The sequence below is a fragment of the Cornus florida genome, unplaced genomic scaffold (assembly GCF_030987335.1).
Source record: "Cornus florida cultivar Cherokee Brave unplaced genomic scaffold, ASM3098733v1 CherokeeBrave_3.0.0_Hap2_Chr09, whole genome shotgun sequence".
Lineage (NCBI taxonomy): Eukaryota > Viridiplantae > Streptophyta > Magnoliopsida > Cornales > Cornaceae > Cornus > Cornus florida.
In genome coordinates this window covers 89,638,692-89,710,780 of record NW_026775579.1, presented here as the reverse complement: position 1 = coordinate 89,710,780, position 72,089 = coordinate 89,638,692, and the positions used below count along the sequence as shown (strand labels likewise).

Genomic DNA, 72,089 nt, shown 5'->3' with positions numbered 1-72,089 from the left:
AATAATTTTTTCCAATAAAATGTCACTTATTGGCATTTAAACTTCTAACTTTGTTGACCATTCAATTTTTATTTCACCCCGTGGTCCCTTCAAAATAATTTTGGTTAGGGTTAGCAGTAAATAACAAACACTCTTATAAAATAATAATAATACGATGTATTTAATATGTATTTTAATAGTAGGTCGTCTTACTAAAGACACACCCTGTTCAATCATAGGTTCAAGTCGTATCACTATTTGTTTGCGAATTTCTTCGTGGCTCAGCAAATTGGGTTGCTCCCCATTATCCTAAGGAGTCAAGCTTCAAGTCGTCACACCCATTAATTTTTAATCCCACATTCTTGTCATAAAAAAGCACAATAAAGATTACAGTAATGTCACGGTATACTAAATAATTGGAGGAGGTATTTTGTTTGCGCTGAGGAAGTACGATGAATTTAAGGAACGCATGAGAAGAGCTGCAGAAAATGGTGGAATTAATGACCAAAGTCGCCCTCCAGTTATTGAGGCTACTCTTTGAACATTTGTCATACTTTGTTTGGGCATATATATATAATTATTTAAAGTGCAACACAGAATAAAAAATGACCTTGTGATATTATGCATTTGGTTTTTTTTTTTAATTTTTTTTCCCCAGGTGATAGGCAATAAGAATGTTAATCCATTGGAGTCTGGTCAAGCTGAGATACCTCTTCTTGTATACATTTCTCGTGAGAAAAGACCTTCCCAACCTCATCATTTCAAAGCCGGAGCTCTCAATGTTCTTGTATTTTCTCTGCTCTCTGTAGACTTCTACTTATTCAAGCAATCATATATGAAAAAAATGATATTATGTGACAATTTATACACATAATTATATAACATGAATGTTGCATGCAGCTGCGAGTTTCTGGGATCATAAGCAATGCCCCATATATATTGATGTTAGACTGTGACTTGAGCTCCAGTGATCCAAAATCTGCCCGTCAAGCAATGTGCTTCCATCTTGATTCCAAGCTCTCTCGCTCGCTGGCTTTTGTTCAATTCCCTCAAAATCTCCACAATCTCAGTAAGAATGACATCTACAATGGCGAGTGGAAAGCATTATTCATGGTAATGTATACGAAGGTCTAATATTTGCTTTATAGTCTATGTTTAATTAATGAACCTTGATACTCAGGCCTACAAATCTGGCCGATTTGTTAGGCCTGTGGCTTTAATATTATTGATTACGTGCAAGCGGGATGCAAGTGGGATCATATGGTGTCCCACTTATGCATCCCACTTGCATAACAAATTGGTCAGATTTACAGGTCTGAGTATCTTAGTTCTTAATTAATTGGTGGAACATTCACTTGCAATGTTGTCTTGAGTACTCGCGTAAAATTTCAGCTGAAGTCGCATGGTATGGATGGGCTTAGGGGACCTTTTCTTTGTGGGACATGCTTCTACATCAAAAGGAAAGCATTATATGGAATTGATATACAGAATGGTATGCTCTGTGCTTAAAATTGAATCCCCAATTACAGAATAAAGCTTTATCTGTTTTAAAATTGAAATAGATGTGTGCGTGACTGTGTGCATCTTTTGGTTTTGGCAATCTGCATTCTGGTGGCTAAAGCAACTCATCAGAGACTATTTCAAATTATTGTTTATGCAGCTGTGGATCTCCCCCAACTCAGACAGTCATTGGGTCCCTCAGATGAGTTCATCAAGACACTTGGCAGTAGTTATAAACGTGTAGTCATTGACAACGAGGACTCGTCAAATACAGTGCTAAAACATGCCCAGTCTGTAGCCTCTTGCACCTATGAAAAAGAAACAAAATGGGGTCAACAGGCAAGCACTAAATCCCTAAACATCCCATATTCTTTAACATTATATGCGTATATGCTAATTAATAGTAGTTTTAACATTCTGATATCTTGTTTGCTCAATGCCAGATTGGTTTCTGGTACAATTCTGTGGTAGAAGATCACTTTACAGGGTTCATGTTACACTGCAAAGGGTGGAATGCTGTTTATTTCAATCCATCTAGACCAGCATTTTTGGGTAACGTGACGACGAATTTGAATGAAACGTTAATTCAGAACGAGATGGAACTCCGGATTTCTAGAAATTGCATTCTCAAGGTTCTGCCCCCTTATATATGGACCGTCGAGAATGTCCATTCTTGTGAGCATGTGTTATGGATACTCTGCATTGCAGCCCCTCTATTGCTTCCCCCTATGGTATTTAGCTACCATACCACAGCTGTGTCTCTTGAATAGCATCCCAATATACCCCAAGGTAACAACAATCATGGTTTCTTTCGCGCAAACAATAAGCTAGGAGCACATAGAGATGAAAGTGGACTACTAACATTGCTTCATATTCTTGTCACAGGTTTCAAGTCCGTGGTTAGTTGTATTGTCATTCATTTTCTTGTCCTCCCTCTTGAAACATTTATGGGATGTCTTGTCCACTGGAGATTCAATTCAGAATTGGTGGAACGAATGGCGAATTTGGATGATAAAATCTGTTGTAGCCTATGTCTATGGAAGTTTGGATGCAATCTTGAAGTTGATCGGCATGAGAGAAGCTAGTTTCATGCCAACAAATAAAGTTGTCAGTGATGAACAAGTTGGATTATACCAAAAGGGTAAATTTGATTTCCGAACATCGACTAGGTTTCTGGCGCCAATGGTCGCTTGAGTGGTTCTGAACATGGTTTCTTTCACTTGAGGATTAGCAAGAGTGACCTTGAAAGGAGGATGGGATGAAATGTTTGCACAAGTTTTCCTCTCATTTTTCATCCTATTTATGCACTACGCTATAATTGATTGGATGGATGGTATTGAGAAAGGACAAGGGAGATATTCCACTTTCTGTGACATTATTATTATCTGTTGTGTCTTCTTTGATCTTCTTGTCTTTTGGTTCAGTAGCTTTTATGTACCTTGGATGAAAATGAAGTACTAATGTTGCCCAGACAAATCATCTCGAATTTTGTTTGATCTGTCCAAGCAAATGATGACTTTGTTTTATGTATACTTAGATCCATCTATATTGAGGATGTCTTCCATTTGCTCTACAAAATCATATTTTATTACAAGAACATCTTATTACTAGTGATGTCTAAAAATCTGTCTTGATCAACTAATTTTGAGACTTCTGCAACTGCAATTTTTGTTTTTCGTTTGTTTTTTTTTTTTGGTTAGCACCGGGAACTCCCCTCAGCAGGGCCCTTCAGGACCAAACCAAGGCTATAAACCTAGGGTGTAGAGCATCGCTCCAATGATACACCGGGTAAGTCGAGAAAGTATTAGGTTTGGGAGGACTCGAACACGGGCCGCGGCAGCCGTATGCAAGCACCTTACTATCACTGCTACGCCCCCGGGCAACTGCAAGTTGTTTGTTACAGTATATTTCAACTTAAGCTTTCAAGTCCTGTTACTGTTACAACTTCATAGGCATATAGGCACGAGCTTATTTTGCATTGTTCATCTACTAGTGGCAGGCTACCAATTGCCCATGTAACACAAGAGGTTCCTGTCATTGTCATTATGGAATTTGGGGAGGATAACACACAAGTCCGGCAAAAATATATATACACACACACACATGCATATGCACACACAATTATCTTATTTTGTATTTTGTATTTAGGTAAAATCCCAATTGTCCTCGACTACTTTCCTGAAAATAGTGGTGAAAAAATCAGAAAATATGAGAAAGATGTCTTGAGCACTTTGTTTTGGGCCTATACATTGGGCTAAGAGATTACATCTGTTAACGAACAGGTTCAATAAAAAACAAATAAAAATAAAATCCCAGTCCAATAATTTCTTTTCAGTATTACGAGCTCCAACATGAACTTTTGATGATTCCATATAGACCCATTTAGCCCAATTCTACCATAAGTTGGCAAGTAAATCCAGGTTGACCTTTTCTTTTTTCTTTTTCTTTTTTTTTTTCTTTTTTTTTGACAAATTATAAGAAGGAGACTCAAAAACCGGCATGTTTCGTTTGGAGAGTTCAGATCAACTAATTAGATCACTAAATAATGTCCAATCTAAATTTACGTCTAAAAATAAAAGAAAGCTACTTCTGTGCAATTAATATATAAAATAAAATAAAGTAAAAGAAAAAAAAAAAAAAAAAGAAGGGAAGTAGTTACACTTATATAGTCAGCTCTTCTAGTTTTACTAATTGCTAGATACGGTCAACGCTATTGTGGTAAAAAAAATTTAGCTTCATATTACAAATATGTTTTTCAAGTTACAATGAAAACACTTTTGTCCATATATATATTGTGCCAAAAGACAATTATACCCCAACTAACAATATTTTCGTCAAACTAATTTTGTTTAGTTAGTTTATAATTGTCTTTTTCATAGTTCTTGAAAATTTGGCCCAAAAAAATTTTCAGTAAAATTTATACCACCTTTATTTATTTATTTTTATAGAAGATAAATTTTATTTTCGGAGAAAAACATGTAGAAATGGAAATAAACATCGAGGCCCAGATTGTGTGCTACGTGGACTCTACCATCATGACCATGGCATTTATAAACTGGCAAGCTTTGATCAAGAAAACCTGCTTCCCGCACAAATCACGAACTTTACCGTGACTCTGAGTACAAACAGCGATCATTCGTCGAAAAAAACACAGAATTAGAGACAAACAACTGTGCAGTTTTTGATGGTTTCTATGTGTTTCCATAACTTCCATTTAATTTATTTTGTGTGTTTGTGTGCGTGTGAGAGAGAGAGAGAGATGGGATCGATGTTATTTCAACAAGAAAAATAATTATGTTCAAAGTTAGACAAGACAGCAACCATGCAAATAGTAAAGAATTGATTCTCAATCAGCATCTTTTTCAATTTCCAATCGAATCATTAGCAAACTAACAAAGAATGAATATAACATTTCAAACTTTTTTCTCTGTCTCTCTCATCATATACTAACATAGTAACCACTCATTAATCTGAGCTTTCAACATGCTACACTGGCCCTGCTAGGTGCTATCTGTGTGTGTGTGTGTGTTTGTGTGTGTATATGTATGTATAGCGTGTGTATATATATCACGGTTATATATGTTTAAAAGAGACGGCAATGTGTTATACTGCGGGTAATCACTGCAATTTCGGCTGTATAACCTAATCAAATCACAGCTATATATAGCATGGGATGGTTTCATCTAATTGGCCAATAGTCTTTTACTAAATCTCGTCTAAATGGGGAAGGATCTTTTGTCTGTTTGGGGCCTCTGAAAAAACTCTCTCATTTTTTTTCAAGAAAATGGCAAGGAAAATCTGGCTTCACTGAGATTTCCTCTCCTTTGAAATCTATGCCATTTTAGATCAAAGTTTTTGAATGAAATTGGTTGTCGCTGGACTGTTGTAACTCCGTGCACCGATTACTCATATGCATTAATTATGTTGACATAAACGACCATGCCAAATGAATGGCTATGATTTAACAATATTGTGCTTAATCTCTTATATAATTTCACTTATATAATTAGTGAAAGGGTCGATATGGGTCTTCAAGCTACTACCAATTAGATTGACCGGTCGTGTAGCGTAAGAAAATCCAATCAAATTAGAGTGCATACAGTTTGCTTCGGTCCAATTTTAAGGTGAATCAGAACCAAATCGGTCCCAACAATTTTAAAAATATTTGAACTGTTAGATTTAGTGGAATTGAAATGTTGATAATTAGTTTGGTTAAGTCTTTTTCCAAGGTTTTGAATTTTCTTATATTTATATATATACACAATTATATATCTATGCTTATATTAACCAAAATGATATATATATATATACACACACACACACATTCGATCTTGTGTATTGTATAATATATATATTATATATGTAATTATCACGAGCAATTCGGTTCAGTTCAGCTCAGTGTTTTTCGATCACAAATAGAAATTGATCCATTGATTCTTCAATATTTAGAACAGGAAACAAATCATTTCTTCATATAACCCAATCAAACTTTATGTTTCATATTGATCCAATACAATTTACCAACTCTAATGATTTTTTGTGCATCCTTAAATCAAACATCTGAAAGTAAATTTTGCTCATTGGGTGTTGATAAAGGTCAATACCGGCCTCCTAATTTGTTAAGAGTGACATTACCTAGCTCCACTCTTTAACAGCTGACTGTGAGTAGATGGGGCTTTGAGGTCACAGTTGGCCATCGGAGAGTTGGGTCTTTTATGATTTTTCGATTTATAAAAGTCTTTTGTCATTGTTCAATTTTTTGGGCCCTAACTAAAAAAGGTATGATGCCAAGCCCTAACTAGATATATACTAAAGTTCATTTTCAATTAATGTTGAACAAGGCATATACATTTTAAGAACTTGACGGCTGAACATCAGTAATGACACAATTGAAAGGTTTTGCACAATGCTTTAAACAATATGATAAACCGGAGGATGTAAGTGGAAAGTCCCACCACATGACATCATCTTGACATCTAACACTCACATTCGGCATCCTTCGAAGTCTGAAAATGTTGTCATACGGTAAAGTTCTTAACAAGAACAGAAAATACTTCATTACCGGACAAAAGAAGTCACAAATCCTTTCTTAATGCATGACTTAATAAAACAGAAATATACAGATGTATAGTATAAAATTCGAATTCGGTAAAGACATATTACCCTGAAAATTAATGTCTCCTTTGTTGGTTTAGTCATCACTTACAAACACACACAAACGCTCACAAACACATATTATATTCAATTATATGAGTTCGATAAATATCATATTACATAAAAATTGACATACAAATTTTAAAGAGAAGAAAGGAACATCCGCTAGATCTTTGCCAGATATGGCAAAAAAAGGTAGAAAACCTGGCAGAATGAGTTTCTACATTTAGTAAGTAGTGACCAAACAAATTAAGGAGACATTTGCAGGTCCGTTTAAAACCTCCTCCAATGGCATTTTCAGCTTTTGGCTTCGAATTTGATGGCCTCTGCTGCAACCCTCATCATCACTAGTCCTCTTATCTCTTCCTTTCTCTGACCCCAAATCCAGCTCTATATCATTACTATATATCTCTCTCTCTGGTCAGTCACTTCCTCATCTCTATCTCTATAATTTACTGAGATTTGTGGGTTCACTTTGCTTTCATGCATTAATTTAGGGTTTTTTTTTTCTCACTTTTTTTTCAATTGATATGATTTGAGCTAGACTCTTCTTGTCTCTTTGGTCTTGCTAGATCTGACTGGCTCACAACCCACATGGAGAGACACAGTTTCAGCACAAACTTGAAAGGCCGTGGTTTGTGTAAGAAGAATAAAGACTCATGGGAGTGTAATGGAAACAGTGCTACACATGGAGGAGGAGATCTGCAGCTTGGAGATCAGTTTTCGTGGCCTCCAAGATCTTACACTTGTAGCTTCTGCAAAAGGGAATTCAGATCTGCTCAATCTCTAGGTGGACACATGAATGTTCACAGGAGAGATAGAGCCAGGTTGAGACAGTACTCACCACCAAGGGATATTGGTCATCAGTACCCTCTTCTTAATCTCAACCTTAACCTTCAACCTAACACTAACCCTAACCCTAACCCTAATTTCTCATCTTCATCACAATCATCATCTCCACCAACAAGGTTCCCTTCATTCACCTCCACATTACCACCCTTGGTGTCTCCCTCTCATTCTACTCTCTCTCCACCTTCTTTTGCTTCTCCAAGTTATCAAAACAAGAAATGGGGTATGGACAGTGCCCCGGTACTTGAGCTCTTGAGCAAGAAGGGGTCAGATTTAACGAAGACAAAGACTGCGAAAGCCCTTTTCGTGGTCCGGGAATTTGATGGTTTTACAGAAGAAGATGGATGCAATGTTTTGAATAAGACAGAGAGTCATGTTAGGTTGGATTTGGAGATCGGAGTGCTCGACGATTGCAAGGATGAATTGGATTTGGAGCTTCGACTTGGGTACTCTTAGTTGAACTTCTAATTTGCTGCTCTTTAGACACTAGCCTTTTCAATATTTTGCCTTTTTTTTTTTTTTGGCCTAATTGCATCACCTCTATTCTGATCAGTATAAGTTAGCAGCTTTCATATTTTTAACTAGAAGATGAAATATGAAGAAGCATAGAAATGTTAAGTGATACTTCCATGTAAGATCAAGTATGATCATAGCTACCTGTAGTATCTCATCCCTATGAACTACTAATTATTTGCTTTATGAAGTTTTTCAACAACAACAACAACAAAAATAGTATCCAAAAATTTGGTGTCCTTTCCATCATGATCATGAGTTGCTTTGAAGTTTTGACTGCATTATATAAGTGCAATATTATATATATATATATATATATATATATATATATATATATATATGAAGGGAGGGAGGGAGAGAGAGAGTTTTTCTTTTACATGTAACTGTAATTTTTTCTTCCTAATTTCCCATAATTATTATTGTTTTGGTTTTGTGGTGTTTGTTAGGTAAACAATAACTTTGCAACACGAATGGGCTCCGTTTGTTTGGATGTAAAAAAAATTTAAATATATATATATTGTTGTTTGGTTGTCGTAAAATATTTACAAAGAAAAATAAATATTAAAATCTACCAAAAATAACTTACTCATAATTTTTTGACAAGTTCTCAACCTCAACCTCAAGCTATATCTTTGCCAAACACCTAAAAATAAAAATAAAAAAATATTTTATCTGAAAAAGAAAAATATTTACGTCGAAACAACCGGAGCCTAAGTTCATTTCTTTAAGTAGAAGAACTAATTTTGATCCAGTGGATGGTGGTCTCTTGTGATTATCTAATCAAAAACCAATATTGTTCTTGTTGATCAGTACTCTGGAAGAAGTATATGAGAAAGATAGAGAAACAGTAAGTAAGAAGAGGAAGAAATAAATTGTTTATTACGTACAAGGCCAAATCGTGTTCTTCTCTAACCTACCAATTTTATTAGCAAGACGTCAACCAAATTAAAAGGTGACAAGCTAGCAACATGATAGATGTCTACCATTCTCATAAACATAATATATATACACACACACACATTATATCTGTTTGTACATTTAAGCTATTCATTTTAAATGGTGGATTTTATTATCTGGACCATGATTGAAGTATGGAACCATTTTTTCTGTTTGAATCATTGAAAATTTTCTGATCCATAAAATAGACTTCTGTATATAAAATCCAAATTTCGACACTTGTATGGTAGCATTTTGCTTAGACTAAATTCTAAGAACAAAAATGACGTCCCAAAAACTTGTAAAAATGAAATGAAATATAAATTTGCCTTCACAATGATATCTTCTAAAAGATAACAAATGTATTAATTATACAACTAAATAGGAAGTGATGATCGAGATGATATAATTATAATATATTAATATATATGAGAAGATGTGTGTGTGTGTATATAGTGATATACACAAAGTTATTGGTTGAAATGTGAATGATTTTGAAGATGTTGTTTATGTGGGTCATTGGATGCTTTCCCTAAAACTTGATAGTTTGCATGTTCCCGACAATGTCTGGGTATGATGGCTTTACCTTAAATAGAATGTGATATTTTGGTCAGTTCAAAGCATTACAGGAAACTGAGAGACCCCATTTGTTTCCCAAAATAGTAATCAGGACACTCACATGCTTATAAATTCACCCCCACTCCATCCCTCTTTCGTCCTTACATTTTGTATATTAGTCAACTTGTCACATATATATGGATCCTAGCTTGTTTTTTTCTAATGAATAGGGCACCCCTCTCAAGATTAATATTAATAGTTGAAAGCTAATGTTGCCCTTTCTTCTCTACCATTCATTTTCAGTTTCAGAAACAAAGAAAATGAATTATGAGGCTGAGATGTGACGCAACTGTAAGATTGTTTTATTGTAGCATAAAAGTTACGAACTCAAATCAAGAAAACAGTTTGTCTCTTCTCACGTACGCATAGGTAAACTTGCATATATCTGACTCTCCCTAACCTAACCCTTGAAAGGAAGAAAAGAAATCATACAACCCACACAACAAAATCAATTGGTGTCTTGGCTTACATTTGCTTCTATTATTGAATATCTCAAGAATAAAATGAAAGTGAAAGAAAAAGAATGCCTTTCCAACAGGCCCAATATATTGATGGGCCACCAAAAGTGCAGTCCATGGAGGGGAAAAAAATGCAATCCCACACCTACAAAATGTACGAACTTATTTTTTGACATATCGTAATGCAAAATATACATATAGACACACTTTTATCTAATCTAAAAAGCATGTCATTCTTTTTCATTTTAAGGTATTTCAAAATGAGAGAAGATGAACAAGAAAAGGGCATGTTAAGAATGAGAGTGGAGAGGAATAAGAAAAAGAGATCTTTTTTATTCTTACTATACATATTGTACTAGTTCATAAAAAACAATTTTTCATTTTTAATGAAAATTTTTTAAAAAAATAATATAAATAAATAAATAAAAACAGAGACAATATATATATAGATATATATATATATATATATATATATATATATATATATATATATCCACTCTCTTGCTCTCTTTCTGTCAAATGAATAATTGAAAATGCAACTGTATATCCTAAAAGAGCCCAAATTCTTGGCAAAGCCCAACTTACCTGATCTAGATTGGATTTCATACCCATTGTCGGTGAGAGAGGCCCTTGTTTTTTTATGGGTGTTCTCAGTTCTGTTTTGTAGTCTTTTGCCTTGTTTTTGGCGCCAAAAACAACAATAATAATAATACCTTTAAAATTTAGCACCTGGCCGATTAAATTAATAATTATTGTTACAACATCGTTATCTGATCTTTCTAAAACAATAATATTGTTCTCCAACATATTAAAAAACAATATTGGGCCTGTAAATTAAATCCTTGGACCAGGTAAATCTTCTCAATGAAAAAAAATAAAATAAAATAAAATGAGCTATACTAAACACTACTATTATTTAAAGGGCCAATACAGAAAAATTAGATTGCTTTAGATTTGTTGCTAAGTTGTGTCACAAGCCATACACATTTCAACATGGGGTGTACATACATGCATGTGGATGTATATAGTCTGATCATCCTGTGGTGTGGAGTCATTGATGGGACCCAAAACCAGCTTTATCTTAAACCTCAACCATCATGTCCTAAAGTCTAAACACGATGAAGTAACATGACAGAGGTCTTGTGTGATCTTTGACTTTCTCCACACCAATTATACTTTATGTCCCCAAAATCATAAGCATTTGCTGGATATAGGTAGATTTTTGCAACATCCTATGGTGGACTGGTCACCCTTCGTTTTAATTCCCAAAACAGAAAAGGATGTTTGCTTAAACTTTAGTATTCATCGAGGACCCATAAAATTTGGAATATATAAGAAATCCCCGTCTTAAGTTTCCTTAATATCAACAATATTCGTTATCATCTATTATTCCGTTTTTGGCGAAAACAAGTTTTATTATGTTAAACTAGAACGGAACAAGAAAGTCACACACATATTTCACAAATTACCCACTACGAAACTCGAACCCTTCACGACCTCACAACTCTCACACACACATATCACAAACTACCCACTACTGAATTCTAATTCCTCACCTCTTCTATAACATCAGTACTATTAATTAATCGTATTTTATAACATAAGAATATAACTATTTCAAGACGCGATATCATTATGTGTTAATATTTAATTATTAAGTGATATTATATCCTGGTTATTTATGAAAAGTTTCTTCTCGGACTTAATGGCCCTTGGCAAGTCTTTTCACAGGTCTTCTACTCTTCTCTTAATGTGTAATTTAAGGTGGGTTTTGGACTAGTAAGCAGCAGACAGATGGCCCAAATAGTAAGCGCACAATAAATTTCAACCAGGAGAACAAACTTTTGCTAGAATCTAGCACAAAATGAATGATTATTCCTAGACATTAGTCAATGTTTATTAAAAAACCTTATTAATCTTTTGATACATGCATGTTTGAAAAAAGAAAGCAGCACTTGAAACATGAACCATATAACAATTCAACATTTGACAATAGATTTTAACTTTTCTTCTGTATATATGGTTTAAGTTCATGAACCTTCCTGACAAGAAAAGTATTCATGAACCTTCCTCGATTAACACCATCATTCGACCCATATTAAATAATTTATATAATTGTGTCCTTGCTTTGATGAGACTTTTATTTCATGCACATCCACATATTGTGAGGATATAGTAAAAAACAGAATTCGTTTACATTAAGATTCATTCCCCTTGCAATTTCTTTTTAAGCAATTGAGAGCACACTTGGAAAAGGACAGAGACCTTCTTGTATAGACAAATTATTAATTTGTCTTGTATAGACAACATCAGCGCAACGCAACATACAGGAAAAATTATTACATTTTGGATGAGTGGTTTCGGTTAATCACATACTGTCATGCAATTTAAAAGTTAAATATAATATATATATTTTTAATTAAGTGATAATTTATGATTGACAGGGATTAATGGTGGTCCTCAATAATCGTTAATTTATTTCTAAAGTTTTTCAATCGTTAGGTCATCCATTAGATAGATTCCGCCATAACATTTAATGATTGAGAACTGCGGAGTACTGTACTCCCGAGATATTTTAGAATTTTTCGACACTTGAGATGTTTTACAATACCTATGGGGTATTTTAGAAATTTCCTTAAAACCTAAGTAAAAAAAATTAAATAAAGCTGGCATAAAGTTGGAGAAATTTTTACATGGTTTGAGATTACATGATCCGAGCCAATCAAAATTTAACACGCAACTATATCGGGTTGTGATTGATTGAAATCGTGTAATGCCGAAAGTGTTGGGATTTATATGCCCTGGCATAACAAATTCCTGTTTAGATTAAAGTGATATATGTTCCTAACGTTTCTGAAATATTTATGTTTTGTACAATTGGTGAATTTAACGTATTATGTTTCAATTCATTATAGAATTAATAGTGTCCTCTTGATTATAAGAGATATTTATATATGTATGTGATGACGATCAATACATGAATATAAATAGTAATCATAAATTGTTCATAGTCGATAATTATGAATTGAATCATAATTAATTAAGACTTGAACTAAATCCGCATTAGATTGAGCTATATTGCGAGAGCCATCGTATGCAATTGCTCCCTATCACCGTCATAGTATTTGACTCTTAAGCATGAGAAAAGTATAGACTCTTTTATTAATTAATAATTACTTTGATTTGTTCAGCGGATTCTTCGGAATCCTTAGATCGACACTTTGGGTAGTTATGTAATTAATAGTTAGAGGGTTATATTTTCAATATTTGCATCATTATTATTTGTATTTATTTTGTATTGATTATGATTGATCACAAAGTAAATTCGAAGGCCTTCGTGTGTTTTTAGACAAAATGATTTATTATATATTTATTTATTTAAATTATTATTTGTGTCAAACAAATGTTTTATTGTGATCGAGCCAGAAATAATCAATGGTATCAAAACAAATATATTAATTAAGTAGTCGGATTGATGGCTTTATTTATCGAATAACTAATTATGCATAGAGGGAGCAAAGTGCAATATTGACTTATAGGTTTTTTATTATATAATTGGAGTTCAATTAATTTCTTTTAGTGGAGTAGAAATTAATTTATGAATTGATTGAATTGGGTCCATGGACCGGGCCAATTATTAATTCATTGTAGCCAATAAAATAATAAGCCCAAAGGATTCTCACTCATAGCCCAACTTGATATTGGAATCATATTAGATTTGAGACATGTGAATTAGAGATTGAGAAGGATTTGTTGTTTCCTTTTCTTTATTTTTATGTTGCCTATAAATATGCATGGTCTATGTATATTTTAGGTGTGATTTTTAAGAAAAGAAAATGAATATATTTTCTCTCTCTAGAAAATTAAGGTTTATATTCTCATCTAATGGAGACTCCCACAAGTCTAGTTTTCTAAGGTCATTCATGAAGACATATGAGTGATTCCTAAAGGCAAAATAATTACCAAGAAGATGGAAATCCAAGGAGAAGGTATCGTGCTAAGGGATCTACAATAAGTGAGAACATTCACTTTAGAGGAAAGTTTTAAAGGTTTACTTAGACCTTTGATGTAAGTATTTAATCTGTTAATTAAATGATACATCATATTTTATTTTTGCATAAAACTTGTCTCTATATGATGAATCAAGATCTATGAATCAAAATCCCTTGAAAAGTTTTTAAAATTAGCACGTTTCCCAACAGTGGTATCAGAGCATGGTTTAATTCATTATTAGAGATCATGTTTTTATCAAAATCATCATCATGGATCCAAATTATATATATATTGATATATGTTGATGTATAATTTAATATATTAATACATGATAATGTTTGTATAATTGTGAATGGATGATGATGAATGTTTGGGCCATGGATGAAACTTATAGGTTATTGGAATGTAATTTTATCTTTGGATGAATGTAATTAAGGCTTTGATTTAGCCGTTTGAAAGTTCAATGATGTAATTTAATTTTTTCCATTGTATTTTAAATTGTAAATATTTTTAAAGCCATGTAATCATCGTCAAAGGATGCTATGAAGCTTCAAGAAGGTTCAAGAGGGTTAAATTAGGCTTCAGGAATTTTCTGCGATTTTTTAGAAATTTTCTGGAATTTTTCTAGATTTTTTAGAGCCTAAATTTAATTTTTTTGGATTTTTTTATTATTTTCGGCGATTTTCCGGCGACCGGAGTGCCGCCGGCAGTGACTGCAGTGCCGGAGGGATCTAGGAGGATCCAGTGCTGCGAGGTACACCTTAGTACCGTGCGCATGGATCCACAGCGGTTGGATCGGAGAGAAGAATCAGGTGCAGCGCACCTTGCATGCAACTGGCGCGTAAGGCACACCCACGCGCCAGGTCAGCCACTTACTGGCGCGTGCTCCCAGCCAGAAGCTTCCACGCGCGCGTGCAGGCACGTGGAAGTGCGTCCTTGCGCGTGGGGGCGAGTGCCACGCGCTGATGCACCTCCCAGGCACGTGTAAACGCGTGCAGGGTCCTCCGGTTGAATACCAAGCACTGTTTTTGCTTCTTGTAGCGCGTTCAAGCTCCCTAGAGGTGTTGACAAGCCGTTAGTGGTCGTCAGAACAACTAAAATAGTATTTAAATGTTAAAAGCTGATTCCATTGGCCATTTAATTTGCTTTTGTCTGTTGTTTATTGATGCATGTGATGCATGGGATAGATAATTGTTGATTAATTATTATTCATGTATTGGATCCATGATATTTAATTAAATGACTTGATTTATATTAGTTAAATTATGAAAATTAATTGGATTTGATTATTAATTAATTAGAGGGCACTTATTGGGAAACGAAAAATTATTTTTGTAAATTATTTTTGAAGTGTGCCTCAAATTAAATATTAGTGAATCATTTAAGTTCAAATATTTTCTAAATTTAATTGGATTAAAATCTAGACGTTTTGCATGCATTATATCATGTAAATGAATAAAATGAAAACCCTAATTATGAATGATTAAAAATTGAGTGGGAGCGGAGATTTTTATACATTGCCCTATGGTCTTCGTTATTAACACCATTGTAATTAAATCTTCAAAAATAAAGCCCCACGCATGATTTGAAGAGTCTTAATATTACAATAATGGTTATCTCATAAAAATAATAATATTAAATATTCATTGTGATTAGATCTTTAAAAATAAGGCCATACGCATGATTTAAAGAGTTTAGATTATAATGACAAGATATTTAATATTTTATTTTTCATTAGAGCTTTAATAACGTTATACACTCAATCTAAAATCAATAGTGTTAGCTCCCCAACGGAGTGGTCTACACTAAGTGATTTTAGAAAGGCTAAACATAATCGGGAATCATTTCATATAGATAAACAAGGCATTGTCTTAAGAGATATGGAGATGTTGCCCGCCAATAGCAATAATTAACTTCGCCAACCGAATAAGTTATTGACGTATTGGTTATCCGATTTTTCATGCAATGGTTAAGGGACCCACATACTATTTTAATGGAAGTGATCGCCTAATAGTAAATGAATCTCAACAATAGTAATAATGAACTCCTCCAACAGGATAAGTTATTGACATATTGATTGGTTGATTTATTATGCTACAGAGTTGAGGGACCCGCATTAATTAAAAAGGATTGTTCACCAATAATGATAATGATCTCTTATTCGATTGAGATTTATTATATTATGTGATTAACAAACTCATTTTAATTTTAAATATGCTTAACAATATTAATAATTCACCTTGCATATTGTATGAATGCATTTATATTCAGATTAATTATGTATAATCCAGTTTATCTGCTTGCTTACATATTCAATGTAACTGGACCTCATTAATATTGACTGGGAAAGGAACTTAGATATTTTATTCACAACGTAAGGGTACAAATGTATTTACTACTTCTAAACCTAATCCTTTTTACTTTAAGATACCCAAGAGAATATTAATGCTTTGAATAAGTGAAATAAGGCCAATGATATGACTTGGTGCAATATTCTAGAGTTTACCTCGAATACGTTCCAAAGCTAACATTTGCATTATTTTATTTTCTTCAAGTATCATGTTAAATGTCAATGAGATGTTTTGGTGAGATTAGATAGAGCATATGCCTAAGTATTGTGTCAAATTTAAATATCATCAAGATAGCCTGAGGAACTCCAGTTTTGATATCGGATTTTTAAAAATGATTGTTTATTATTTAAAAATTGAACTGGAGGTCAATAGGGCTGATTTGAATGGTAAGTTATTGACATGATTATTGCCTTGTTACCAAACTGGTTCAGTTTTTTAGAGTGAACTAAATAAGGAATCAGTTTGAGTTCACACTCGCTGAAATTCTTATAGAATTGGTAACAGATGAAGGGATAATCAAAAGTATAGGTGTTCCTATTAATCTAACATAGTCTATACCATCTTTTTCTAGGCCCAAGTGGAAGGGCAAAGTATAGAAGAAGGATGAGAATAGGACTAGGCTAGCACAAAACATGGGTATTCAAAAAGGTTAAAGGGAATAAGGCAGTGTATGTTGAGGGCAAAGAAAACTGTTTCTTTTGTCGCTAACTATGACACTCAAGGACGAACTGTCTAAGCAATGACGTGGCATAGGAAAATATATATTTAATCATTGAGCCATGTTATGTGGTTGTATCTATTAATTCCTAATGGATAGATTCTGGAGCCACTAAACATGTTTGCAATTCGTTGCAAGGATTTCAGGAATCCAGAAGCCTCGATGATATGGAATATATTTGTACTTAATCGATGACAAGGTTGTAGCTAAGTCAGTGGGAGTATTACATCTGAAATTAGAGAGTATGAGGATATTAGTATTAGAGAACTATCTTTATGCACAGATTTAAGACGTTATCTAATTCTTGTTTCACTTATAGTTTATAAAAACTGGATTGTTATTTAATAAAACTGGTTTTATAAAATTGAATAGATATGCGATTGCTTCTGGTGCATTGAAAGATGGTTAATGTACTATAATCACAAACTCTTAAGATTTGCAGGATGTAGAAACTAATGTTGCATCTTCTAGATTGAATGTTAAAAGAAAATTTGTTATTCCTGACTTATTGTATTTTTAGTGTCTATTATTGGGTTGTAATCAATCAAAATGAGATTCAAAGATTGGTCAAAGAAGATTTATTACCTAGTGAGGCACAGGAGCCTAATCCAAACTTGTGAATCATGTATTGAAGGATAGATAACTCTAAGGGCTTAATCAGCCAGATGAAATAGACATAAAGGACAATTGGAGTCGGTACACACTGACACGTGTGGTCTTATGAACATCTAAGCAAGATTACTCACGTTTTGGATATGTTTATCTGATGCAACACAAGTCTTCAACTCTTGGTATATTCTGAGAACGTCAAGACTGATGTGGAGCACAGATTAGATAAACTTATCAAGACACTTCGATCTGATCGAAGGTATGAGTATTTCTTGGGATAGTGCAAAGACTATATGGTCAATGAGGGTGTTGTGTACCAGTTTTTCGCAATTGACGCTAAATGCATTTAGGTGTCAAATAGGAATAACAGAATTCTACTTAACATGGTTAGATCTATGATCAGTTATGCCATATTACCTCTTTCATTTAAGAGTTTAGCGTTAATGACATCGATGCGCATTATGAACTGTATTCCATCTTAGTCTGTCTCAAGGATACCATTGAGCTGTGTTTTTGACTAAATCTTAGTTTGAATCACATGCACATATGGGGTAGTCTTGCACATGTGCGCTTGATATGGACAAGTATGTTGGAAACAGATCATACGCATGATAGATTTGATAGCTACTCTAAAAGTCACTAGGACGAATTATTTTATGATCTCAATGATAAAAGTTGATTGTTTACACTCACTGTTTATCTATAGGAGAATCATATTATGAATCACATACCTAGTAATATAGTATTAGAGAATATGGTATGAGTACCAGATGTACCACATATGAACACACTTAGTATAGAGATTTAGAATTATAGATGAATTCCCTATTGATGCGTTAGCATCATCTAGTACACAGATTCCTTCATCGGCACATTGATGTAGTGGGAGGATAATTATCCAATCCGACAGAATCATGTTTTTAAGTGAGACCGTTATGGACATCCCTGTTAAACATGAGTTGGACCTAGTAAGCTACACGGAAGCGTGAACCGATATGGATACAGATCGTTTTGGCGAGTTACTATGAAATCAGAGTTGGAATCTATGTATTCTAATAAATTCTGGGATGTTGTAGAACTTTCTAGTATGGTAATACCTATAAAAGACAAGTTAATCTACAAAAAGATACCAAAAGATTTCTTAGTGAATAAATCATGAATGAACAAGGGAATGTCATAATTTTTCTGATTCTATATATATTGATGACATCCTACTCATTTAAAATGATGTGGAAGTTTTGTCATCAATAAAGAGGTAGTTGTTCAATTACTTTTAAATGAAAAATTTTCAAGATATAAGCTATATTCTTAGGATCAAGCTTTTGCAAGATCAGGTTAAAAGAAAAATAGGCTTATCTTAATAATCCTACATTGATAAAGTTTTGACTAGGTTTGGTATGCATAACTCAAAGAATGAGTTCTTACTTTGTTGATATGGATTGCTCTCTCTAGTAAGTAGTTTTCCAAGACTAGCAGAGGAGATTGAGTAAATAAGACTGGAAATATATGCTTTAGCATATGGAAGTCTTATATATGCCATGGTCTATACCAAATAGGACATCCGCTACATAGTAGGGATAGTCAGAAGATATCAATCCAATCCTAGACTTGATAGCTGGTCTGTTGTGAAAAAATATCATTGAGTATCTAAGGAGGACCAAGTATATCATACTCATTTATGGATGTGATGATATGGTCCTAGTCAGGTATGCTAGTTCCGATTTTCAATTAGAAATAGTTACCATGAGGTTCATGACTTAGTGTATGTTCACTTAATGGAAGGGAAATCAGTTGGTAGATTGTTAAGCAGATTTCAACTGCTGACTCAAACCTGCAGGTGGAATACATTGTAGCCTTAAAGGCGGCAAAGGAAGCCTATTGGTTTGATCTCACTGATTTAGAGGTTGTGGAATATATTAGCCTACCTATTGAGCTATGTTGCGACAATAGTGCAGAAGTAGTCCAAACCAATGATCCAAGGTTCTATAGAGGAACAAGATACGCTGAGAGGAAGTATCATGTTCTACATGATATTGTCCAGCAAGAAAATGTACTTGTAGCTTGAACATTGCATTGGAACACAACTTTGTTGATCCATTATCAAAGGTGTCATTGATCAATAATTTTGATCATCATCTGGATAACATTGGAGTTAAGTGCAATTTAATTATCTATGAGGGCAAGTGGGAGTTGTTTGGATTAAAGTAACATATGTTTCTAACGTTTTCTGAAATATTTATGTTTTGTACAATTGGTGAATTCAATGTATTATGTTTCGATTCATTATAGAATTAATAGTGTCCTCTTGATTACAAGAGATATTTATATATGTATGTGATGGCGATCAATACATGAATATAAATAGTAATAATAAATTGTTCATATTATGGATGGAATCACAGTCGATAATAATAGTTGGAGAGTTATATTTTCAATATTTGCATCATTGCTACTTGTATTTATTTTGTATTGATTATGATTGATCACAAAGTAAATTCGAAGGCCTTCGTGTGTTTTTAGACAAAATGATTTATTATATATTTATTTATTTAAATTATTATTTTTGTCAAACAAATGTTTTATTGTGATTGAGCCAAAAATAATCAATAGTACCAAAATAAATATATTAATTAAGTAGTCGGATTGATAGTTTTATTTATCCGATAACTAATTATGCATAGAGGGGTTAAAGTGCAATATTGACTTATATGTTATTTATTATTTAATTGGAGTTCAATTAATTTCTTTTAGTGGAGTAGAAATTAATTTATGAATTGATTGAATTGGGTCTATGGACCGGGCCAATTATTAATTCATTGTAGCCAATAAAATAATAAGCTCAAAGGATTCTCACTAATAGCCCAACTTGATATTAGAATTATATTAGATTTGAGACATATGAATTAGAGATTGAGAAGGATTTATTGTTTCCTTTTCTTTATTTTTATGTTGCCTATAAATATGCATGGTCTATGTCAGTGACGGACCCAGAAAATTTGGTGAGGGGGGCGAATTTTTAATTTGTGGGTACAAAATTATATGATGGGTTCATTTTTGTAATTTTAATAGGGTTTTTTTTCATAAATTTTTTAAAAAAATTTAAGTATAAAATGAAAAAAAAAAAAATTCAGTGGGGCAAATTATAATTATAGTGGGGCATCTTCATAAATTATCAAAATTTGAAGTATAAAATGCTAAAAAAAAAGAATCCAGTGGGGGCGAATTGTAATTTTAGGGGGGCATTTTCATAAATTTTAAAAACATTAAGGTATAAAATGAAAATATTAAAAATTCAGGGGGGCAGATGCCCCCCCTAGTCCCCTGCTGGGTCCGTCCCTGGTCTATGTATATTTTAGATGTGATTTTTAGGAAAAGAAAAGGAATATATTTTCTCTCTCTAGAAAATTAGGGTTTATGTTCTCATCTAATGGAGGCTCCCACAAACTTAGTTTTCTAAGGTCATTCATGGAGGCATATGAGTGATTCCTAAAGGCAAAACAATTACCAAGAAGATGGAGATCCAAGGAGAAGGTATCGTGCTAAGGGATTTACAATAAGTGAGAACATTCACTTTAGATGAAAGTTTTTAAAGGTTTACTCAGACATTTAATGTAAATATACAATCTGTTAATTGAATGATACATCATATTTTATTTTTACATAAAAATTAAGATCTATAAATCAAAATCCCTCGAAAATTTTTTAAAATTAGCACGTTTCCAAACAGAAGATGCAATAATTTCTCCTCCAAGGGGCTCGGCATGGTATTGAATTTGAAAGGAGTTGCTGGTTCAACAATTGGTGCGTTAGTTGGTGTAGTGATGCTGGTGTAGGTGCCTGAGTACGGATTGGTTTTCCTCCATAATGCTTGGGCAGGGGTGGATTAGACATGGCAGCTATAATTTGCTGTCATATATAACCTAAATCTAATTGCTGTAATTAAAAAAATAAATCTAAAAGTGACCTGTGATTTCATACTTGCTACAATAACTATTATCAGTATACTAATTGCTACAAAAACAACTGGTTTTAGGTTCAAACACTAAATAAGATCACAACAATCATAGATTACAATGAGACATGTCCAGATTGTAAATGACAATTAATGCTTTTGTTGGCAAACTATCGAGATATATATAGTGCCATCACAACGACAATTTGGTAAAAGGCTTTGTGACAACTTAGTATAATTTTAATATGATTAAGGAATAAGGAGTAATTAGATGAAATATAAATGTTGTGTAACTTATTATTCGGTGTATGTTAAAAAAAAAAAAAAAAAAAAGGCTCTGTTATTCCTAGAATACTTCATCAAATTAACTAGTGACTTGTTTGGTATAACAGTATGGGATGTGATAACCGAAAGTTTGAAAAATGCTCATAAAATTAATGTGGGATTAAATTATTAAAAATAATTTTCAAAAGTTAAATATTAGAGGAGAAATAATTTATAATAAACCAGAACGGAAAAAGAGGCTCCATTTACATGGAATTAAGATAAGAACGACGATGAATTAGGTAAAGTAAAATTGATTGCATCACCAACGAGGGTTCCATTTACATCACTACATGAAATTTCATGTGACGGATGTACTAGGAGGAAAAGAGTAAGCAAATATGAAATTATTGGATTGAGTGGAAATTTCCAAGGTGACAAAGTTGATTTTTCATTAATTAAGGAAGAATAATGTGACAAAAGGTAGTTGATGTTGGAAAATGCGAAGACTAAAACAATGTGCAGTGTATTATTGTAGAGGAAATGCTGACTAAGATTAGGTTTAGAAAGCTAGGGCTCAACCCATCACATAAATTCTGAGTTTTGGGACATTATGCATCTTTTTCCTACCAGCTGTTTGGTGCCGCCCACTGGAATATGAACATATTTCTTCATTTTCAAAAGAGAATTCTAGTTAGATTTGAATATCTTTTCCAGATTTTAAAGAGCAATTGTTCTAATCCTCCAAATCTTATTTTCTGGACATAGAATGATTACATTAGAGTCAAGACATTAAATTATGTTTCTCTCCTTTTCTTTTTCTTTTCTTTTTTTAATTTTTTTTTTTTTTTTTTTTGGGCAGCCAGGCTGGGTGGTATTTCTTATTCCATGGAAAATTTTTGATTGAGCATACTTGAAAATGCAAGTTGATTATATAAAATGAGACTTGAAATTTAATTTGAAATAATAATAATAATAGAATAAAATCCTAACTATGCATTATATATAATCTAAAATTGTATTAATCGTTTCCTTTTTTTTTTTAGCACTAAATTAAACAAATGTTAGAAATGGATACACTCAAAATTTGACTTGTCAAATAATTTTGTTGCTCACCGATATCTTTTCTATCTTTCAATGGATGGTAAGGATACAAAATTTAAAAGGGCAATGTGTGACTGATGTGCCTGTTTCTTGCCTTTAGCTTTAGCTCTTTATCCATTTTTTGTTTGGGTGGGCCTGCTTAGGGTTTGTTTGCCTATCAGCCCTTTCCACTTATTGTGGCTATATACATTCACCTGTTGATATTTTATTGGGTCAACTTAGTTCATCTTTATGTGGCCTAAGGCAATTATTGGTCCTTAATCTTCAGGGAAAAAAAAAAAGAAAAGTAATTCAATTTGAATAGGATTTGACTTGATTCGATCTATCATAATCCAATGAGAACTATGTGACTTTATTTGGCCCGACCCATGATAAAAGTAATTATTATATTTAGTTATCAGATATCTAGATAACCGGATTTGTTTAGGGGTATAGTATGTGAAAAAAGTGTAAAAATACCACAAATATGGAAAAATAAAAAAGAGAGAATTTTTTTTTTTTTTTCATTCTTATTTTAGAAAAAATAAAGAGAGAAAAAACTGAATGCAATGAATAAAAGATATTAAAGAATAAAAAGTTAAATAACTAAAAGTTTCAATACATGTTGATAAATCTTTTTTCAAATGCGCAGCAATTGGATGACGTACAGTATAATATATGTATTTTATAAATATTGGATCGGAGTGAATTTATCATAATTATATTATTATCGAATTGAATTGATCATAATTTATAAGGTAGAGTGCAAGAAACCTTCTTGAATTATTGAGAAATTTACAATTAATCCCTTGAATTATTAAAATTACAAAAATCCCCTCTAAATTATACAAATTTATTGCAGTTGACCACATCCCACAACATGCCGGTTGATTTTCGCCGTTACACACACTACATATTATTGATCATAATGCCCTTATGACCATAAAATGACTCTATTACCCCTTATTATGCCATTACACTCAAACAATTATTTAGCTTACTGGTACACCAAACAAAACCTTAACTTAAGGTTACACCCAAACACAACCATTTTCCCTTCAGTCTATATATTCTTATTCATCTCCTTCTTCGTGACTTTCTAGTAAATTGAAAAAAAAAAAAAAAAAAATTTAAAATCTTGCCGACCTTACCTTTCTATCTTCCTCTCTTTCTCTGTGTATGTATGTGTCTGTGTATATATATCGTGTGCTTGTATAACAATTATAGATTGTCCAGAGAATTGAAGAATTTCAAGAGGAAGCATTTGTCGAAGAAAAAACAATTGATTCAACAACAGCGATGGGTCACAAGAATATAGAGATGGATCAATAACTATCATAGGCTTTCAAAAGTGGGATTGAATGAAACAGATAATTTGAAACCAATATAGAACCTCTTCGCTGACACCCTCACACTCTTCATCGGAACCTTAACTCGGGTGGTGACACGTACACCCCCTTTTCGTCTTCACATTCATCGCCGAATTTGATGGTTCATATTGAGACTCAATTGCTTGTTTCAGCAAACCCAAATCGAGAGAATGGTCTAGTCTAACGTTTGTTGATGCAAAATCTTGTGGCGACGTTCATCATATCGCCGATGTGCTCCCTCTCTCCTCTGTGTGTCTTTGTGGTTCTTTTACTTCTGCTATAGACACCATCTGTTTCTTTTGTTTTCTCTTTCTCTTTTAAGTTTTCCTTTATCTCTCTATTTTTTTTACTCCGTGTCTCAAATTCGTGTCTCAAAATAAATAATTCTTTTGAAAAATTATGATTTATAATTTGAGTCACAATTTTCTAAAAAAGACTTTTTCTTTTTTAGACAAAAGTTGGTTTCAGAAACCCTTGTACTGACGGCCATCACACCTTCCAACAATTCTGAAGAAGAGTCACCACCAAAGTCGATCATAGTGATTAAATTGCTATGGTTTGCGTATGATCCATTAAGTCTAGAGATTGAGAGAGCAAGATGTGTACATGTGTGTATATATAGAGAGAGCCTTATCTCTACTACCCTGTTATCACAATTTAATTGGCTTTTGAAATTTTACTTTATACATCACCAAGTTTATAAAGCCTTGAAACGACTCCATTTTATAAGGGTAACATGGCCCTAGTATGGGAAGGTGAGCTGGCGGGATAAATTGTATCAAAAATATAGTTTAGGGGTTTTTTTTTTTTTATAATTCTGAAGAATTTCTTGTAATACTACCCCAATAATTTAGGAGATTTTTTTTCTTTTTCTTTTTTTTTTTTTTATCCTAATTTATATTTGATTTGTTGATCTAACCAACCATATTCGAGTTCGTTTGGATGAATACCTATTCCATTGAAAGGCCTAAAAATTTCATGATTCTTATTCGTTTATGAGAAATAAATTTCATGAAAGTTATCGTAACATTCTCCTTTAGCTTTTGAATAAAAATCTTGCGTCACATCAGAGTCACAAGGAAGTCATTTTCTCATATGAGAAGACTGGATCATGAAAGATGTGATCTCCCTGCAGCTCGATACAGTGTATTTAACTTATTAACATTCGGCTCGTCTTCTTCCTTTGGCGCTCCCTGCTCCTTTTCATGGGAGTGCTGAGCTGCCTCTCACAAATACAATACACTCAAATAAGAGCTTTGTGTGAATTTTTTTCGTCCTTTTTGTTTTTTTTCGGCTCGATCTGTTCTTGTTTGTTTCGTTTCGTCTCATCTAAGTAAATCTGTTATTTTTCTCTAGATAGATCTCTATCGTTTTGAGTTTTTACCCGCTTAAATTTGATCATTTTCTCCTTGATTGGATCTTGTGCGGGGTTTTATGTGTCGAAGCGCCTTGTGATTATAGTTTTGGAGCAGTTGCCGTACTGATAGCTAAACCTTTCAGTCTCTCCAATTTGCTGCTTTCTCCCAAGGTAGTTCCATTTGCAGAGTGTTGGGCTCTATTCTCCACAAATTTAGAATATGTTCTTTATTTATTTGCTTTACTTCAAGATTTGTTTGTCTTTTCTAACTTGACTTTATGTCTATGTATTACCATCTTGGCTTTAAAGCCTTTACGCCTTTGAATGAAAAAACAAAAAAGAACTTATTAATATTCCCACCCTCATTATTAATTCTCATCATTAATGCAACTATAAAATCTTGGTATATACCCAGCTTAATAAATTTGTTTAAAAGTCCATATATTCCAAAACATTTCTTTGAATTCTGATCACCCGTCATATCTTTTGCTACTAAGCATATGCTAATGAATTTCACATTGATTGCTGGAAATAATAATATCCTTATTGATGGAATCACAAATTATTCGTAAGTTTATCATAACTTGGCCTATTGTGCCTACTGAATGATCAAAAACATTGAAGCTATAATCATTCTCCAAATAACCGACTCTCGATGTTGTCACTATTCACACCCTTTCTCATCAGGCTCACTTAGGTCACACAAGAGTGATGTGTAAAGACATTGTCGAGAGTCCGCAAGAATACAATTTTTGGAATATTAATCACTAGCAAACATTCGTTGCATACAGCCCAGGACATGCATGCAGGATCATTTTGACAGCTTGCTTGCAACTCATGTTGGCAGAGAACCTTAGGGCACTGATTTGCCCTTCTTGCAGTCATGTTGTAGGACGAAAATTGTACAAATGAAGAACTGATTTTTCAAAGCAAGTACACAGGACGTTTCAGGGGATGCATGCACCTTAATTTAGTTCCCATAAAAAAAAACTATACATGCACTGTGGGCGGGGTTGCTCGTTGTTAACTTGGGGATTCGACTTTTAAGTCTTTGCACCCTATAACTTCTAATCTATCATTTTTCTCTTAGACAAAGAAAAAAAAAATTTATAGATCCACAAATCTATAACAACATGTAATCATCATTTTTTTAATTAATTCTTTTTATTATATATTTTCTTTCTATTATCAATCAGATTGGGACACTTGTCTAAGGCCTCACAAAAAAGAACATTCAATAAAAAGGTCCCACATAAAGAATAAAAAAGAAATTTAAAACAAACTTTCTTTTTTTCTTTTTTTGATAATTGTGGGTGTTCGTGTCAACTTGCACGCACCTTGACTAATCTTACGAGGTCCTACAATTAACGATCGGGTAAATCTCCAGTGATTCTGTGGAGACTCAAATCAGTGACTATTGAGGAGCAAACTCAAAGTCTGACTAGCTGAATTACCCGCAAGGTTTAAAAACTATTGGTTTCCTTCATTAGTTATGAAAATAGATTGAACGTAATGCAGACGTTATTTCCAATTTTTTAGGTCAGATTGAACTAGAATTCTACATCAACTATCTCTGTTTTCCACTTATTTATTATTATTCTTCTAAATCCTCTTACTTGTTTATAACATCTCGCGGGTCCAAGACAAAATATGACTATATGAGGTTAACCCGATCCCCCGTGTCACTCTTTTTTTATTATTATTATTTTTTTTATCTAATAACTAAGTTATTCTTTCTTTTTTCTTTTTTTTTTCCTGTAATACCAGAAAGACCCCTATTGATTTCACGCCATACATTATTTTGATAACAAACAATCCTACTTTGACTTGCCAAGGCATTAAAAAAAAAAAAAAATTCCTACTTTTACCATTTGGTAAAAGAATGTAGAAGTAAAAAGAACGTTATTTACATGGTGAATGTATTTAATTTATTTGACCATGATAATATAAAATCAAACGTTTGCACAAATAATGTCTCATCTCTGTCGAGTGTGAATCGTTTATGGAGCAGTGAGTTTTGTGGAATTATAGGGTTAAAGTGAGAAATTAAATACTATATATAGTACAACTATAATCCTAGTATATTTACAAGGTAGAGATTTCCATATATGGAATGGGTGGATGATTAGGGACCATCTCGTGCGCCCCCATCTGTCTTAACGCCATAACAAAGTTGACCACATTTTTAACGATATCTACTCTCACGCGCGCCCACGTGCTTCACATTCCCCTTACATACAAATATATAATGAACGATTGGAGTGGAGTACATGTATCCGGCTATGTTCAATACTTTATGAACATTTTCATAATTTAAATATATTTTTTTTAATTTCGACACTTGTCCAACCCATATTCTATATTCTTAAATACAAACATATTATATAACAATTTTTAAAAACAAAGTTCAAATTGTTTAATTTTTTTTATTTTTTATTCTAGATAAAATTAACATTTCATACATATGATAAAGTATAATTGTAATGACAAGGCAAACAGTTAAAACTAACATATATGTCAGAGCAACCTTAATGGGCTACTATTTGGACTGCTATTTTCAAAATATAACATGTGGATTTAAAATGGACTCAAATATTGTGCCAAATATAACACAACATATAACTATTGTCAAATCTACTATTGCTCTCTTCCTTCTCTCTCGCATGGGTTGCCAATTTAGTATTATGCTTATATATATATATGTGTGTGTGTTCGTTGTGCTTGTATATATATGTCAATTGTGCTTGTGTATATATATATATGTCAATGTTGCGTGTATATATATGTATATGTTTGTTGTGTGCATATATATATATGTTTGTTGTGCTTGTGTGTGTGTGTATATATATATATATAAGTTAGTGTTTTTATTTATTTATTTTAATAAGGCAAATAAGCTAAATAAAATACACTTAAAAAAAAAAAAAATAGTTGTTGAAAATTGTAATTAAGAATGGGGGAAAAAAATAATGATTGTTGTGTCAAAAAATAATATTTTGAATGAAATATATCATTGGACCAAAATTTTTAAAATAAATGAATGTATTAACTCTCTTAATAAAATTATAAATGATAATTAATAGTCATACAAGTCATATCTATTAACGAGTTTGTGCTACATAGGTTAAGAAAAATTTTGTGTGAGTGTGTGTGTGTGTGTGTGTGTGAGAGAGAGAGAGAGAGAGAGAGAGAGAGAGGGGTGGGGGGACCTAGACCTAGTCAAAAATGCCATCCGGCATAGTTCCTGCGGTCAAGATTCTCATATCATCAGCATGATGATATTTAGCTGACGGTCTACATTACCAAAACCCAATCAAACATTAATAATTCCTCTGCCAAATCATCCCTATCACTGCCCACCACCGTTCTTTTGAGTCACAATTTTTTAAAACGAGAGATTTATTTTAAGACAGAAAATGTATCTTATGTCGAAAGCGGGACATTTTTTCATTTCTTTAAACTACGTCGTATTAAAAATGAACCCAAAATCACACAGGGCTCAGCCCAGTGGTATATCGGTTCAAACTCAGACATGCAAAAAGTTTGTGTGAACGGAATGTGGGTGTTTTTTTAAAAGAAAAAAAAAAATTATTAAAAGTAAAAAAGAGAATAATTTTCTATTGTTTTGAAGAAACTTTCATGTAAAAAATTTTTGTACTGATATACAGCAAAGATATTAAAGCCGGTGGAGTGATTCCCATAGTCTCACTGCCCATGTGAGAGAATTTTGTTTCAATTATATTCATGTTTGTAAGGTTGTGAAATTAAAAGAAAATTCAAAATAAAGTGGAAGAATAACTTTGAAGGCCAATTGTGTAATTTTAATTCAAAATGAAGAAGAACAACAAGTGAAGTCATCCACACCATCATCATTCTTACCTCCATCTCATACAATTGAGATGTATACGCATACAATTATTTTTTTGCATTCTATTATTAAACATCATATCTCCTTTTACATTAGTTGTTTAGTCATTTCTTTTACATTCGATTGTTTTACTGATTTAAAATTACTTTCAGGCTGTGATACATTTTTATTGTTTTTGGTATTTTTATTTTAGGTCGAGTACTGTAATAATGTTTTTGGCAAAAAAAAATGCATTTGATAAAAAAAAAAATGTTTTATTTTGTATGGGGTCGAAATATTTGATGAATAGTGATCAAAATTAAAATATTAATTTTGTAGTTTTACATATTTACATTTTATAACAAAGGTAGTGTAGCGATGAACAATAAAAATAAAAAACTTTTGAATGGCATTTTTAAACTAACCAATATATTTTTAAAACTTAATTACAACACTTTTTTACCAAATATATTTTAATGTTTTGTTTCCAAAAAACCTTACAACAAATGAATGCTACCAAACATATTTTTTATTATTATTTAAAACAATATGACACAAAATAGTTATTTTATTTTGGGTTAAAAAAAAATAATAATAATAATAATGCATACTAGGCCCTCAGTTTCTAGTTAATTGTTGTCAATCTCCTTATCTCTTATTTTCTATGCAAAATATTCTCTTTCTTTTTCTTTTTCTTGGTGAACAATGTTTTTGTTACAAGGCGGAAGCAACCAAAAGTATTAATTTTTTGCTTCTAATTTTGGCCTCTTTTTCAGAAAGTTAGGTATTATTCAAATGATAGCAAAGTAAAAGTTACCAAACATCCTTTGTGTTTTTGCTTTACTATGATGTACACTGGCAAAAGCAAAAAATACGAAAGAAAAGCGGTTGTCAAACGGGCCTTTAATAAATTAAATTGGTAAAACCATTCAAAAAAAAAAAAAAAATGGTAATTGGTTTTTTCAATCACTCATACAAGAAAGTATATATTTTTTCAATAATAATTTTTTTCTTTTCTTTTCAATGATAGATTCCAAAATATTAAATTTATTTTCGGGATTTAATTTAACTAGACTCAGAATTTTTACTATAATAAAAATAAAATTACACTAAAGATTTAGTTCAAGTAGTACCTTCTCTTCTCAAATGAAATGTTGAGGGCTCAACTTCCTAACAAGACCTTAACCGGTGCATGTGTGTGCATACCTACTCAACAAAAATATTGCTATAATTTTGTGTGTGAAAGATTTTTTAAAGTCCAAATATCACATTTTTTTTTCATTTAACACTACCTCGTGTAATCTTATAAATAGAAATATTCGAAATAAGGATGGTAAATAAAAAATTTTAAAAAAAATAATATATTGAATTTTGAATTTTAAATTGTGATAATTATTTTGAGACAAGTAAAATAAAAAATTTGATAATTCTTTATAAGATGGAGGGAATACTAAAGAGTTTTATAAAAAATAGATTTAAACAGTCCCGTGTTTAACGGGATGAGAAATGGAAGGCGCCGAAGAATTAGTGATACACTTTACACTTTCATAAATTACATCCCAACAGTTTTCTTATTGCCTGAGACACAGATGCAATATAGTGCATGAGAGGATTTTGATCCTCCAAGATGAGTTATTTGCTATAATTGAAAATAACAATAATAAAAAATAGAAAAAAATAAAAACTATATCGATAGTGTGACAGTGACTCTATGGTGTTTATGTTAGGCTCCATTTTCAAGTAAGACAAAGGACATAATTTTTCTTTCGTTTGCTATACTTTTTTTTTTTTTTTTCTCAGCAAATTTTCCCATTACTTTTTTAGTGAATTGAAATCTCCAACTTCCACTTTGGAATGAGAAAAGATCTAAGATAAAGAAATCTAATGAAAACGAAATCTTATTCAAAGAGAAAGATATAAATTTAAATTAATATTCTAATACAGTGTTAAAAATTGATAGGCCCTGTAACATTAAAAAATTTCATAGCTATCATCAGCAATTTTCATTAGCCTCTGAACAAAAGTGCGTCCAAGTTCTCTTCATGTAAGAAAGTGGATCCCACTTCCCTTAAAACCTCTCTTCTCTCTCTCTCTATCTCTCTCTCTCTCTCCTCCCTTGTTTCAGTTCTCCATCATACAACGGCGCGGACAAACCTCCTTCCACCCCTCTCTCTCTCTCTCTCTCTCTACCCAAGACAGTCTCCCTTCTTTCTCTCTCTAAACTCCTCCCCTCGGAAACTTCTGTTTAAAATTTGAGTAGACAGAGAGACGGAGGGAAAAGGTTAAAAATTGGAAGTATCCAAGAAATTTCTTCTACAAAAGTGTATATACTCAATACATTACGACTTGTGAAAATTAAAAAGGAAAAGAAAAGTTTGTGCCCTCCCACCGCCTGTACTGAATCAGCGTTTTACATGGCGCGAGGTGATCGGTGTTGTGAGCTGAAAGGTGAAAAAACTTTAATTTCTTTGCTCATTTTGTAAATCTGTTTTTTATGGGATTTGTTAATTTAGTTTTGGGTTGGTGTTGATGGTAATTATTTGGGGATTGTATATGTGTTTCTGTGTAGTGATTGATGATATATTTGGATGGTGATGGATTGGTGCTGTGAATTTTTTGATGATTCAAGGTTTGGATAAGAGTGTGGTGGTGAAATATCTGAAGATGCGTGTAAATTTGTCTGCCTGCAATTGGTTGAAGGATAAGATCTGAAATGGGGTTACCCAAAATCTAGGTTTTTGATCACCAGTGGCTTGGATTCTTCAGGTACAGTCACTACCTTGGTTACATTTCTGTCTTTTCTGTATTCTTGAAGGTTAAAGGTTTCTGGGTTTACAGTTTTACCTGTTATTATTGTTACTTTTTAAAATTATAATTTCTGGGTTATTTCATTTTTTTTATTGTTGTTTATAATACGTGTCTTTGGTTGCTTGCAATTGATTAATTTCGTTTTCTGCATTTATGTTGTCTTATTCATTCCCGTATGACAGAAATTTCTTATACATATTGTAGAAGATTTGAAAAAAAAAAAAAAAAATTTTTTCTTGAAGATTTAGATAATTATTTGGATAGGAAAAAAAGGGGTTTAGGTCTTTAGCGGGTTAATATATATAATCTTTTTGGCATGAGGTTTTTACTGTTAGATCACAAATTAATGGAAATGGTTGTCTATTTTGCTGGAGAATTTGTGTCTGCGTAATTTAAAATGGTTTCTTCAATTTCTCTTTCTTAATGGGGTTGTGATTTTTATGAACATTTCTTGTGCAGGAAATGAATGTAAGAGGCTTGTGTTTTGATGTTGTAATTCAAGTGGGGTTCTCCATCTTCACATTAATCCTATTGGGGGCATAAATAAGATCCAAAATTTATCTGTAGATGGATTAAAATATCAGTCCATTGGATGCAATGTTAAAGGCATTAGCATCTGGGTTGTTGATTTCGTCACTTCTCTTCTCCATTTCAGCTGCTGATAATGGATTCCCCAGATGTAATTGTGACGATGAGGGCTTTTGGAGCGTCGAAAGGATTATGGAGTGTCAAAGAGTGAGTGATTTCTTAATAGCAGTGGCCTATTTCTCGATCCCAATTGAGCTCCTTTACTTTGTTAGCTGTTCAAACGTTCCATTCAAATGGGTACTATTCGAGTTTATTGCCTTTATTGTTCTATGTGGGTTGACCCATTTACTAAATGGTTGGACTTATGGTCCGCACCCATTTCAGCTAATGTTAGCACTCACCATATTCAAATTCCTCACTGCTCTAGTCTCTTGTGCCACTGCCATAACCCTTATCACTCTGATACCTTTGCTTCTCAAAGTGAAAGTGAGAGAATTTATGTTGAAAAAGAAAACATGGGACCTTGGTCGAGAGGTTGTAAACATAAAGAAGCAGAGAGAGGCTGGGTGGCATGTTCGGATGCTCACCCAAGAGATTCGCAAGTCCCTTGATCGGCATACGATCCTGTACACAACTTTGGTTGAACTTTCTAAGACATTGGATTTACAAAACTGTGCTGTTTGGATGCCTAATGAGCATAAGACTGAGTTGAACTTGACACATGAGTTGAAAGGGAGGAATCGGCTGGAAAGATATAATTATTCAATTCCGATTAATGACCCAGATGTTAGAAAGATTAAGGAGAGCGATGGAGTTAAGATACTTGATCCTGACTCGGCACTTGCTGCTCCAAGCAGTGGAGGGTCTGATGAGCTTGGACCTGTGGCTGCAATTAGGATGCCAATGTTGAGGGTATCTAACTTCAAAGGTGGGACCCCTGAACTAATTCAGACTTGTTATTCAATATTGGCTTTGGTTCTTCCAGGTGGGCAATCTAGATCATGGAGCAATCAAGAACTTGAGATAGTACAGGTGGTTGCTGATCAGGTGGCTGTGGCTCTTTCCCATGCTGCTTTGCTTGAAGAGTCCCAGCTCATGAGGGAGAAATTAGTGGAGCAAAATCGAGCGCTGCAACAGGCAAAACAGGATGCAATGATGGCAAGCCAGGCCAGGAACTCGTTTCAGAAGGTAATGAGCAATGGATTGAGAAGACCAATGCACTCAATTTTAGGTTTGCTTTCAATGATGCAGGATGAGAATTTGAGTAGCCATCAACGAATGATTGTTGATGCTATGGTTAAGACCAGCAGTGTTCTTTCAACCTTGATAAATGATGTAATGGACATTTCAACCAAGGATAATGGAAGGTTCCCATTAGAGATGAGGTCTTTTCGGCTACATTCCATGATAAAAGAAGCCGCTTGCCTTGCAAAGTGCTTATGTGTTTATAGGGGTTATGGTTTTGCAATTGATGTGGAAAAGTCTTTGCCGGATCATGTTATGGGCGATGAGAAAAGGGTTTTTCAGGTGATTCTGCATATGGTTGGGAATCTTTTGGATGGCAGCAATGGAGGAGGCCGTCTAACATTTAGGGTCTACTCAGAGAGTGGAAGTCAGGGAAGGAATGATCAAAGATGGGCAACCTGGAGACCCAGTTTGGCTGATGGGTATGTTCATGTCAAGTTCGAAATTGGGATAAATAATTGTGCTTCTCAATTGGTAGGCTCGAGTGTAACAGCAAAGTTGGGTGGTTGGAGATATTGCAGCAATGGAGTTGAGGAAGGCTTCAGCTTCAGTGTATGCAAAAAGCTTGTACAGGTGAGAATGATCTGTGTGTGCATGTGTATTTATATGTTATGAGCAGCAGATGACTCACAGCTTTAATAACTAGGATATTTATGATAATGCTAATAGCACCATTTTTATGAAGTATCTAATTTCTAGAAAAATGTCCAATGAGTAGTCTCTGGTTCTATTCCGGTAAGGATTATGAATTGCACAAACAAAAAATAGATGGGAGTATTGTTTTATATTCAATTGCTGGAATTACGTATTTTGTGAGTACAAATTTTATTGGGTTTATTAATGGTTTGGTCTGGAGTAATTCATGGTGGTGATAATAAATTTGGTTTTCAACTGCCACCTTTTTCCGCTCATAGAAACTGCATTCCTAGAAGAACTTCGCCTTTTACCATTGGCATTTCTTAAACATTACAAGGGCAACCAAATATCAGAATAGTCTCTGCCTTTATTTCAACAAGTCTTTTTTTTCTAAACATTTTTTTTGGTGATTCATTGACAGTTGATGCAAGGGAACATATGGGTGGTCCCAAACCCAGAGGGTCTGAATCAAAGCATGACACTCGTTTTACAGTTCCAAGTTCGGCCATCTATTGTAATAGGCATCTCTGAATCCGGAGAATCTTCAGAACACCCAAATTCAAACTCTCTATTCAGGGGCCTTCAAGTTCTATTAGCTGATGATGATGATGTGAACAGGGCAGTAACCCGGAGGTTGCTAGAAAAATTGGGCTGCAGTGTTTCCACTGTTTCATCTGGATATGAATGCCTTAGTGCTCTTGGCCCAGCTGTGTCTTCTTTCCAAGTCGTCCTTTTGGAGCTTCACATGCCTGATTTGGATGGGTTCGAGGTTGCCATTAGAATTCGGAAGTTTCGAAGTCGCAGCTGGCCATTGATTATTACCTTGACAGCAAGCTCGGATGAAGATGTGTTGAAAAGAAGCTTCCAGGTTGGAATCAATGGAGTTATTCGAAAACCGGTCCTTTTACAAGGAATTGCCGATGAGCTTAAGAGAGTTCTGCCGCAGGCAAACAAGTTTGTATGATGACACGGAGCTGTAAGCTGCCACAATGCATCAGCCCCCCTGTACTTTCATGCAATTTCTGGAGTCTTCTTGATAGAATAAACAAACAGCATTGCTATGGGGAAACTCGCGCTCTTTGCGAAGGTTTCAGTACGTGGATGTTACACAAACAACATTCAAATTCAAAATGGTATACAAAATTCGGCTTCTTTCTTTTTTATTGTGTTCCAGCATTGTTATAATTGCATAGCTAATCAAATTTAAAATAATCAATATTATTATTAACACATCCTTCCACTGGAAAACGAGAAGATGAAAAACTATATGAAGTAGACCTGTTAGGATAGACTGTAAAATTACTGTAGTAGAGATGAACATTTCTATGTTGAGGGAAGTTTGAAGATTAATTAGTTTATACATTATGTAGACGTTGTTTATTGATGAAAATTTTGTTTTAACATGTATATGTGACAATGCACCAAAACTACAAATACTGTACAGCTGGGATATCCGGATGCCCCATTTCATTGAGAAATCGTTTGTCTATTTTTACATTTATGTACTTAGCTTCTAATCTTTAAGAAATCGTTTGTCTATTTTTTATCTTTTGTTAAGTGATTTATTGGCATTAGTATGAAAATATGTTATCCAATATCAGTAACACTAGTTTTGAGGGTGGGCAATGGTGTGACGGTGCAACAGTAAGGTTGTTGTTCCATTGTGATCACATGTTTGAAATTGGAAGCAGCCTTTGCATACGGAGGTAAGGCTGTCTAAGGCTGTCTGACCCTTTCCAGATTTCGTAACGTCGGGAGACTTGTGGACTGGTTTAGCAGCACCATTTTAAGTTTGTCTGCACTCATAACAATACAAATTGGATACTTTAACCTAGATTGTGCATATGGTTGGACGCTTTATTACATTAATTTCATCAAAAACTAAAATTTCTGTCTTACCTTCACAATTATCTTATCTTATGCATCTTATCCCAAAAGCTAGACTCATGCCATAAAAAAGCATTTATATGCATGTGGTTTGCAGATGACAGTTTGGGTAGTGCATGTTCTCTAAGAAGCCAGTGGAAATGGAAGGGTATGGGGTGTAGTATGGGTCATTTGTGTGTGTGTGTGTGTGTGTGTGTTGTGTGTGTTTTCTGAGAAAATGGCAAAAAACCAAGCATGCATGAATCTGAATTAGAGTACGTACATAGTCACTTTATGCTTGTCTCGATAGCAGCCCTGGTGGCCCATTTACTTATCCCACTAACCCACTTCATGAGGTCAGATATTTTAGGCACCTACAAGAAAAAAGTTGGTTTGAAGTTTGAAAGTATACCGAGTAATATATATATAATAATAATAATAATAATATATATAATATTATTGTATGACTTGACGTTAGATCCTTTTGGAATTAATGCCTACTCTTCACACACAATCCTCTAATTTGGCACCCACTGGTTTTGCGAGTCAATTACAGTACAGGTCAGCATTGGTGGTATTAGGTGGTGGCTTATTTAGAATCATTAGGTAATAACTAAGCTTGGTGAATTCCTCGTCATTTTGTGGTGGGCCTTAGGATCCATCAATATCAATAGATCCCACATACTGATCCTCTTTTATCCCTTATATGTTAATTATTTTATAATATTTTATAGTTGTATAATTATCATAAATAGTGATATTTTTTAACAAGGTCGAAAGTTTTAGTGCCTCTGAATATTGGTCAGTGCCTAACTCGTTCATCCTCACGCTCAGTATGCTCTATTATTCCGCTATGATATCACAAATTCGAAATCGAAAATAATTCAATAATTTATATTTAAGAGAGTTTTTTTAAGCTTGTTAAGCAAATTCAGAGGATGATGATGCTTGAAATATTAGGTATGATCACACACACACACATGTATATACAGAGAAAGGGGCACTTGTGATTGAACCAAACCCCACTTGGAGTAAAATTTAACTTTAGCTTTTGCGTGGATAGAAGACTTGTGTCAAGGGCTCTGTATTTGAATATAAAAATAAATATTATATATAATATACAGAAAGAAAACTATACAAATTTATAGTTTGGTAGATAAAGCCTAGAGAAGATTTAATTGGTGGCTTTTTGCTAAGAAAAAGTTGGCAAAGTAACAATACATTATGGAAATATATTCTAACGAGAGCAACTTGTTCTATATATATAATGTATTGCATTGTTAATTTGCCTTGTAACTCTCATCTTTTAGAGCAACTTGTGGTATAGAAATCATATATATAATGTATTACGGTTGTATATTTTCCTTGTAGCTCTCATCTTTTAATATAAATAAAGTACGAATCAATTGTTAAGGAATAAAAAAATATAAATGTTGTCTGTTACCTATGTCTATTAGGATCTCATTAAAAGAAATTTAAAATAGAAAAGTTGTCTATTACCAATGTGATGTGCTTATGGAATGAAGCAAGTTCGTCTAAGTCAATATGCAATCAAAAAACATGTACGATGACTTCACTCCTACTTTACATTATGATGATTGAGTGTTTAAATTTCCTTAGATTTTGTTCGGCTGTATGAAATTAGAGTCTTAAAATATAAAGTGATAGAATTAGAAAAAAAATTTGTTCAATTTTGTAAATTACTTTTCTCTAATTTTACAAATTTCAATTCCATACACAAGAACACAATCTTAAAGTCATTCTTGAGGAATTATTTCAATATTATTTTTGAAACCACATATGTCCGATAATAAATTATGAAATGTTCTAACATCCCCAAAAAATCAAGATTTTAAAATCCTAACCTTTATCATTTCAATTAAAGAAGTTTGTTATTAACTAAAATAACAATTAACCTAATCAAATAAAACTAGGTTGAAAGAGCATTTAAATAAGGGTGCCTACAACTAGTGCAGCTAACAACAATGAAAAACTCACCCTAGACACCTTGCCTAAGACCTAGGCCTGAGTCAAGATGCGACTTGCTAACTTGAAAAGTAGAGACAACAATTAATGTCCAAATTTCTTAATTAAACGAACGTGATTCTTTCCATAAGCCCAACACACATTGGTAATAGACAACTTTTCTATTTTTAATTTATTTTTACAGTAAATTCATACTTCATTTATGTTAAAATATGAGATCCTAATGGACATATGGAAGAGACAAATTTTATATTTTTTATTTCCTTAACAATTGAGTACTACTTTATTTATATTGAAAGATGAGACCTACTGGCAAATTTACAACGCAACACATGATATATATATATATATATAAAGCTAAACACTTATTGCTAATTGATGTCTTAATTCAGTATTAAATTGATAACTCAAGAATATGAAAGTTCAAACTTCATTATCTATAAAAAAAAGGAAAAAACAAGGCAACAATATAATAATCACACGCTCATATATATAAATATATTAATATGATACATGCATTTGGCTTCGTGGATCATTTTTATACTTCCTTGAAAGAGTCAAGCAGCATTAATTACCCATATTAGTATACTACGGAGTATTACTTATGTCTCCATATATATAATAGAATTGTTTATTTTTAATTTTTAAGTTGTAAAAGTATTTGTAGCATAGACCTTTGTAGTCCCCCCAGAACTAATCATATGAATTGAATTGATCAAATAATTAAACTTCCCGAATAAGATAATATCGAGCTTATTTAGGTGCTCCAAACTACTAAATTGGAAATTGCAATTAGTTAAAGAGTGCATTGGTCTCTTCATTGGGTATTGTACCATAATATGCTACAAAATATTTTTAATTAGTTGATTAATGTAATATGGTATGGTAGCCAAAATCTTTGGATCTACCATTGAAAATGATGAGCACTCGAAAGATTCAAGACGTACACGTGCAAATTTTATAAATAATAATGATCAACCTTATTTTAGAAAACTATCAAAGAGAGTAAATGTCTTCGGAGCATAGCGGCTTTGGTAGGAATCCAGCAGGTAAATTCTTGAGGTCTCACTTTCGAATCACACTCCTAATTTAAATGGTGTTTGGAGGGCTGATACACGCACTATGCAAAAAAAAAAAAAAAAGAAGAAGAAAGGAAGAGAGGTAGAGCATATAATATGTACATATATATTATTATTATTGCTCTAGCTTATACACAATGGGCCTTTGTGGGGTTGTTTGGGCCTTGGTTTAGAAGCATTGTTGTGTAGTGGGACTTGATATAAGCCCAGTTTTGGAGGAGGCCTGTTCGTCTATTGACAGGCCAATTTTTGGAAATTCAGAGGTTGCCGCATTCTGATGGACATGGCACACTGTGGAAAGTGCGATGGTGGTGGAGAGGATTGGTCATGGGGGCAAGTGCATTGCAGTAGCGTGGTGGTGGCGATGGTAATGTTGTGGTGGTGTTAGTTGTGGCGTTGCTATGGCAGTTCCTACTGCAGCAATATAGTTTCGCTGAGGAAGAACCCATCAAAGAATGGTGCAATGTATGCATTGAAAGTTTTGCTGAGGAAGAACCCATCAAAGAATGGTGCAATGTATGCATTGAAACATGAGGTAAGATTAGGTACGTCTAACTTTTTTTAAACTTCACAATAATGTAAATTTGGTACTCTCAAAAAAAAATTTGCAAATTCAAATTGTACGGCATTGTAATAGGCAAAAAGTCAACAAGTAAAAAAGGGAAGGATAGTCCAGGCACATAATTTCAAAAATCTGACAATTTCTTTGTGTCATACACAGAATTAATTGGTAATTTTACATTATGAATTTAAATCCAAATCAGCAAGCACCAGTGGTCTAGTGGTAGAATAGTACCCTGCCACGGTACAGACCCGGGTTCGATTCCCGGCTGGTGCATAAACTCTTTTTAACTTCATTTTCTATTTTTTAATGTGTCAATGTCAGGCATTTTCTATTTTTTAATGTGTCACCGTCAGGCATTTTCTATTTTTTAATGTGTCAACGTCAGAGGAAGGGATACATATAAATATATGCGTGTGTAATAAATTCACGAGAAAGACTTAACAGGACCATTTAATTGCTCATGGCAGTGTACACTAATTAATTGATATCAATTTCAAATCCTCATCAAATATGTTGTCTGCGTTTGATACAACAGCAATGAGAATAGCCAATAATGATTTGGTTTCTAACATCAAAAATATCTAAACACCTTTAAATTTCATGTAAATTTGTATCATTCTTCATGGATTTGATATTAATAAGATATTACTATTATTATCTCACTATTTACTGGATGCATTATTCTTCTGAGTTGACACAGTTTCTATATTTCATCAGCCCAACGGAAAATGATCTATATGGACAGAGGAAAAAGCTTCTCCGGCCAAAATAAAGCCCTGCTGGAGCAATAACAATGTTTCTCCAAAACTTCTAAAAAAATTTTCCACCGTTAGTTTATCTTCCTCCCAAATGAGGTCTAAAATATTCCAAGAGATCAACTAAGTACTTAAAAACACACAATTAACAAGCAATGGTCTTAGTGAAACACAAACAGTTTATTTTCATGGATTACTACGTACAGTAGTACGATTTTATCGTTCAGATACATTACGAAGTTTCGTAGGACATAAATTACTGTTCCTCACATTCTCTTACTCCTCACACCACAAATCAGAATGCGTACTTGAGGTCTGAAACAAAAGTAATGAAGCTTCTGGTAACCAATATGTACTTCATAATTCAACCAATTTAATACTTTATATCATTAAAATAACTAGGAGCTATACAAGACGAATAGGGTAGAAGTTACTATAATAACTTTACTCAAATCATGGAATTTTGACTATGTTATACATTTTAAGTGCACCTGGTTTGATTTTTAGATATTTTTCTTATTGTACTAATATCATGACTGGAAGAAAATCATTCAATAAGAAATAGAAACAATAAGAAAAGGATAAAAACGATACCAGCAGGAGAGACTCAGGTATATTCTTGTGCACAAAATGTGGTCCATCATCTATTCCATCTTTAGCAAGTTTCACCTTCACAAAGTCAGGTATCACAATCCTTGAAACCTGGCAAGAAACACTAACACCACTAAAATGCTTAGAACAATAGAAATTGAAAAATGATCGGTTCGGTTGCATGGAATTGGAAAAAATTTACTTCAAATCACAATCTTTGAAACCTGGCAAGTAACACCACTAAAATGCTAATAACAATAGAAAGAGATCAAATAGAAAACAGACTAGATGCTGAAGACAGTATATCAATGAATTGCATAGTGGATTTACTAACAATAGATAATATTGCTATGTTCGGTCGCATAGAATTGGTGTCTTGGAATTAGAGGAAATTTACTTGATAGCATATAGGATTAAGAACTGAAACAGTATCAACATGATTGCAAGACCACTACCTGAAGAAGCCCATCATGAACATATACCTCTTTAAAAAAAAAATGCATTCAAGAACATAGCTTGATGGACAGATGAACAAAATTTTCATTCCCTATTTATTTATTTATTTTTAATAATATATACACTTATTTTCACTCATGATGCATAATTAGTAACATCTGTTGTGGGAGTGTGAACTACAAAATTAACTTTACAGAACTGTTTATTGTATTTATTCATTAGGATATCCTATTATGAATAAACCATGAACCCAATTATTGTGCTGGGGCTCACTGCATTTAAGGAACTCAATACAATAGTATAGAAAGAGCATGATTGCAGTATGTAAAAGAAAGAATTTCCCTAGCACCTGAAAAAAATACTAGTGAAGTTCTATATGTAGTATGATACAACTACATGCAATAGATAACAATATATTCCTCATACAGTTATAAACCAGTATGATCTCAGGAAGAAGCATCTACACATTAAGTATAAAGCAAGCTAAAAGGTGCTGTCACTAAATTAAAGAAAAAACAGTGAAGAGATACCTGATCCAGAAAGGTAGGAAAACAAGATTAACCAAATCGCAAAAACAGAGGCAAGTTGCTTTAAATCAGCAATTGCAACACTTCATTTCTTTCATATATTTACTATCACTTCAATTTCTTTTGACATAAACCAAAATATCAGCAATTTTTAATAATATGTGCAGGTGTGAGTTCAATACACAGGGACCTTTGTGACCGTCTTTGAGTTGATGGTCATATCCATAGTGATCTAGAAACGATGATCATTAAAATTACCATAAGAAAGTTAACCAAAATTTATAATTCAACATCTAATTTGTCATATGTTGCTTTCCAAGCATGATCAAGATAAGAAGAAACATCAAATCTAGGATGCCCATAAATGGTGCTTTCCACCAGAACGCACTGGATTTATTAGGCAAAACCCAAATCACATAATCTAAACAAGGGATGCTCGTTTCACAGCTTCAGGTCATGTTCTTCAGATCCACTACTCTGGATTTGACAGAAAGCCCCTTTCTCCACCACAGTGTTGAGTCTACAAAAATGATTCTTCCTTCAATTCTTCATATATCCTACAACTTATCAAACTTTACTGCACATCTTATAGTCCACAAGGATTAACACGAGAATTAAGTATACATTGGCATCAAATTTTAGTTTGGAGAAAGACACTGTGTATGTGTGTGCATAAAACTACAACTCACAACCAGGGAGTGTGGAAGTAGTAAAGTCTAATTTTCAGTTCAGTTCTATCACTATCTTCCTGTCTGGATTAGAGTCTAGCTATTACTTTCATCAGTTACTGAAATGGAAAAGAAGTTGATACCAGCAATTGTATTATTGCTAACTTAACTCCCAGTGATTAAGAATTGAATGATAGATCAGATAATTTGATAAATTAAAAAATGCTACTGGTAGATAAACAATATATGCACATACTAAAAGTAATAGAAACTGAAGATACTTCATTTTCATAAATAAGTGGAATAATGTACTTCAGGAGTACACAAACAATATATGTGCATTCTACATAACAGAAACACAGCTTGATGTTCATAAAGTAGTGTAGTTGTGTACTTCAGAAGTCCAAACTTCCCATACCTTGCAAGAAAATACAAAAATCAACACCTTTTTCTAAGAATAGAATTCTCCAATGTGCAAAGTTCTGATATTCACAGCATGTCGAACTACTTCTATTTGTCTTCGTACAAAAGTATAGAAGCTAAAGAGAACTACCACCATCATCAGATACTGAACTCCAAGAAGGTAACCAATGAAGATAAGAGCTCAATAGTGCAGTTGCCAATCCACACAGTCATCGAAGTCGAAACTGCTTGCACAGTCCAATAATGCATTCTGCTGATGCTCATAACGGCATATATAGTTCAACCCAACAAGAAGCTCACAGATAGCAGCCTCTGTCTTGGTCCTATCAGCGAAATACAGCGTCTGAAGCAAAAGTACATTTGTTCGGGTGACAATTTGCTGTTGTTCAAAATTCCGCTCACTTTGCCACCTGATCATGCTATGTGCCATGGGTGCAAGCCACCTAAGTATCCCATCGAGCCTGTCTTTCCAATCATGGGCAAGAGAAGCATCATATATTGCCAAATCTTTGAGATAAGACTTCAGATTAGTCTTCAAAGACATTCTTAAACTTGTAGGTAACATCTGATACAGATCATCCCTGGCTTCATCACCGACTAAATGTGCATAGCGAAGTAGCTTCTCTATGACAATTATGACATTTGCGTAATGCAAGGCTAATGCAGAGCCCCCAACAGTGCTAGGAGGAGCATGTACTATTAAGCTGCTTTTGGGGCCGAAGCGCGAACTGCTTGTCACACTACACTTGGCTTGTCTTTGATCTTCACTGAAAGGAACACTAAAGGCCCGATTTAAGCAACTTGAATGATTTGGGTGATCTCTCTTCACACTATTTGCAACACTACAAACCCCTGAAGTTTGACTACTTCGATCATCATAACCAATGTGATCATCTTCATCATCCATTTTAGAAGCTGAGCTGCTCAAACTAAGGCATTCCAAGAAAAGCCTCCCAGGACTTGTTCCACATGCAAAATTAAAATCATCAGGACGAAACAATGGTGGTGCTTCACCTCTATGTGATGCAATATGGGACCTCAAATTTGCCCCCCTTTTCTCCACCACATTTCTACCAATCAGTCCTGAATGAAAAGCATTATTCCTGCTCAAAACTGGTCTTAGAGAATTGGAAACGGTGCGTTTTATACCAATTTGACCAGATTTCTGCCCACATTCCTCCTTCAAAGAAGGTGAACTAGCTCCACAACCCAATTGTGCCCCTGAAACAGAACAACCCATAAATTCTCCCCTCAAAGAGGCATCACCAAACGCCATACAAATCCTTGCATAAATTGTACACACCGTCCTCGCCAACAACTCCACAACCTTATCAAATGACTGGTTCCACAGCGAAACATCCTTGAGATGCCTCACATCCTGCTTCTGCCAAATCAATTTCTGCTCGAACGCCCTCCAACTCTCCTCGTGCTGGTTCCGCTGGAACTTCTTGGTGGCTTGTTCCAACTCATTCAACACCTCCATTTCGGAGTAAAGCTTCGCCGTCGAATTCACGTACCTCTCCATCTTCCTCACCATCCCTTCCATGTCCTTCACCAAAAACCCTAATTCCTTCACATCAATCGCTCCACTCACTATATCCCCATACACATGCTCAAACCCTAGCAACGCCGGCACCGTACACTTCCTCCCCAACCTCGATACCACACCGGCGACCCTGTTCAAGTCGTCGAGCTTCTCCGCGAGCGCGAGCTCGAGGAGGTAGGACTCGTCGGAGGAAACTAGGTTTTTCACACCCTCAGATTTCAAGATCTCGCTCTTGAGCTTAGAGATCTCTTGATTATTCAAAGATTTGTAGAGATACACAGTTTTAGACATCACATTAGCGACTTCGAAAGAGAGAATTCCAATAATTTCTTTGTGTTCTTGCAATTTTGTTGTTTTCTTCGAAGTTTCGAGAAGTAAAGCATGCTTGAGATTAGAGCTTACCTGGTTCCCCATCTTCAGTATCCAAGGTTCAACCACCATTGCTACTTCAGTTTGCAGCGAAAGATTTTCTGAGATCTGAAGCTCAAATTTCTCCAAAAGCTTCAAATTTTCTCATTCGAGAGTACTATATATTTTGCACATTGTTGCATCGACTAAGAAGCAAATGAAGCCTTTTGAATCTTCAATGTGTACAAAACCCGTTGATTCGATTCATTGCAAGGAATATTTGTAGATCTTGAATTGAGTGCGAAGTGTTGAAGGACCGCGAAAGGATTTGGTAATGAAGAAGAAGAAGAAGAAGAGAGAGTGTGTGTGTGTGTTTAGGGTGGATTGGAGTATGAATGGAAAGAATGAATTGTGCAAGGTGTGAAAGGATGTGGAGTGGTCATGGATTCTGTGTTGAAGAAAGTTGGAACAGCGCAACAGAGAGGGTTGAAACTTGAATGCGTGTAGAGAGAAGAAGAAGAGAGAGAGAATGGAGGGAAAAGGGGGAATTGATTGATAGGTAAGAGAGAGAGATGCCAGAGGACATCTATGGGACGGACACTCTCTCTCTAGCTCACGCACACATATGTAATGGATTTGAAAAGGAAATGAAAGTTTTTAATAGGTCCAGTGTTTTGAGAGTTATTACGTCTGGACCACTAGGTTTTGATATTACACTTTTGTCCCTAGATTTCTTTTGGATTATTCAAAATTGAGTAATGTTTCAATTTAGTGTTTAAATATGACAAGTTTATAGTTCTTGTGTTGGAATTTTTTTTTTTTGTTTAAATAGCATTACCTTTTCAAAATTTTCTTTTTCTCATCTTTTGAGAAAATTAAAAAGAAAATAAAAATTCAACTTCACTATTCAAGAATCAAAACCCTGCTATCACTTTTCAAAAGTTTAAACATTCTTTGACATACATAAGAATTTATGCATTACGTGACAATGTATAATTCTGTTTGGAAATCAATCTCATTGCACTGTTAACATATTTGATGGAATTTCAAAAAATATATATATAGATGAATAGAGACATTGAACTAAATTAATTTTTTATAATTATCGAGAGAATGATTAAACAATAAGGATTATCATCCTCTTATTTGAATAAATGCAAGAAAAATGAATAAATTTGGTCTTTAATTACCAAAAAAAAATTAAATAAATTGATCATGGTAGTAAAGTAAAAAAAAAAAAAGTTTCTAAAATTCAAAAACAATAACTTACAAAATGAATCTCTCTCTTCTCATTTTCACTAAAATTTTGAATATGACAGATCATTATTAGATGTTAGAGGTTAATAAGTGCATGAGACAGTCATAAATTGTCAATGTCTTGAAATTTCATTTAATGGCCATGTGCACTATCAAATCAGTGCAAGGAATGAAATGAAAAACACCTTCCGTCACTTTTGAGTTCACATACAAATAACATATTACAATAATTGCAACAAATTCAAATGATGCATATAATTTGAGGAGAAACACCCCGGTACAACTTGGATTGGCCATTTACAGTAAGATTGATCAGTCTTCCAAATTTTTTGTGTTAAAAACATTTTTGGGAGATGGTCAACATACCCTAGCCACATAAATTCATGGATTCATATATATCCTCGATTATGTTAAACTATACTTATTATTTAAATTCATACATTTTTGGACCTTTCAAGTCAAACCCAAGACATCTGCACTTGATAAAAATTGAATTCAGAACATTAGGCCAGCACCCGTGCCAATTAGATTTATATATTTCTCTCTAAAGGGCTAAAATTAAAAATGAATATGACAATAACAAGAGTAACACAACAAAATCACAACTAGTCCCTTCCTAAAGTGACATAAATCACAAATAAAGTTAATAAGACGAATTTTTGAATGAATATACCTCAATTAAGGTATCTTTTAAGTCACTAAATCGTTTTAATGTATAAAGATTGAATTTTCAAAAGAAATTGAGAGATTTGAGATAAACTTATTCGAATTTATTTTGAAGTCACAAAGAGTGAATTTTTTATTTTAAAAAAATGAAAATTTTGAATTAAACATTTGTAAATACATATTTTGTAATGGAGATAAAATTTAAAATTATTAAATGATAATAATTAGTGTATCCTGAGTTCACTTTTCGTAATTAAAGTGTCTGAATTTAACTGAAATTGTATGAAAATTTCATTCTAATCGTAGATTCAGAAAATCAAACGCCGAAAGAGTAGACACTCATGTTCAAAATAGTTGTTGGGGAATTTAATGATTCTGTGTTTTACAACCATCTGATTTTATGACACCAGTGTCGTTCACAGAAGAGTCCCACTATAAGTGGTAATAATTTTAGATTGTTAAACTATTTGTTCAACGAGTTACATTTGGTAGACTACAATGGAACTCACGTGAACTCATCCAATTACTAGGTTCAAGTTTAATATGAACATTATTTTCAATAAATTCAGTTGTAGTATTAATTTGTTAATCCTCCAACATGGACGGGTATAAAATATACTTTCTGTTTTAGTTTAGATGTCGTTTTTAAAGAGTTATTAAAAGGACATGTAGGATATATCTTGTCTTTTTGAAAAATTGTTAATTAATTTTTTTAAGTTTTGAATATTAAAGTTTTAAACTTTATAAACATACATAAAAAAATGTAAAATATATTATTTGAAAAAAAAAAAGTGACAAATATTTTGAAATAGATTTAAAGCAAAGCATATGACGTTTTTGCTAGCAGCGGGGAAGTAAATGTTACGGAGATTGTGAAAATAAAATATATTTTGTTGGAGGCTGAGTATAGCAACACTTCCAATACTACATATTATTATTATTATTATATTTTCAAATCCCAAAACTTTACACCAAGTGTCGGATTATTTGAATATAGGCTTTTATGATATTATAATGATTAATCTATTTCATTGGTATGCTTGAATAGATCTTTGTCTTTTCTGCCCATATATATATATATATATATATATATATATATTTGTCTTGGCATATAATGTCATTTCAGGTAAGGATAGAACTCATAAAAGAGTCCTGCTTTTTGTTCTGACAAATAAAAATATACTATTTTACTGAGTATAAATGATTATTTATGTGTCAAATATAACGTGACCTGTTTTAAAATAAGAGGTAATTAATTATTTAAAAAGTTGTAGTATCTTATTTGTGTTATCTATTAAAGTTTCAATTATCATATATATTAAATTATATATTTATTTTATATATACATCACATTGCACTTCTGTAAAGATTTTTGAGATACTTCATATTGTATCTTCTTTTTTAGAATTAGATTGTGTATCCCTTTGTTATATATAAAAGATTATGTCTTTAATCATTAATATCCATCTAATATTTTTATAGATAGACATTTGTTATCCCAAAAAGAAAAAAACCAGTAGGAATTTCTAAAAAAAAAAAATTGCAAAGCATTGAAAAGTTATAAAATATTGCAGTTTTTGTTTTAGATTTTGTTCAAATCAAATTATTATATTTGAGTACCATGAAATTTGCTATAAAAACGTAAAAGAAGATGATAACGCTATGGAAAACTAAAAAAAAAAAGGGAAAGGGGCTGTAAAAAATTGAAAAGATAAGGAAAGAGAAATGGACTTATTTTATGGGAAAAAGTAAGAGTAGCAATAATGCCTAAATTTTATAATAACCACATCATAATTTTATGTGTTAATTTTAAGTCGGGTATTAAAGTTGTGAATAATATCATTTTTCATTAATAGACTGTTTGGTGGATTGGAACGAGAATCTAAAAAGTTTTGATATCTAAAAGTTGTTTAAACTTTCAGTTGATTTTTGTTTTGGAAAACCATACATTAGATAGAGTTGGAGTCCTAAATAATAAATTGATTTATTTTAAAAGTTAATTTTTTATTTTAATTGAATCAAGAAAAATAATTACAAAATGTATCAAGATTTATTGTTAAGGTCCCAAAAAACCCTCTAAACTCTTATTCTAAAATTTCAAAATATCATTTTTAAAATTATATAATTTTATAATATTAACATGAAAAATAATTTTTAAACCGAATTACTGCATTGAATTGTCAAATATACTATTTTTAATTGGTCATTTATACCATAAATAAGGAAGTGGGGCTCTCCACTTACTTGTATTTTTCATAAATAACAATAAAAAACATTCGATTAGACAATTCACTTATCATGTTAAGATTTTTGTTCAAAAAGTAAAATAATAGTTCATCTTTTATTTCTATTGAGGAGATAAAGGATGTGTAAAAGGTTACCCTCATAATCTCATTATAACCATCCATATATATATATTAGGAAAGTTTTCATGCGATCCAAAATAACAGACTTTTCAACCGACTAAAACTCAATTACTCAATTACACTTTATCAGACTTAACCATAATTAATAATGTTAACTTTAATAGTCAATTTACCATAATTATTCAATATCTTTATTTAATTTCTCTCCTCCTTAATTTTATTTTATAATTTATTCTTATTTTTATCTTGGTCAGGATAATGTGAATTCTCAAATCCTACTCAATTTTGTTTTCAAAATCTTGAAGACAAAAGCGTATCCAATTATATCAATTTAGGTGGCATGTAACTCAAATTGCTGTCCGAACTCAACAAATAGGGTGAAAAATATACTAGTAGAACCTTTGAATAGTAAGTAAAAAAATGAGATGATGTGAAAGGGATTTATGAAAATAACATAAATACCTAGAAATAATATATCCTTTTCAAAGTTTGAGCGTGTAACATTGGACTTTTGATTACTTACGTAAAAATAAAAAAACATTGGAGTTTTGATTAGACTTTGTTGTTTCTTATTTAATTAATTAATATAAGAAAAAGACATGCAGAGATGGAAAACTTCACTAAAATTATTGAGAATTTTGTCAAAAAGTAAATCATAGTGGGAGTTGGTGCCGTTTGATTTCAGTAAAGACAAAGCTTTCGTAAGACCAACCATCCACAAAATCCAAAGACAATTACCAATAAATAAAAAAAGATCCAAAGACAAAACACTGACTGACAGAGATAAAAGAGCTGAAACAGATGGGTGCTTTGGCTCTATTATTATTTAATATTAGTATTTTTCACTGATGGGTTTGGCTCAACTGTTTTGCCACTCTATTCCATGACTTTAGCAACATCATTTGTATTTAATGTATTAACAATAATTTACTATATTTAAAAAAACAAAAATTAATAAAAAAATTAAAAAATTGATGGAATTGATTAACATGTAAACTGAAAAATAGATATAGCCTTTTGTGAGAAAATGAGAACCATAATTTGATGATCTAATTGATGGAAGGATGGATGCATATCCAGATATCAGGTAAAGGCTAAGTAAAAGGAAGTCAAAATAACAATATTTTTTTTTGACTTTAGGTAGTCAAATGACTTTTATGCAGAACCTTAGAGGGCACTTTTTGGCCTACTGTGGCCATGGCCTTTCATTTATGTGGTCTTTATTGTTTATATAATTATTCGTTTTGGCAAGAGTCCAAGACTACTTTATTTGTTCGACCAGGCAAAATAAACATATTTTATGTACCACCATTATTGACTCTATACCATCATCACTTCTTGCGACCCAAGGATCATTATTTGTAGCACGAATCTTACTTTAAATGGCTAGTATGCAATTTTGGAAGGATTCCACGTGTTAAATTTATGTGAAAATTATTAGATGATTGTAAATTACTGTATTTGATAAAATTGTTAAATTTTTCGGTTAAATATGACATATTATATTTAAAAATAAAAAAAATAGTTTTATATTTGAACTCTGAATTTAAAATATTGTTAAAGAAATATCACTATACAACGTATGTACGTGACAATTGGCATGTAATTGTGGAACCACACACCCACCCTACTTGGAAAAGAGAATATATTAGTAATTGTGAGTGGAGTGAGGTGTGTTGGAGTGGATCAAAATATCCTTAGTCATTTGCATGTAATTTTGTGTTTGGATTCACTTTGGTGTGGAGAATATAGGAAAGCTGTTGAACTTGCTCCCACAGATCTCTTTAGGTCGGTCACTTTATATCACAAATGTCACTGTCTTTATGATGATAGTGCTTCTGTTTCTGTTTTGTTGTTTTAGGTTTAGCCTTTTTGACATTTTTATCCACTTTCGGGTTGATACCAAAGTCATCAATATGTTAACAACTACGTAACAACCACTCATCTTCATATTTGCTTAAAGATTAAACTTTGTTTAACTTTTGTACAAATCATTGTGTGGTTGTGTGTGTATAGCTTGATGATCAACCAACTCCTTTATCAAAGGTAGGTATGAATGTATGATGCTTTTAAAAAAGCACCGTAACCCTTTAACCGGATTAAGGAAAAGAAGAATAACTTAATTATTTTGTTTTCAATTTACTTTTCGGTTTGGAGTATTGAATTGGGTTCTGAATTAAAAAAAATTCTTTCAATTTCGAATTCAACAGTCAATTCAGTACTCCTAGTCATAATATTATTGATTCTGATAGAACACTGAACACCGTAAAATTGTAATCAATAGCTTCAATATTTTAGTTACCTTATCTATCAAAATTTTCAAGATTATTATTTTTTTTGTTCTATGAGATCAAGGGAAAGAAAAACAATAAAAAAGAAGGGGAGCTAGTTTAGCGTACGAGGTTTCTACCATTGCGAAGTCTAAAAATGATTAAATATACGTGATGTTACTTTCTTATATGTTACAGTAGTGTAGTCTTACCGTTATGCCAAGGCATACAAAAATAAGGCCATAAAATATAAATTTGTTAGATTAGTTGGTCTTCAAATTGTCTTAAAAGGTTTAGTATTAGCTAACAAGTCGAGAGAACTAAAACAAGTTATTAGAAAAATGTTTTACACGTGAAAATTATAGGCAGAAGATCTTTTGGGTTTTAATTAATTTTATAATTTTGAAGGAACAGTGTATGACTAAGATTCTGATGCTTTAGGTGACTTTGATGGTAACGGTACAAAGAAGGAAACTGAAAATGAAATAAAGTAGATAAAAACAAGAGAGTATAACATAATGCCACGGAATAATTAATACCAGAAAATGAATGCTTACAAAATAAAATTAAGTGTCACCATGTTGGACCAGTTGGAACAAATTTCCAAGTTGGACCAGTACATGGCATGTTAAAAAAGAATAATGAGAGACCATTCCAAGCATGAATATTGTAATATTATTTTTAGACAACAATATTATGTTCACAGTAAAAAATAATTATATTATTCAACCAAAAAAAAAAACAATAATTAAATTAAATTAAATTCACTGATATAGAAAACATTCGAATCAAATGTTTAGAAATTAATTTAGAACCTAAGACTCAATAAATGGATCCGAATTTAGTACCACTTATGTGGTGAGCCTAAAAGTCCATTTTCCTGATACTTCTTTCCGTACGATTGATAGGAATTGTAAGCTGGTGAAGCCCAAATAGAATACATAAGGGATGGACTAAGGCCCATATGGTTGCCTTGGGAGCGAAATAGGCTTGGATTTGATCCGAGGTCTGTAGCTCGGATTATTATTATTATTATTATTATTATTATTATTTTATTTTTTACTTCAAGATTTATCGATGGATTTGAGTCTTCCATTAACAAATAAAGTGAATTGGATCATATTATTTGAAATCCATCTCACTAATTAATTAGTTTTATTTAATTTTAGTTAATTATTTTTAATTTGACAAAAAAACTCACACACTCACTATATCCTCATGGAGACTAGACTTTCCTTATATGACCATATAAATCATATATACAAGGAGCGGATTCAGAAATTGTTAACGGGGTGGACTAATACTTCTTTGGGTAGGCTAATACTAGTAATATTTATATATATATTTTTTGGAGCTATGCTAAAATTAGGTATAGTGATTTTTTTTTGGGTACCCAAGCCCCCACTTTAAATAAAAATGAATGTAACTGTGAAATTGAATTGATGCATGGCACTATGATATAATGCCCTCCAACGGTTGTGCAAGATTTATATGTTAATTAATTAATTTTTTTTTTTATTTTTTATAATTGGGGTGTCAGGTTTTTGCTCCGACTAATTTACGGCACTCGTATAAGGCGCTTTCACACGAAATAGATAAAGTTCAAACCATGCTCGTGAACATAACTCCTCAAAAATTAGTAATCGAATTTGAGACCTAAAGTTTCTGTGAGATTCTATGACCCAAATCATTTTTAACTATGCCAATTTTTAAAATTTTATATTTATATTTAATTAGTTCTATTTTATTTATTTATTTGTTTGTTTATTGAGATCTAATTCTCTAGTCTAAAAACAGAATAAAATATGGTCAAACTTGATGTCACTTTAGTATTTGATTTCCTATGCTTTACTTGGAAGATTTGTCCTCTTTTTTGTCGTGTATCGCAATGCTGGTAGCTTCTATTATGCAAGTGCTTGGGACTGTCTTGTAGTAACCTTAAAGCACTATATTTCATTATTATTATTATTATTATTATTATTTTTATTTCTCAATGATATATACATATATGATGGTTAAAAGTGAATTATATTTTTAAAAAGGTTAATTACAATAATGCTTTCTGAGATTTGACATATTAACAATCATATACAATTTAACTTTTTTTGGGACAAAGACACCCTCTGTGATAATTTTGATCCAAACAAGTATTTAAAATGTTCGAAAAGACAAAATTGCCCTTTAATATTTAATTAATTTTATGGTAAAATATCAAAACTCATGAAAAGTCAAATTTGCCCTTATATATATACATTATATACATTATTGCCCTTATATATAGATATGTATATGTATATAGAAGAGCAGTGGGGAAGATAGAGCACCAGACGCCACCACCCTCATCAATGCCACCACACCCAATTCCCTAACTGTAATACCCCTAATTTTAAAAGGATAGTCTCGGTATTTATTTATTTATTTTTATTATATTTTTTTTAATTGTTTAATTGATTATTTGACTAATTGTTTATGTGTTTAATTGAATTAAGTGTTACTTGATTAATTGGCTACTTATCTATGTGTTATTTGTATTTTGTCTAGGTGTTATTTGTATTATTTGTTTAATTAGATTGTGTGCTTAAATGATGTATTTGATTAATGTTAATTAATTGTATATTAAATGTTTTCATTTCTTTTATTATTTTATTTTATTTTTCTTTTATGGTTATGGTTAGTGGTAATTGGACAACCAATTGGATCGCATGGACTGCTTGGATAGGAGGTTGGATGGGTATGGATAATTATCCATGGATAGTTGTATATGTATATATATAGATATATATGTATATACATATATATAAAAAGGAAAGTAATTTATTAATATTATAGTAACTTTAGTATTAATAAATAATCTGATGTATATATTTTATATATTTATATAATAAGGATATACATATATTTTATACGTAACATGTTTTAAGTTACCTTTTTAATATTATGGTAACTTTAGTATTACTAAATAATCTAATGTATATATTTTATTTAATTAATAAGGATATACATAGATTATATACGTAACATATTTTAAGTTACCTTTTTAATATTTTCATTTTTATTTTATTTTATTAAGTTGACTTGGATTGGGAAAAGGAATAGGGTTATTATTTAGCCTATAAATACACAACTATAGGTTGAAAAAGGAGTGAAAATATATCACGCAATATATTCTAGAGAGAGAGTTAGAGAGAGAAGGAGAAAGAGGGAGGAAGGAGGAGAAAACCCTTTAGAGAGAAGATCAAGGAAGAAGAAGTTTAACTTTCAATCCGAAAGTTTAAGGCAAGTTCTTCTTCTATCTCTTTCCCTTTGATTCGTGTTTCTGTACATGCCTAGGAAATTCCAGGATTTACTAAACACATAAAATTAAATAATTATGCATGTTTAATTGGATTAAAGTATAGGTTTTTGTGAAATTGGGTCATATCTGTTCTTGTGTTATAAATTAAAAAATGCATGATTTTGATTTGATTTCTGGTTTGAATTTTTATATGTTTGAATTATGTATTTTTCATATATGTGGAATGATGGAACGTAGAAACATGCCTAGGATTCCTGAACATTAAATAGGGATTAGGTTTGGGTTTAAATAAATTTAAATACACTCAATCATAACGATGTTTGCTATTTAAATGTTTACACAAACGAATGGATTTAATCTTTTAAAATGCTTTAGCAATTGAGAATAAATGTGTAGGATGAATTGGATATGGAGAATGCTTATTTGACGATATAATAAAATATCATCATGTATAAGATTCAGTTTGTGTAGGACATATGATATATGAGCTTAAATAAATAATAAGTCATTCATATTCTGTGATAACTTGATATCATATTATCATAGTTATTTTTGGAATGTTTGATGTATTTCTTTAATTATTACATCAATTGTTGGATTGTGTGGTTTAATGCACCGGTATGGGACGGTGGCATTCTAGGGACGGATTAACTTATCAGTTAAGTCCTACCTATTTTATATAAGGGAATGGATTAACTAAAATGTTAAGTCCTACTTATATTCAAGTCAGGTCAGCTGAACAAGTTGAATGACTTATAGAGGATTAATTTATTATATAAGGGAATGGATTAACTAAAATATTAAGTCCTACTTATATTCAAGTCAGGTCAGCTGAACAAGTTGAATGACTTATGGAGGATTAATTTATACTGGATAGGATGGTCACTAGATTTTATATATATAAGTATGGTGCCATGATATGAGCTTGAGTCTCAGGATCAGTGGTTAGGGTGCGTATATCGCCAGGGATGTGTAGCTAGATATAGTGTAGTTGTGTACCCTGGTAGGTCTAGGTACTCATGCCCACTATATGTGCGTTTTGCATGTTGCCTACTATTCAGGTTGAGACAACCCTATAGTCTAGTGAGGTTCCTTTAGTGTGTATATATATATATTCGGACTACTAGTTACTGTTGGATTGACTAGGATGTATACGTGTATCGGATCTCTGCTTGGACTGTAGTAGAGTAGAACTTGTTTGTGGGCCTGACCCACCATTGTTTTTCAGGTGTTCGTCACGAGTAGAGGTTGTTCGTGCTGAGCGGGGATCAATCTACTTCATTCTTCCGATGTTACATAGGAGTTCCTTTATGATTCAGTTTCCTGTTTTAGAATACTGTCATTTGTTTAGTTTGGATTTTCTAGGGGTCCACACAGTATGGATTCCCGAGTTGTATTTTGGAGGATCAGTTTTATCAGAAGACTTTATTAATTAATGGAAATATATTATGAGGTTTATTATTAGATTATCATTTTAGTTTCTTGTCAGCATTTTATTTATTCTTCTTTATTCTTTTGTACTCTGTGTTCGTTTATTATCAATTTGTTTTGATATCCTCGGGTATTCGGGCGTGGGCCTGGCCAACCCACATTCGAAAATTCGGGGGTATCACAGTTGGTATCAGAGTACTCCAGGTTCAAGTGTCCTTAGGAGTGTCTTTCGTTATGTGACTTCCGCGTTGCGTCTCTTAAAACTTAGAGCTCATATTAGGATTCGTTATACTCTATTTACGGTTCGTTAGGAGGAGCTGATGTCAATTAGATTCTGTAGTTACAGAATGGTTGGCATTAGGAGGAGGATTGGGTTCAAGGCGAAAGCAATAAAAACCCAAAGAAGTAAAGGAGTAAGTTATCGATTTCATTGCCCGAAAGCAGAGTTAAGGATTGACGGTTTAGGTTCGTTTGGCGTTACTTTAAAAGTATAAGCCAATGAATGATTTAGGTGTACGTGATAGGTCACCGCATATCGGGACCAATACGATTTCAGTTGATCTCAAAAAGGAGACAAGCGAAGAGTAGGTGCCGAAGAGGATCCTAATGGAGGAGATTTATGTGCATTCAGTAGAGAGGGTACTAAATCTTGAAGATGGATGATCGCACGAGGTGATCTGAATTACTAATAGTATAGCGAATGTTATTAGTTGAATTAGGGTTGATCAATCTACAAATAATTAAGCTTTTTATCATCTCTAAAAGAGGTATATAAGAAGTATTGTTCAGGAGTTTAGGGATCGGATGTGTTCTTATCAGAACGAAATACATAATTTTTAAATCACATACAAAAAGGCATATGGATTATGTTGTGACGTTCTAATTCACTTTATAAAGCCAAGTTAGATAGTTTACATTCCGTGTATAGGGAGGATGAGGGTTAAGCCCTTAGTATTTGCTTAGACTAACAAATGTTGCTTTTAAGCTATGTTTTAAAGGATATGTTTCGAGGTTGAATGATTATTTACAAAACTATAAAAGGAAATTTTGAAACAATCTAGTAAGGTTGATTTCAAAGGAGACTTTCTTTTCTAGAAAGAACGATGTCCTAAGTAGGAGTATATTTTGTTCTGTTGTGTTTATCATACGTGCTTTATGTTATTATTTTTATTTTTTTTATTATTATTTTTTTTGTTAATTACTCGGGATTTGGTATGTGGTTTAGTTGGGGACATAAGTGTGTGATCAATCAATTATTGTTTTAATAACATGGAGTCATAACGCTATTTACGCTAAATTTGTGAGCATACGGTCATAGGATTTGGTAGATACACATAAATCTAACCAATCTATTGGACCTGGACATGTGTCATTATGGTGCGTTTTGGGATGGGATAATTAAACCATCACTACGAGTCAAACAATCTAGAACGATTAATTTGATATACTTTACGTTAGGTGTGGATTCGTATCATATTACAACGCCATGATATTGGTGATTGTTAATGTTTCGGTATGCGTGAGGTAGTGGTAAATAAAGATCACTAAAACGCCATGATGATATATCAGAGGTGCTGGATTTGCTGAACATCTTTTTGAAAATTTTAGAAGTTGTTACCAAGTCGGAAGGAGGATTTAGTACTGGATTAAGTACTTATTGGAATGACACCGAGTGAGGATAGGAGACTGAATAAATATTCAGCACTAAATTCTTAATCAAGAATTTATTCAAGAGGGTGTGTCATTAGGAGGAATTTACCGGTGTTGCACATGGAAGAGGAAGCTAAGTATTTTTATTTCCATAAATAATATGGAATTATTTTTTTAGTCACAATTTGCAACAAATAGTTGTTGCAAGGAAATTGATGACTTATGTGCAGGATGGAAAGATTTCATATTCTTTTGAAGTTAGACAAAGAAGTTGGATTGACACTAACTTGTCTTAAAGAAGCAGGGTGTGTCAAAGATAAGATGGTAAGACCAAACACCTATATAAAGATGAGGTGCATGGTATATATGGAAAGGTCGTAGTTTGTTGACTTTTGTTGAGTTAAAGTCATAGTTGACTATTGATAAATGGAATTACCGATTGACTTTCAATATCGGTAAGTTTCTCACAGATCAGTAGTGGATAGATTTAGTTGCAGAATTCGCTTTTGAAGATGCTCCAATTTAAATAATGGGTACAGACGAAAACTGGTGGTACTGGATTAACAGTACTTTCTGCAGATAAATTGGATGGAGGATGCAAAGACTGAGTTTCACAACTCTTAGTACTTTATTCACCCTAGTAGAAACATGATGCTTCACAGTATGAAGCAGATGTTTGGAGGACAGGCAGGAAGAGGAATATAGTGTTTTTTCTCTAAGTCTAATATTTATTAAATAGTAGAGATGAACCATCAGAGATCACTGGATTCTTGCAGCTATTTTCTATACTGAAGTGGAAATGACAGAGCATTTTCACGGATTTAGTTAAGGGATTGCTGATTTGATGCAAGGGTCAGGATTCTAGATGGGATATTGGTTGACTGATAAAATTAAATCAGTTTCATTTTATCTATTTTGATCGAGCTGGTAAGATATCAGTTCATACGAATATAACGGATCACGAGATGGTTTAGATAGATAGAAGTGGTAATTCACACTTTATATCAAGTTCCGTCTGGTGGAAGCAATTATGGAAGTGGATGCTCTTAACAAATGATAGAATATTTAAATCTTTCGACTAGTTGTTGAGTTATTAGATGCATTTATAGCAGGTGTAATAATAACACTTGTTATTACTACGGTAGTTGAGGAGTTCAATTTTGAATATCGGAGCTAACCCTCGAGAAGGTGTTACCTTACTCAGATGGAGTTTAAGGTACTGGAGGAGGAGTTAGTAGTTTCTATAAATAGTGATATGACGGTCGAGCGACTGAGATGGAAATTTATAATTTTTTTTTGGTACACCCAGACGGTTAGAAGGTACATCACGACATCAAATATCGGTTTTGGTGAACAGGTACGGATAGGGACGTGTCTATAATTGCCCTAAGTGTAAAACCTGCTACAAAGGGGGAAAGTTGATCATTAGATATCATAGGAATCTTTAGCCACTTCCTATACCAAATATGGAAGTTGAACTAAACAGGAGTGATAGTCGGTGGGAATGATCGACATTGATTTGGAATTTCAATTTTCCATATGGAATCCGAGTGGTGGATTGAGAAAGATTGCTTGAGGACATAAATTTGAGTGATGCTTATTTTAGAACTTCATAGTAGTTTTATAGTTCAGTGATAGTGGTGTTATAGCATGTGGATGTCCATATTAGTGGATGCAAAGTGCTATTTCGAAGGAGCTTTATGAAGATTTTAGAGTAGCAGCTCTACTTCATAAATATAGACGGGGGAATTAATCGAGAGATTAAATTAGACCATAAAGGATATGTTTGAGGCGTATATCCTAGATTTTCATGGACTGTTGGAAGAATTTACTTCACTTGTCGGAATTTTGTCTGTGATATTGTGGCACAAGGAGGTTAGTGTGACAACTTTGGAGGTTTTGTATCTTTCTCAATGCATACCTCTCATTTGTTGGTTGGAAATGGAAGTAAGGGTTGTACAATTAGACCTTGACTTCATTTAAAAATATGTCAGAAATAGATACTGCCCTTTATATTGAACTGCGCGCGGTTGGGAAGCAACAGTAGGATGTTGTAAATAGTTGAACTCGTATACTAGAGTTTTTCTATCAGGGAGTAGTTTGCTCGTTCTGTTTTCTATGTAGGAAGAAAGACGATTTTTGGAGAAATGTCAATTTTACTTATTACATTGACTTTTACACGATTGTGTTTCGCAATTGAGGCAGTCACCTCTGAATTAGCGTTACCAAATTATTAGCGCTGGGTGCATAGGAGTTTGTGCGTATATTCTATGGCACTTGGAGGTATGTAGATCATTCCCTTGTCGACATAGGAGGATTACGTTGTTATTTGATACGACCTACACATTGTATGATTATTGTGTTTCTTAAAATATAGGAACTCTGTATACCACTGGGTATATTAGAGTTAAGTGGAGCCCTTATAGTGAGGTTGCGTCTATTTGGGAATATGATGATGTTTTTCGCTCACAGTTTCCAAACATAATAGAAGAAAGTAAGGGCGAATTCCGAGGACGGAATTCCTTTTATTAGGGGGGAAGAATGTAATACCCCTAATTTTAAAAGGATAGTCTCGGTATTTATTTATTTATTTTTATTATATTTTTTTTAATTGTTTAATTGATTATTTGACTAATTGTTTATGTGTTTAATTGAATTAAGTGTTACTTGATTAATTGGCTACTTATCTATGTGTTATTTGTATTTTGTCTAGGTGTTATTTGTATTATTTGTTTAATTAGATTGTGTGCTTAAATGATGTATTTGATTAATGTTAATTAATTGTATATTAAATGTTTTCATTTCTTTTATTATTTTATTTTATTTTTCTTTTATGGTTATGGTTAGTGGTAATTGGACAACCAATTGGATCGCATGGACTGCTTGGATAGGAGGTTGGATGGGTATGGATAATTATCCATGGATAGTTGTATATGTATATATATAGATATATATGTATATACATATATGTAAAAAGGAAAGTAATTTATTAATATTATAGTAACTTTAGTATTAATAAATAATCTGATGTATATATTTTATATATTTATATAATAAGGATATACATATATTTTATACGTAACATGTTTTAAGTTACCTTTTTAATATTATGGTAACTTTAGTATTACTAAATAATCTAATGTATATATTTTATTTAATTAATAAGGATATACATAGATTATATACGTAACATATTTTAAGTTACCTTTTTAATATTTTCATTTTTATTTTATTTTATTAAGTTGACTTGGATTGGGAAAAGGAATAGGGTTATTATTTAGCCTATAAATACACAACTATAGGTTGAAAAAGGAGTGAAAATATATCACGCAATATATTCTAGAGAGAGAGTTAGAGAGAGAAGGAGAAAGAGGGAGGAAGGAGGAGAAAACCCTTTAGAGAGAAGATCAAGGAAGAAGAAGTTTAACTTTCAATCCGAAAGTTTAAGGCAAGTTCTTCTTCTATCTCTTTCCCTTTGATTCGTGTTTCTGTACATGCCTAGGAAATTCCAAGATTTACTAAACACATAAAATTAAATAATTATGCATGTTTAATTGGATTAAAGTATAGGTTTTTGTGAAATTGGGTCATATCTGTTCTTGTGTTATAAATTAAAAAATGCATGATTTTGATTTGATTTCTGGTGTGAATTTTTATATGTTTGAATTATGTATTTTTCATATATGTGGAATGATGGAACGTAGAAACATGCCTAGGATTCCTGAACATTAAATAGGGATTAGGTTTGGGTTTAAATAAATTTAAATACACTCAATCATAACGATGCTTGCTATTTAAATGTTTACACAAACGAATGGATTTAATCTTTTAAAATGCTTTAGCAATTGAGAATAAATGTGTAGGATGAATTGGATATGGAGAATGCTTATTTGACGATATAATAAAATATCATCATGTATAAGATTCAGTTTGTGTAGGACATATGATATATGAGCTTAAATAAATAATAAGTCATTCATATTCTGTGATAACTTGATATCATATTATCATAGTTATTTTTGGAATGTTTGATGTATTTCTTTAATTATTACATCAATTGTTGGATTGTGTGGTTTAATGCACCGGTATGGGACGGTGGCATTCTAGGGACGGATTAACTTATCAGTTAAGTCCTACCTATTTTATATAAGGGAATGGATTAACTAAAATGTTAAGTCCTACTTATATTCAAGTCAGGTCAGCTGAACAAGTTGAATGACTTATAGAGGATTAATTTATTATATAAGGGAATGGATTAACTAAAATATTAAGTCCTACTTATATTCAAGTCAGGTCAGCTGAACAAGTTGAATGACTTATGGAGGATTAATTTATACTGGATAGGATGGTCACTAGATTTTATATATATAAGTATGGTGCCATGATATGAGCTTGAGTCTCAGGATCAGTGGTTAGGGTGCGTATATCGCCAGGGATGTGTAGCTAGATATAGTGTAGTTGTGTACCCTGGTAGGTCTAGGTACTCATGCCCACTATATGTGCGTTTTGCATGTTGCCTACTATTCAGGTTGAGACAACCCTATAGTCTAGTGAGGTTCCTTTAGTGTGTATATATATATATACGGACTACTAGTTACTGTTGTATTGACTAGGGTGTATACGTGTATCGGATCTCTGCTTGGACTGTAGTAGAGTAGAACTTGTTTGTGGGCCTGACCCACCATTGTTTTTCAGGTGTTCGTCACGAGTAGAGGTTGTTCGTGCTGAGCGGGGATCAATCTACTTCATTCTTCCGATGTTACATAGGAGTTCCTTTATGATTCAGTTTCCTGTTTTAGAATACTGTCATTTGTTTAGTTTGGATTTTCTAGGGGTCCACACAGTATGGATTCCCGAGTTGTATTTTGGAGGATCAGTTTTATCAGAAGACTTTATTAATTAATGGAAATATATTATGAGGTTTATTATTAGATTATCATTTTAGTTTCTTGTCAGCATTTTATTTATTCTTCTTTATTCTTTTGTAGTCTGTGTTCGTTTATTATCAATTTGTTTTGATATCTTCGGGTATTCGAGCGTGGGCCTGGCCAACCCACATTCGGAAATTCGGGGGTATCACACTAACCTCCGCCCGCCACCTAATTGAAGACAACCCAAGAAAAAACCCACCCCTTCGATTTCACCCACCACTGCCTAGGTTTCCAATCAAACCCCAATTGATTAGTGGCCATCAGAAACTCTTGGTCCGCCGCCAGCGACGACAGATCCTTCTGTCCTTCCTCCCAACGACCACAAAGGCTTTCACATCTCCAATCAAAATCAACCGAATCACCACTCACCACCACCGACACCGCTGTTGTCGTCAATTTCGCCGCCGTGGATCGTCAATGGAGATGATCCATCTTGGCCACTGGTAAGGTAGATGAGGGCATGTGAATCCGCTTGTCCAACGGATTTCTTGATACAATAAAATGTTTTCAACAACAAGTGGAAGCTACGACTTACACCATCTCTCGTCAACCACGGTGCCGTTACCGCCACCATCTCTCTGCACCCACTGCCACAGCCACCATCTCTCTGCACCCACTACCACAACCACAGCCACCACCACCGTCCACAACTATGGCTACAAAACCACCCCCAAATTTTTCTTCTTCCCTTTCTTGCACACACGCACACACATATACATAGAGAATTGAAATTGCTTCTTCCCTTTCTTGCGCGCGCACACACATAGATACACAAACAAATTGCGTTTCTTCCCTCTTTTGCACACACACATACATAGATACATATACATAGACACACCCACATAAGCATACCCACCCGAAATTGCACAGAAATTGGGGATTTGTAATTTCTCCATCAAAATGAAGACAAATAATTGAAATCGCCACCACTGCAACCACATATCTAAGCGCAAACGAGCCGCCACCGCTGAGGACGATGACGATGACTTAACCTTCCTCGACCTCTCCCTCATCAAAGCTATTGACAGATCCCAAAATGGCATCGTAGGGCTGTGATATCTCTCTTTCCATTTTGTATTTTGTGATATTTGGTAGCTCTATTTCGAGCACCATGGTGGTGGGTCTGGTGGCGGTATGGCTGTGAAATGGGTGGTGGCGGGTGTGAATTGGTCGTGGTGGTTGTTGGTTAGGTTACTAAGGTATTTTGATCAATTAAAAAGAATTGTATTGTATAAATTGGTAATTGAATGTGTCAAAGGACAATAATGTCAATTCACCATATGTAATGACCATTGGGGTGTTTTTGTTAATTTTATTAAACTTAAGGAGGTGTCTTTGTTCAAAAAATGACTAACTTGTATATGGCTGTCATTATAGCAAACCTCAGGGAGTGTCATTGTAATTAACCCTTTTTAAAAAAACAAAATTCTAATGCTTTAGCCTCATATATATTCCTGTTTAGAGGCAGATGATCTAACAATAATTTGTCATTTTTTTTAAGTCATAGAGGTAAGTTAATTATTATTGCAATTTTGAGTAACTGTGATATATATTTTTTTAATTGATAATCACACACACATATCTGCACTGAAGTTCAAAGTCCTGATCTTCCTTTAAAAAATAAGAATCTGATACCGCTAACAACTGACCTTTTGATAATTAATTATAATAATATATCATACAAAAAATGATGATAATGTTTTTTACGCTTAATTACCAAAAAAATTGATCTTGTTTACTATGGATGATAACAATACTAATGCTACTAGGAATAAGGAATATATAAGAGACTTGGAACCCATTCACGAGGATCGGTCAAAAGAGAGCCATGAATTCAAATATGATCGAATATATTTTACAATCTAGGCATCCTAATCTATACATAACTTCTGTGGTCGATATATATATATATATATAGATGGTCCAAATTATTGTTAGAAATATTGTTTTATATGTTTATTTCTTTATTTTTTGCTTTCTGACCATTCAAACCAATCATAACCTGTTGATAAAGAATATACATGGCCGGTTCACAATCTGATACGATTTTCAAATGTAGGGGGTGCATCATCTCCATATAATTACGTTATCATTTTGACTTTGCAATAACAAGAAGGAACTGTAATAAATGGATCTTCTGCCTTGGTCCTGTATAAATCATGCACCTCACTTCGCAATAATGCAAGAGATACATGAAAAAATAATAGTGCAAAAGATACATGAAACACCATATAATATAGTTGCAGCATAAAATGATATAATTAATATAGCAATTTATTATTAACGGGTCAATGACCTAGCGGTAATAGTTTCTTACTTTTCAAAGGGAGGTCATGGTTTAAATTTTAAAAGAGACAAATGTATGTGAATACTAACTAAAAATATATATATATAGCAACTTATTATATAATTGTGCAAGAGATACATAAAAGACAACATAATATAGTTCTTGCATAAGTTATGTAAATTACTTGTTGTCATTGTGCAGTCACTATATATAATCGTGCCAAAAATAGATAAAATGCAATGTAATGTGTTGTTGCATAAACTATCTAATATAGTTTTAAGGGTTTAGTAAGGTGGTCGCTTATGCTAAAAAATTATTTAAGAGATTATCTATATTTTTTGTTAAAATCTTAAAAAGGTTCTCACTCAATTTTAATAATACCCCACTATATATTGTTGTTGTTGTTGTTTAAGACCACCCTCTTGCTAATTATTTATTGTATAAATAATATAAAATTATTATATAAACAATGTAAATTATTGCATATGTAATGACACATAGTAGAATCCGAGTTCGGGATTATAAGCTCTCGTGTAAGAGCAGTTCCCTTTTTCTTTTCTTCTTTGTGATAGATTATATCTAATATTTTGAGCTTGCAAATGCCTCACATTTTCGTAACACGTACCAACATGTTACATATGCATATCTGTAAAATATGAATTCAAGTAGGTTTTTTTTTATTTAAAAAAATTAAAGCCTATTTTTCTTTTTATATATACACACACACACATCCCTCTTATATGGTGTGAGAGAATAATGCATTGTGATCAATCATATGAGAATGCAAGCAGATTATGTTTTTTTTTTTTTGAAAAAAAAAAAAATGATTTGGAGTTTGAATTCAGACACTCCCAGCACTCACAAACAGTGGGTGTTGTGGTAGAACCTACAACCATTTTGTGAGTGTTTGAAGAGCTGGAATTTGGACTCACCATCACCATTTTTTTTATTTTTTATTTATTTTTAAATTAAAGTATTTTACAGGGTGTGAGATATGAAGGCATTTGATAATTGATTGATAAAAATAAAAAATAAAAAAATTGATTGATGAGTATTGAGATAAACAAACAAGACAAGCAAGCATGAATGATGTCTACATTATTTACCAACAACATCACATGCTGCCCATATCCCATTCACATGTTTGTTTGGTTGCTCTCTCACGTATGTCACTTATCCCCAATACTTGTTCTTTTTGTGGTGGTGGGCAACGCCCTTGCAAATTTTATGGTATTATGTCATAATCATTAGGTAGGTTTGTCCATGTACATAAAGTTGAAATTTTGACCCTACATATTTAATTGCATCTGAAACTATGAAATACAAATAATAATTCTGAAAAAAAAAATAAAAAACAATAATTGAAGAAGAATTACTCCATTAATTCAAAATTATAGAATTTATAATTAGAGGTTTTGTTTTTATAATAACAAAAAATATATATAAATTAATCTCGAAAAGGCATACAATAATATTCAATTGATATTTACATTTATTTTTTTAAAACCCGTCATTACTCTTTTATTAAGTCCAATTATGATTATTATTTTTTTCGGTCATTTTTCTATTAGTAAGGCAAATTAAGAGTTTTCTTACCACTCACTCACTTAATTCAATGTTATAAGAATTTCAATATCTAAAATTGAAAAGATTTAACATAAAATTTTCAACAACACTAATAAATCCTTCATCGAAGTTTACGAGTTTACGAAATTAAGAAACAACTGTATCAATCGATTGGGTATTCAAAAAAAATTTCTCCAGAGAAGGGCAAAAATAGTACATATATCAATACATTAAATTTGTAAACACTTCACAGTCTATACAAATTTACAAACCCTTCCCTTTCAAAAATGATACATACATAATCTGATGGCTATATATAAATATATGAACTACAAATAATTACGATCTATTTCCGCCTGCCGTACAAATAAACGGAAGCAGAGGAGCCGGCTCGTAGCAGAACGGAGCCGCCGGGTGCTGCCATTTCTGGAACACCATCGGCTTCTCTGGCTCCATCACACGATGATTAATCTGTTCCTTCTTCGATTCCTCCTTGTTTGCAGTCGAAGATCTCATCTCCATCGTCCGATCTTTTGATTTTGGGGACGAAGGCGATGTGACCAACGGTGATAAGAGAGGGATGGCGATATTCCAATCAGAAGCAGGGGAGATCTGTATCGACGCCGGTGCCCGCCGTTGAAGGCGGCTAGACTGGCGCCTGCTGCCGGAGGATCTTCTCTGCGTGTCAGCCATAAATTAGAGAGAGAAAATAGGTGTGCGTATAGGTAAGATCTGTGATATAATTATAGAACAGAGAAAGATGCGTTCGAGTGGTGGATGTGCTTGAGAGAGAGAGAGGACCGGGGGTGTGTGTTGCGATAACAAAGAATGGGGGCTCTGTTGTGGTGTTATATATAATGGGCGTGTTTAGGGGAAAACAGTCAAAGAGTGCGCAAAGGCTGTACACGGCTTGGCTACTTTTAGAGCTGTTATTGATACAACCTCCAACTTGTCTTGTGAATTGACCATATTACTCTCTCTCTCTCTCTCTCTCTCTCTATATTTTTCACTTTCTAAAATCAAATACTCCTCTTATAAATTGACCAAAATTACTCTCTCTCTCTCCCTCTCTCCTATTATTATTATTATTATTATTATTATTTCTTTCGTTTCATTATATATACTAATATCTATATATATATATATTTTATTTTTACGCCTTCATTGAAAAGACAAAGTATTATTCCCTCCGTCCCTAATTAGTTGTTTTTCATGTTCCAAATTAGTTTTCCTCTTTGAAAAATCAAAAACATCTTTTCATTATATTTCCATCATTATTCTTTATCTTTTTTAAAAATTTCAAACTTTGTAACTATATATATTTAAATTAAAAAGAACAATTTGATAATTTTAAAAGGGAACAATGCATTAATTGCATATCCCCTTAAAAACTCCAATTTCTAAACATGAATTTCTATTTAGGGACATGGGTATTATTTTTTTTAGTAACATTACAATTTAACTTTCTTATATTAAACTTATAAAATGTAAACCATTGCATCTATATGAACCCACTATGAATAAATTTGATAATTCATTTACTATTAATAAAATTAAAAAAATTACTAAAATTATCATCATAAAAAATTAGATTTCTTAAAAGAGACATTTTTTTTGGACTAAAGAAGTATTATTTTGACCCTCTCTCGCATATTAATCGGAATCCCGTGTGTTTGGCATGTAGATTGATTGTGTAATATTACATTGTATCAAAGCAAATGCATAAAAAAGTTATTGCTACATATGTGACTTGAAATTATTGCATATATTATTTGAATTGTTGCATAAAAGATGTACTGGCAATGCCCAAAAAGAAAATAGCGTAGCAAAAAAAGCTAAAATCATAAAGTCGAGATGTATAAATCAAATGAAATGTTCTTTTATTTTTATTTTAGTGAGTAAAATAACTTAGTTACAAATAGTTTTGGAGTCTTTGATTTATTAAGAAGTATGGAGGGAGGATGTATATCCACCGAAAAAAATATGAAATATATTATTTTTTATGAAGTGCATATGTAATTGTTTATTTATTTATTTTTATGGTGCATAATTTAAAATAGTAAATAAATATCACGGCCCAATAGTGTTCAATTTTGAAATTAAAAACGTTTGAATGTTCATTTATTAAATATTTATTAACCGCGTTGCAAATTGGTTACTGGTAGGTTCATTATAAAGATGAAAGGATAAAAACGGAAACCCAACTGCGTAATTATCAGTCCAACCAGAGTTCCAGCCAAGCCAACTACTTTATAGCCCAAAAGCCTGATCGTGTCAGTGTCAAAAACCTAAAGTAATGAGTTTGATGCGTCTTTGACGACCTTATAACGGAAAACCGACACTCTTTACTCGCCACCACTCGTTTTTGACCGAAGAAAGTAGATGCTTCAAACGGACGTTATTGTCGATGTGTCAACACGTGATTCTCTATCCCTCTTCGATGTTAAATCTTTTTTAAGTTGAGAATGGACGGTTTAGATCCAATTACGTGGTCCGTAAAGATCAACCAACAAGAGGTGCATCGTGCATGACACACGCTAGGGGCTTAGATTTCTTATCTCTATTGTCTGGTTCTGACTTTTGGTACCACGTTTCCAACCACAAGATGTTCCATTTTTGTCAAAGAATGGTAGTCAAGGATATAGTTGTCATTTTCACGAGAACGTTCGGATCCGAGACGTTTTGTTGCTTAGTCAAATATACACTGATGAACTATCTTTGACTATATCAATCAGGAGTTAGGATTACCGCGGAATTGAAAACCAACGATATACCAAAAACATTAGGAAAAATTATATAAAAGTGGATTTTAGGAGGTCTTGTTGGGTTCAAAGTTAATATTTTTAAAGTCATTAATCTTGATCAAAGTCTGATAATGAATATAAAAAGAGTAGTGATATTCACACCCATAACTTGAAGTGAATTGCTTAACTCAATAATTTTTAATTAATTAATTATATCAAATAAAACTAGATTGAGAGTTTTAATTTCTTATTTGTTGCATAATTGACCAATTAAAAGAGTAAGTCTAACAATTCACTACTATCATTTGGTGCAAGAATTATTTTTCATATAAAAAATGGGGTGAATGTAATCTTCATGTATTGATTTTAAGTGTATAATTTTTTTAGCTTTTTTCAATAAAGCCTATTGTTTAATTTTTTTACCAAAGAATCTCCCTAAATTATCGGAGGGGATATAAGAGTGAATATTTGGACCAAAATGTTCTTTTATTTAAATTCTAATTTTTCGAACTTCAAAAATTCAAATCTCACAAATCGTACATTTCGAAATTATAAATAATATATGTACGAAAATCTTATAAAATAAGGACTCTAGGAATATAAGATTTGTATAACAAACCTCCATAACCAGAGAGACATAGCAATCTAAAATCTGCTCTAGCAATCTTATTTTATTTTATTTTATTTTTTAAAAATATTCGGGATATTTGCAAGAAAATTTTCAGACTTCTTCATTTACATATGGAGCATAATATATAAAAAAACTAGCCCCAAAAAATATCGATTTCATGAAATATCATATTTTGCGTTAAAGTATTTTTATTTTTATTTTTATAGACTCTCTATTTAAAAATAAATCAAAATGAATATTTGGTCTCTGTCGGGGCTAATTTTTTTTATATGTTATGCTCCATATGTAAATGAATAATTCTAAAAATTTTCTTACAAATAACCCAAGTATTTTTTAAAATAAAAAATAAAATAACATTGTTGCGGTAGATTTTTAGATTACTTATTTCTCTTTGGCTATAATGTTTGTTGAATAAATATTATATTTCTAGAATCCTTCTTTTATAAATTTTCCATGTGAGATATAAATTTTTGAAGTTTGGAAGAATTATAATTTAAATAAAAGGGCATTTTGGTCTAAGTATAAGTTCTTTTACCCCTCAGATAGCTTAAGGGTTCTTTAGTAAAAAAAATAGACAATGGGGTTTATTGAAAAAAGTTACAAGTCGAAGAGGGTATTATGTACTTTGCCCTAAAGTTTAATATTGTATTTTAATGATTTAAATAGGTTAATTCAGAATGGTTGAGGTGTTATAGTTCAAGTTGACAAATTTGGATACAATTGGATCACACTTTCCTTAAATCATATGCAGTTATTTTTATTGCAAACATGAAGGGGTACGATGACCCTCTATATATTAATCATAATTATGTTGTAATATAAACAAGTGATACAAATTGCCAAATTGGAGTAATAGAACAAAAAGGGAATATATCAACTTGATAATAAATGTTGTAAGAGTATCTGTATGATTTAGACATCATATCCGCTCCTTATGCTGAAGGATTCCACTATGGATAATAGATATCTGCTTATGAAAAAGGGATATGATTCAGTCAACACACCAAGTTTTTGGAGCTTGCTGTTATAAATGTCACTCTAGATGGTTTAGATGTGTATAATTTTTATTTTTCAAAATTCTATCCATAAATATACAAGTACATATTTACAATCTCTTTATTCTTCTACAATCTTCTATAATCTACTTGTATAGACATCTTATGGATGGTTTAGATGTGTTATAATTTTTACTTTTTAAAATTCTACCCATAAATATATACATATTTACAACCTCTTTATTCTTCTACAATCTTTTCCAATTTACCAATTTAATCCTACCATTCTTATATAATCCATCTATTCCATACTTCTTTATTAGACTTTTATATTATTGGAATGAATAGCAAAAAATTATTATTGAAATGAAAATATAAATGCATAAGAGAAGAAAAATAGTATATGTGAGGTCAGATTTTTA

The 72,089-nt window shown here is 32.6% G+C and overlaps 4 protein-coding genes, 1 non-coding gene and 1 pseudogene across 6 annotated transcripts; 4 read left to right on the top strand and 2 right to left on the bottom strand.

Moving 5' to 3' along the window:
• The window catches only part of LOC132275031 (cellulose synthase-like protein G2), a 4,257-nt pseudogene extending 1,246 nt beyond the window's left edge, over nt 1-3,011 (top strand).
• A 4,216-nt stretch (nt 3,012-7,227) lies between these two features.
• On the top strand, nt 7,228-8,147 carry LOC132273122 (transcriptional regulator SUPERMAN-like). Its single transcript, XM_059774148.1, has one exon. It carries the CDS (start codon nt 7,228-7,230, stop codon nt 7,936-7,938), a length of 711 nt encoding a protein of 236 aa, XP_059630131.1. The 3' UTR covers nt 7,939-8,147.
• A 23,138-nt stretch (nt 8,148-31,285) lies between these two features.
• LOC132275030 (protein EIN4-like) lies at nt 31,286-36,263 on the top strand. Of its 2 annotated transcripts, none has more exons than XM_059776409.1 (4): nt 31,286-31,999; nt 32,181-32,317; nt 32,819-34,705; nt 35,190-36,263. In XM_059776409.1, the coding sequence occupies exons 3-4, from the start codon at nt 32,957-32,959 to the stop codon at nt 35,730-35,732; spliced, it is 2,292 nt and encodes a 763-aa protein (XP_059632392.1). In that variant the 5' UTR covers nt 31,286-31,999; nt 32,181-32,317; nt 32,819-32,956; the 3' UTR covers nt 35,733-36,263. The 2 variants fall into 2 exon arrangements, with proteins under 2 accessions (XP_059632392.1, XP_059632391.1); XM_059776408.1 differs by having other exon boundaries at nt 32,121-32,317.
• Nucleotides 36,264-40,466: 4,203 nt separating this feature from the next.
• TRNAG-GCC (transfer RNA glycine (anticodon GCC)) lies at nt 40,467-40,537 on the top strand. Its single transcript has one exon. It is a non-coding gene; the product is annotated as a tRNA-Gly (tRNA).
• A 2,986-nt stretch (nt 40,538-43,523) lies between these two features.
• On the bottom strand, nt 43,524-46,204 carry LOC132275029 (protein PSK SIMULATOR 1). Its single transcript, XM_059776407.1, has one exon. It carries the CDS (start codon nt 45,669-45,671, stop codon nt 43,866-43,868), a length of 1,806 nt encoding a protein of 601 aa, XP_059632390.1. The 5' UTR covers nt 45,672-46,204; the 3' UTR covers nt 43,524-43,865.
• Nucleotides 46,205-67,444: 21,240 nt separating this feature from the next.
• On the bottom strand, nt 67,445-68,139 carry LOC132275028 (uncharacterized protein At4g14450, chloroplastic-like). Its single transcript, XM_059776406.1, has one exon. The coding sequence runs from the start codon at nt 67,988-67,990 to the stop codon at nt 67,637-67,639; it is 354 nt and encodes a 117-aa protein (XP_059632389.1). The 5' UTR covers nt 67,991-68,139; the 3' UTR covers nt 67,445-67,636.
• Nucleotides 68,140-72,089: the final 3,950 nt, after the last annotated feature.

What these genes read in the sequence shown, in the direction of transcription:
- LOC132273122 (XM_059774148.1), top strand. Translation starts at nt 7,228, where the DNA reads ATGGAGAGACACAGTTTCAGCACAAACTTGAAAGGCCGTGGTTTGTGT.
- LOC132275030 (XM_059776409.1), top strand. Translation starts at nt 32,957, where the DNA reads ATGTTAAAGGCATTAGCATCTGGGTTGTTGATTTCGTCACTTCTCTTC. An exon ending in TATGCAAAAAGCTTGTACAG is followed by an intron (nt 34,706 to 35,189) that starts GTGAGAATGATC and finishes ATTCATTGACAG; the next exon opens with TTGATGCAAGGGAACATATG.
- LOC132275029 (XM_059776407.1), bottom strand. Translation starts at nt 45,671, where the DNA reads ATGGTGGTTGAACCTTGGATACTGAAGATGGGGAACCAGGTAAGCTCT.
- LOC132275028 (XM_059776406.1), bottom strand. Translation starts at nt 67,990, where the DNA reads ATGGCTGACACGCAGAGAAGATCCTCCGGCAGCAGGCGCCAGTCTAGC.